The sequence below is a fragment of the Delphinapterus leucas genome, chromosome 10 (assembly GCF_059928025.1).
Source record: "Delphinapterus leucas isolate spDelLeu-1000000601 "Yukka" chromosome 10, BTC_Dleu_Yukka2, whole genome shotgun sequence".
NCBI classification, from domain to species: Eukaryota; Metazoa; Chordata; class Mammalia; order Artiodactyla; family Monodontidae; genus Delphinapterus; species Delphinapterus leucas.
This window is the reverse complement of record NC_143138.1, coordinates 63,703,855-63,771,202: the sequence shown is the minus strand read 5'-3', so window position 1 is coordinate 63,771,202 and position 67,348 is coordinate 63,703,855. Positions and strand designations below refer to the sequence as shown.

General features: G+C 43.1%; 1 protein-coding gene across 2 annotated transcripts; it reads right to left on the bottom strand.

Moving 5' to 3' along the window:
- Positions 1–24,522: 24,522 nt before the first annotated feature.
- CCR3 (C-C motif chemokine receptor 3) lies at positions 24,523–37,515 on the bottom strand. Of its 2 annotated transcripts, none has more exons than XM_022573376.2 (2): positions 37,384–37,515; positions 24,523–26,004 (listed from the first exon to the last, which is right to left on the bottom strand). In XM_022573376.2, the coding sequence occupies exon 2, from the start codon at positions 25,991–25,993 to the stop codon at positions 24,917–24,919; it is 1,077 nt and encodes a 358-aa protein (XP_022429084.1). In that variant the 5' UTR covers positions 25,994–26,004; positions 37,384–37,515; the 3' UTR covers positions 24,523–24,916. The 2 variants fall into 2 exon arrangements, with proteins under 2 accessions (XP_022429084.1, XP_022429085.1); XM_022573377.2 differs by lacking the exon at positions 37,384–37,515 and adding an exon at positions 28,392–28,575.
- Positions 37,516–67,348: the final 29,833 nt, after the last annotated feature.

The following is a 67,348-nucleotide window of genomic DNA, read 5'->3' as shown; positions in this document are numbered from 1 at the left end:
TGCAACAGTTGAAATTATATGTGAAGAATCTAATAGTTCTCTTTCATTAACAAATGTAATGTTGAAATTTCTTATAATGTTGAAATACAAATGAATATCAAAGGCAATCAAATGTGTTATGTAAAGAGTTTAAAAGATGATGTAGCTCTACTTTACAAAGCACACATAACGTTGTTAGAACAGTCACCCCTGCAGCTGGTTTGGATGCCACGAAAAGGGTACATCAGGCACAAATGGACAGAAGTGACTGAAATACGTAAAGCAGAGAGTTGACGCTGCTGCCTGCAGCTACGTCAGCTGGGAGCCCCACTGAGCCTCCCCGGGCCCCAGTCTCTACCAGAGGCCTTGGCTGTGCTCCATCTCCTGGGCACCTGGAATATGAACATCAGTTCCACAGACCCCTTGTCCTTGCTGGGCAGCCATGAGCTCTGCAGCTGGCTGGTGATGTGAATGTCACCTTGTCTGGGCTCTTAGCACATTACCATAGAGCACAAGGGCTGGAAGGAGGTCATGAGTTTACTGCCCATGGAGGCTACTGCGTGAGCTTCCTGGGCAAGCGGCTGCCCTCCAGGAAACCCAGATAAGGTTGCTTATGAGAAGGCCCTGCTCAACTGTCCTGAGGGCTGAAGAAATCAATATGTTACAACACCCACAGTCCATTCATGAGTCACCAGCAGAGAAGCTCTGGAACTGAGACTATATAGAGAACTTTGATAAACACTGACCAGATCCGAGTTCATAATAGAGTTATTAGCAAATAAGAATGAAATGGTATCACACAGACCACATTCTCTGACCACAATTTGTTAAATTAAAAACCATCTTTGCATAAATTATAAAAAACAAAAAAACATGCTTTTGAAAACTAAAAAATAATTTTCTAAATGCCTTATGAGTTAATTATGAAAGCAGAACAAAGATGACAAAGTAATTAGAGCTGAATGAAAATGAAAGCATCAATCCATAATCTGTAGTCCACAAGTCTGAAATCCAGAAGATTCTGAAAACTGAAAACTTTTGTTCATAACTCATTCGATGGCAAAACCTGACCTGAGACCGTTCACAGTCTCAGTGATCCCACCTCCAACAAAATGGATGAAGGAAAAAAAACGAGAAGAGGCACAAATAAGCAATATTAGCAACAACAGCAACAAAAGACTAAACTGAGTAGAACAGAGAATAACCGTCATAAGAGAACTCCTGGAGCAACTTTATGCCAATACATTTGGAAATTTGGACAAAATGCATAATTTCCTCGAAATTATACATTGGTGAAATTGACTCATGAAAAATAGAAAAACCAAATAAACTTTTCTAAGAAATTGAGTTATTAAAATCTCCTCTCTCCCCCATCAGCTTTTCAGAATAAGAAATACAAATGGCCAGTAAACAGGAAAATATGCTAAATTTCCATCCTAATCAAGAAAATGCAAACTGAAACAGTATTGGGCTAACCGTTCCCACCTATCTGATTAGTAAGGATGAAAATGCCAGTGTTGCTGAGGATGTGGAGAAACTAGCCCTCTTCCATAATGTGGGTTGGAATGTAAATTGGCAAACCAATTTGTAGAGCAATTTGGCAATATCTAGAAAATGTAGAGATGCTCTGATTCAGCAGTTCCATTTTTAGATATATGTCCGACCTGAAGAAATTTCAGTACTTCTGCACAAAGGAACAGCAAGGGGACCAGAGTAGCTGGAGCAGAGGGAGGGGGAGGGCAGTGTGTAGGGACCCATGGCAGAGAGATAGTTGGGAGCCATGTCGTGTAGGGCTGGCAGGCCTTGGGGGGTGGGGGGCTTTGCCCTTTAGTGGGCATCAGCTGGGGAGCTGTTGGAGGGCCCTGGCTAGCAGAGGGAACAGATGTTTCAACAGGATCGCATCACTCTGGCGCTGCATTGAGCACAGCTTGTTAAGGCAGACACAGGCAGGGAAACAAGTTAGGCGAAGTTCCCACCATGACGAGGCTTGTTAAGGATGGGAGCAGTGGAGGTGGAGATGAATGGTCAGATCCTGAATAGCCCAGGGCCATGTGACTGATGCTGAGCACACATGTAGCACCGGCCTCACCCCCACACACTGTCCAGTTGTGTGGGTTAGAAATCTTCCAGCAGCAAACAAGTCAACTCCCTTTCGTTAGTACTTCTTAGAATCCAGTTCCTCCCCCAGAGAGCAGCGCTTCTTTCCCATTCCTTGTGAAAGTGAGGAGGCCACTACTATTCCTGCTTGTTTAATTTTGACCCTTTAAAGAGTGTTGGGGAAGGGTTTCTATAAGTGAATCGGTCTGACAGTTTCTAGTCACGTAGAGCATGGAGGTGTCATGGAATGAAGAGAAAGCGGATCCCCAAATATATCATCAAAATCACTAAGATCTTGAGAAGAGTTGCTGCAGAAACGAACAAGATAAAAATTTTAAAAATAATGAGGGGAGTTATGAAGGACTGCACTGTAGTTGGTGCCTCTTCCTGAAAGTGGATCTGCTCACGTTGTTCTCTGAGGGGAGATTCTCACTTTGCTCTGTCTCAACGCCAAGATAGGGACTCTGAATGGTTGGTTGGATCTCTGAGTTTGGGACTTTACAAAGAAAATAAGGAAATTATTTGAAAAGAACCCATCATTTGTTTAAAGGTATGGGTTGCCAAGCAGTTACTTTGAACAGACTTAATTACAAATATTAAAAGGCAACCCAGCAGCATGATTCTGTCATTTGGTCTTATGAGCTTAAGAACATGTGCCACCCTGTGCTGGTCTGAGCATGGCTGGGTGAGCAGAGCGCCACGTGGATTTCAGTTGTCGCCTGCCCCGTGGGTAGGAGCAGCAGGCTTGTTTAGGGCACAACATACAAAACTGTCCTTGGTCACCCCTCCTCCAGTCACATCTTGGTAAAACCCAGAGCTAAGAGCAACCAAAGATCTCTTTGATTCAGTCTGGCTCCTCTTTTTAAATTCTTAATTTTTTGTTGTTGTCTGCTCACTTCTTTCTGCATCCCACACAGTGAGGGCACATTGACCCACCCTAACTCAGGCTGAACTCGCCACTTCCTTTCATTAAGGCTGACACATTAACTGCCAAGAATATCTTTCTTTTTTGTAGTTTCACAAAGTTCAAACTTATAGTAGATAGTTTTCATAACTCTATGAATTTAGCTATTTCCCCCATCACAGATCCATTTAAATATAAGAACTTAGGAGCTGTAGTTTTCTTTCGAATGGCTCTGTAAAATGTCTCTTGCTTCTTTCTTCCCTCTCCTCCTCTTGCTTCCTTTTATAATTAAAGCCTTATGGATATATTCTTATTTTGAGGTAGCAGTGGGTTTAGGCTTGCCTGGTTTGTCATGTATGAAAAGCTATTAATTATAATGGTGGAATATGGAGCTTAACAGTGGATGTTGGGTTGATAATTTTGGTTGGGGATTCTGCAAAATGATACTGTAGATGCAACCCTTTTGCTTCCTAACTCCACTAGCTGGTTTTGAGTTGCTCTTGATTATTCACCCAGGTCTCCTATGGCGTCATTTTGATCCACTTTCTCATTTACTTTCCTCTTTGACCAGAACAGTTCCATTTTTTCACCATCATAGTTTGAAGCTGGGAAGACTGAGCTTCAGTGCTGACTCTGCCAACGAATCTGAGACACTGGCCATGGCTTGTGACCCCTCAGGACCTCAGTTTCTCCAAAAGTAAAGAAAAGAATGTCGGGCTCCATCCCAGATCTAACGGTCTGTGGGATTTGGGAAGTTGTCTCTTGCTCTGTACTGCACATTAAGGGAAGAAAAGTAAAGGGGGGCCACTGCCCTGGATGTTTCTTCTTCTGGTGTCTCTTTTGCATATGTCATTATGAATCTGAGGAAGTGGAGTGAAAGGCAAGGTTACGGAAATGATTCGTCTCTCTCACCAGATGGGCTTTTTGCATTGTTTCCAAGCCCTTCCTGACAGTGGTTCTCCGACTCGTCCTTGCTGAAGCACAGATTGACAGGCCCACCAAGAGAGTTTCTGGCTCAGTAGGCCTGGGGTGAGTGGGGCCCAAGACTGCTTTTCTAACAATACGTTACTGATGCTGCTGGTCTGGGGACCTAACTTTGAGCACCACTGGCTTAAACAACAGCCTCCTCAATATCTCTGGTTGTGTGATAACAACTAGAGTATCAGTTGAGCCTCCGGCTTCTCCAGGTGTCTGTGTAGTGGTCTACATGTCTTAGCTACTCAATCCCCATGACAGCCCTTTGGGGAAAGGGGATGTATAATTACTATTGTGCAGATGAGAAAGTCGTGGTTGTGAGAGGTTAAGCAATATGCCCGATCCCCCTCTTTCAGAGAAGGCAGACCTGGGAGTCAAGTCCCGGCTGTCTGACTTGGAACTAGTGCTCAATTTCACTTCTCATTCTGGCCAAACTGGATGTGTTACTACCCTCTGGACATTTGCTTATGCTGGCCCTGCCTGGAGTGCTTCTCTACCATGGGCTCTGCCCTGTCATCCTCAGAGGTCATTTCAAAGGCTCCCTCTCCTGTGAAGCTCCTACAGATTTCCTAGTCTCTTACTACTCCGGTCCAGACCGTTGATAACATCTTCCTCCTCTGAACATCCATTGTACTTTATATTTGCCTTACTCTGTTTTGTCCTGTGTCTTAGCTGCTTGTTTTCCCAGCTCCATTGCACAAGCCTGTGAGCTCCTTAAAGGTGGGGACTGATGCTTGTTCCTGTTTGGATTCACTGCCCCCCTCTATTCCCAGCACCTGGCTCAGGGCTTCAGACATACTCACATTCACCAGACACACCTGTTAGACACATCTGTTAGGTTGAACTTGAAAAAGAAAAGTGGCTTATTCCCTGGTGCAGGCTGTGCCCCTGGGAAATTAGCCTGCCACATGTTTATTAGGAGTGCCTAGGAATAACTGAGGTGGGAGGGAAAGGCAGGAAGTAGGATGAGAAGAGGGCAATCTCAACAAAGGCCTCAGCTGACTCCCTGGGGAGCTCTGGAGCTGGGACGACCCTTCATAGATATGAAGAGATGAGGCAATGGGTGAAGGCTGTCCTGGAAAGGGAATGTGACTCTTTTCAGCGGAGGTGATGCCCAAAGGAGGCTGACAGCTGTGGCTATGTTAGCAGCACTCCCAGCACCAGGGGGAATGAGCCCTTCAGATCTGAAGGGGAGCCTGGGGTGCAGCACAGTGACCCTGGATGTACCCCCTAGATGACTCTGCCAACCCTCTCAGCCCTGGTGTTCCCCTTCTGGTCCCTGCTGCCTGCTTTCTGCATCTTGTACTCAGCTCAAGCATTTGGGGTGGCCTCTGGTGTGGAAGATCACACCAGCTGACTGCCCCAACCTCATGCTCTTCCTTCCTTTCTAACTGTGATTACATTCAGGTCAGCCTCCCTTCTAGCTAGAGGTGATCGTGTGGCACCATCCTGGCCAATGAAACTAAAGGGGAAATCTGCTAGGGATTCCTGGGAAATTGTTCTTCCTTCATATTCTTGCTGTCCCTTCCCCCTCCTCTTAATTTATTCTTCTTTTCTCTTCCTGTTTAGAATGCAAATATGAGGCTGGCAGTAGGCCAGCCATCTGGAGCCCATGTGGCAACCAGGGGGATGTCACTCCAGGGATGCAGAGTAGAGAGCTGGATGAAGCAGCTGGGGTCTTTGTGTGAGTCAGACAAGGCCATAATTAGTCAAGCCACCCCTATGGCTGGGTTTCTGTTGTGTGCAAGGTGGGGGAGACTCAGCTGGAATGGCCACCCTGTTATTATGGCTGGTGTCTGTGCTGACCACTCAGTACATTGTTCTCCTATATCTGGTTATCTAGAAGTACGTGGTCTGGAGCTGTGAGTCAAAGATTAGGGGTCTTGGACTTGGGGAGCTGATGAAAAGTCTTGGAAAGTAGGGAAGGGGTCCTAAAGGGTGGGTGTGGAAGAGGCTAGGCAGTAAGAAACAAGCAAAGGCAGAAGGAAAGATTAAGCCAAATCATTGCTGTTCAATAACGGTCATTTCCTACCAGCCCCCACTGTCACCAACACACCCAGAACTTTAATGGGCCCACACAGGACTAGGAAGGTGGCCTAGGACAGCTTAGGCCTCAAAGATAGGCGGAACTGAGACTGAATCTTGGATTTCTCTCTGATAAGCTGTGTGACCTTGTGCAAGTCGCTTAGCCTCTCTGAATTTTTGTTTGGAAAAAGATTTAATGCAACTTACAAATGGAGCTAGGCCAAGAGAAACATTTCAGATAAATTGTTGAGGAAATGGAGGAAAACAAGTGGACACCAGTGAGTCAGGCCACAGAGGGTATGCTCCAAGTTTCGGTACACTTGCTGGAGGCCTTCCAACATCTTGCCCTCAGCGCCAGCCAATGAAGAGTAAAACACATTTCGTTTCAAATTCTCAGGCAGGGTAGTTCCGCAGGAGACACATAGCCATTCTTGGTATTGGATTCAAGGAGAGAAGTATCTTCCACAGGTCTTCTTTGAGAAGACATGGACATGGTGAAGTCTGTACTAAAATGTTTTACACAAAACCATCTTGAAAAAGGTGGTTAAATAAGTTTGGAAAGCCCCATCTATCAGACCTCCTTCTTGGAGAGTCCCACATCAGTGAATTAAAGTCCCTGTAAATTTCACAGTGGACAGACTAGCTTCCAGAGCTTCTGGAGCACAGAAGAGTATCTTCAACTTCTTCTTCCTCTTGCTCCTAATTTTCTTTTGTAGCTGTTGACTCGTGTATCATGGAGCTCATGATGGCAGCTACTAGGGCAATGTAATCAATTTCTTTAATAAGATCCATGGAGTAGATAAAGCAGAGCACTTCAAAGAGCCATTTTAAAGTGAAACACTCTTCAATGTAGGTCAGTTGCAGAAGCAAAGTTCAGGAAGAGGTGTTCTTGGGGGCGGGGGTGGTGGTGGGAGGAGTGGGGTGTGGAGGGCTGCATCTGCCTCATACAAAGCATCCAGTAAGTGTGCGTGGATTAATCTCCCCTTTCTGGACATAGAGAACAGCCCCTTGCTGATGGATTAGGGCCATTCTTAACATATGAACTATTCCTTTCTTTTGGATTGAGTTGAAGTTTCCCTTTTATGGGTTTCCTAAAAGCAAAAGTAACAGTCCCAGACACTTTAATGGGAAGTATGTTACTTGTACCTAAACACATACTTACCCCAACAGGAAGGTCACGTGAGTAAGGGAAAGAAAGGCCTGGTGTGGTGAGGTCATTCTGGGGCCCCTTGCAGAAACCCCAGGCCCACTTCTGGAGTGCAGCCAAAAAGCTGAATGGCAGAATGGCCTTGGTAGCCCAGGCCAGTTTCTTTGACTGGGTCAGTTCACACCTGATAACCAGGGCCATTTCCTGAGTTAAAACATCCCAGGGAAGTTTGCTGGGGAGAGGACAGGCAGGGTGGATGTATCCTCCTGAGTTCATATGTGTGAAGCCTTTGAAATGGGCCCTGAGGATACCTTCAGTTCTTCCACCCCAGCACTTCTCAGTCCACTCGGCATCCATACTCAAGGTTTGTCCAAGATCCAACTTGTCCCTGAAGCTTTGGATAGCAACCCCGTCTCCAGGCAGTCTCTCCATTCTGCCTCATTGCCTATATCAGTGTTTCTCAAACACGACCTCTGGGGAATCTTGCTAAAAATGCAAATTCTGAGTCAGTAAGGAATGGAGTGGGACTTGAGATTGGGCCTTTCTGATAAACTCCCAGGTGATGTGGATGTTGCTGGACCACCATGCTGAAGAGCAAAGGTCCTACATAAAACCGGTCAGCACTGCTGTTTAGTGCCTTCCAGTAGTTCATGCAGAGAGTAGGTCTTTCATTTCCCCTGTACCTACCATGATGCTTAGCTCAGCACTCCATCCATGAGCACTGCTTCCTAAATGTTTGGTGTGGGCACCATGAGAGCTATGAGAAAATCGCAAAAACCCACCTGATTCTTCATGGATTGGAGCTAGGATCATGCACCATTAGCAGAAAACATCTTTGCCCTTCTCTCAGCCCCCGGCTGCCTCAGTTTTGACTCCTGTGTTGAAATCCCCTCTCCTTACCTGTTCCTTTTTTTTTTTTTTTTTTTGCCTTTTTGTCTTAACTTGTATAGAAGGATTGAAACTAACAACCTTTGATTTTAAGTGTTTAGTGTAGTTTCCTTCTTGCAGGTTTTGAATTATCTGCATGGCTCATCTCTCCCCATGCTTTTTGAAAGTCTGCATCTCCCTGTCCCCTGCTAACCTCCAAGCCCACTCACTCCTGGGATGTGTCACAGTTGCTTTGTCAGTTTCCCTGAGAGACTCCCCACCTTGCTTTTGTCACATGCACCTTCTCTCTGGGGCAGAGAGACTCTTGATGCCTCAGCCATCCACACCATATTAACCCCTTCTTGGTTGTTTCCACACATTCCCTCCACTGTCGCTCTTGGATTGCTGTGCTTTCTGTAGAAGACACACACAACCTCCGGGAGAAAGGGTATGAGTCACAGGTCATGGAGGCTGTATACATGGGCTGGGACCAAGAGGCAGCTCAGAAACTGGTGGGCTCTGAACATTTCACTCAGTGCTGTTCACCTCAGCCCAGGTCACTGGGCAATGTCCAAGTTGTCATAACACGTGTGGATCAACTCATAACAGGAGGGAGTGGCGAGTGGCCTGGACAGGGGAGTGGCTGGGCTGCTGTTTTGCACCTGAAGAAGTGTCCTGTGGTGCATTCTACACAGGGTATAATGGGGTGTCCTGACCCAGGGTCCTGATTCCATCCAAACAGCCCAGTCTAGTGGGTGGGGCCTGGTGGTAAAACTACAGACACCACCTAAATCTGCATCCAAAATGCAGGTGATCTGTCCTTCAGGGCTACACTACAGATCGGGAGTATAAAGAGTGCTGAGGACATCCAGGGCCAGGGGGAACCTCTTCTGCAGCTCAGCAGGATTTCAGGTCCCCACATATGTGAACTGGAATTCACGGGGTACTGTCAAGCCAGAGTCAGAAATCACCTCCAGAGACTTAAAGGGTGCCTGTGTTTCTATTTCCTTCACAACCAAGACAGCCTGGTAGGAAGTATAAGACTAGATTTTGAGGGCATACGATTTTAGGTGGTGGTGGTGCGAGGGGATTTGAAAGGTGGTACATATGCTTTCTCCTTTATATTATTATTTTTTAAAGTGTGCTGAAAGCAGAGTTGCAATCTGATTGTTAACCTGGCACGCTTTGCTTTGCTAGAAGCAACAGTTTTGAGGGGAAACCTGCTCTCTGTGGTATAATGTCTAGTTCCTTATCTCATCAAGGTGTGACTTTCAACACTTGTTTCTAGTGGGTTGTTTGTCTTTTTCTTGCAAATGTGTAAGAACTCTATGTATTACAGATATCAATACTTTATTGATCATCTTTGTTGCAAACGTATTTTCTCCAAACAATTTTTTTTTTTTGCGGTACGCGGGCCTCTCACTATTGTGGCCTCTCCCGCTGCGGAGCACAGGCTCCGGACGCGCAGGCTCAGCGGCCATGGCTTGCGGGCCCAGCCGCTCCGCGGCATGTGGGATCTTCCCGGACCGGGGCACGAACCCGTGTTCCCTGCATCGGCAGGTGGACTCTGAACCACTGTGCCACCAGGGAAGCCCTGTTTACCTGTTCTTTTATAGCTTCTGGATTCTTGTGCCATATCGCTAATATAAGGAAAAGCTATTGATTTTTGTGTGTTCCAGAAGTTTCTTTCTCTTTGATTTTCTAGGTATATGAACGTGCAAAGTTTTATCAGCTTTTTTCTTCGTGTTTTTTTAGACCCTCTAAAAAATATTAAATTATAATGGTGGTGGCAGGCATTGATACATGATGCCTGACTTATTTGGCTTAGTTTTTTTTCTTTTTTTTTGCGGTATGCGGGCCTCTCACTGCTGTGGCCTCTCCCGTTGCGGAGCACAGGCTCCGGACGTGCAGGCTCAGCGGCCATGGCTCACGGGCCCAGCCACTCCCTGGCATGTGGGATCCTCCCAGACCGGGGCACGAACCTGTTTCCCCTGCATCGGCAGGTGGACTCTCAACCACTGCGCCACCAGGGAAGCCCTTGGCTTAGTTTTTTTTTTTTTAATTTTTTTATTAATTAATTTATTTATGGCTGTGTTTGGTCTTCGTTTCTGTGCGAGGGCTTTCTCTAGTTGTGGCAAGCGGGGGCCACTCTTCATCGCGGTGCGCAGGCCTCTCACTATCGCGGCCTCTCTTGTTGTGGAGCACAGGCGCCAGATGCGCAGGCTCAGTAACTGTGGCTCACGGGCCCAGTTGCTCCGCGGCATGTGGGATCTTCCCAGACCAGGGCTCGAACCCGTGTCCCCTGCATTGGCAGGCAGATTCTCAACCACTGCACCACCAGGGAAGCCCCCTTGGCTTAGTTTTAATATTTCAATATTTGGGGTGATTTTTTTTTTTTTGAGGATTTCTGGTAACAGATTTCATCACAATTTCCCCCATTTTGGAGATAATTGCTGAGCTTTTTTCTTTTTTAAAAAATTTATTTATTTATTTATTTTTGGCTGCGTTGGGTTTTCACTGCTGCACGCGGGCTTTCTCTAGTTGCAGAGAGCAGGGGCTACTCTTCGTTGTGGTGCACAGGCTTCTCATTGCGGTGGCTTCTCTTGTTGCAGAGCATGGGCCCTAGGCACGTGGGCTTTAGTAGTTGTGGCACATGGGCTCAGTAGTTGTGGCTTATGGGCTGTAGAGCGCAGGCTCAGTACTTGTGGCACATGGGCTTAGTTGCTCCGTGGCATGTGGGATCTTCCTGGACCAAGGATTGAACCCGTGTCCCTGGCATTGGCAGTTGGATTCTTAACCACTACACCACCAGGGAAGTCCAATTGCTGAGCTTTTATCAAATAATTTTTCAGTATCTATTAATGCAGTCATTTGGTTTTTGCCGTTTGTTAATCTAATGCATTAAGAGAATAGATTTCCTAATTCAGACCATCTTTTCATGTTTAGATACCATCACTTGACCACAGTTTATTATTCTTTTGATGTACTGTTAGATTTTATTCCCCAATATTTTGACTTTTACTTACAAATGTATAAGTGAGATTGATATATTTATAAGTGAGAATTGCACTCTAACTATCTTTAAAAATAGACTGACTTCACAAAATTAAATGGGAATTTTTCCATAGCTTTCTATGAGGTACAATAATTTAAATATCATAGAAATTATCTCTTCTTTAAAGTTTAGGTAGAACTTAGCTATGAATATATCCGGTTCTGGTATCTTTTAAAAAGTAGATATTAATTTACCTTTCTAATTTTTCTGCGTTAATCAGCCCATTTGTATTTTCTACTGCTTTTTGGGTGAATTTTGATACATAAAAATTTTCTAGGCATCCTCCCATTTCTTCAAGGTTTTCCAGTGAGTTGCCATAGTGCTGTATGTAGAATTCATCTATAATTGTTCATCCCTCCTGTCTTTGTGAGTGTGTCTCCTTTCTTATCTAATGAATATGCAGCTCATAGAGCAAATCCAAGTGACTGAAAAATATACAAATATGCACAAACATAGAAATTACACTCAAAGTGAAAAATCACTTTATGTCCACCATACAGAACACATTAGGAAGAGTGGAAATGTATAATGAGTTGGTGAAGAGTAAGGAGGAGTGAGAGGTTTCTTCATATGCTGTCTATGGAAAAGTAAATTACTGTTATTGTTTTATAAAATAATCTGCCAGGTTCTTTCAAATTTAAAACACATATCTTGTGCCCCACCAATCCCATGCCTGGGAACCCATGCCATAGAAATAAAAGTACCAGTGACTGGCATGTAAGGATATGTAAGTAAAAAAGAAAAATTTTGAAAAGCCATTAATTCTGAATACTAGAAAGGTTCAATAAATTATGGCCTATCCATGCCCTAGAATATTATTATGCAATTAAAAAGAAGGAATTAGAGCCAAACTGGCTGATTAGGAAGAATTTCCACAAAGTATTATGGGATTCAAAAGTAACATGCAAAGAACAGTGTACTGTGTATTGTAAACAATGGCAAAAAAAGAAAAACCCAAACAACTGTGTATGGATATGGTACATTAGGACAGAAACTATGGGTCATTTGTGAGACTTGGGGGATATCAGAAGAGGAAAGAGTGGAGATGGAAAGACCATCTTAGGAAAAAAAGGAGAGAAACAAAAATCTGTACTACAAAGAAAAAGATACCCTCAGATGTGCATGTATAATATGATCCCACAAATGTAAAATTATGTATGTTAATGTGTGTTTTGGAGAAGAGCCCAAAGTGATCAACAACTGCTGCATCTAGAAATAGAGTACTTGAGTTCACTGTCATCCAAGCCTGTGCTCTCCCAGTGATGTGAGTTTCTATTGGGGTTTCGCTTAAGCCCAACTGATAATCTGTAACCTATGAACCAAATGTTAAACTTAACCATAACCAGTGTAACTCATACACAATACTGGGAGAAGTAAAAAGGGACGAGAACTACAGGCAGAGACCATACGTATTTTTGCAGCTGGTTTTTAAGACCCCCGTCCTCCACTACTATTTCAGGTTCCCTTTCCTGTGGCCACCACCTGCATGGATGCAGTCCTTTGAGGTGGCCCAATCTGTCATTCCTCAGTCCCTTGAGACATCCACAGATCTGTCTGTATAGGACTGGGGTAGTTTCTGTTAATTCCTACTTTTGGGTATAACAGTATAAGGTGATGCATAAAACATTCCCGTACGTTTCATATATGATATATACTCTTCCAGAATATATATATTTGTATGTATTTTTTAAAAAATTCTTTCTTTTGTTCACCATTTCTCTAATTGTGTAAGGAAATGACAGTGGGGTCAGGTGGCATTCTCAGTTTCCTTAAGAACTTTTTTGGGTCACTTGGGCACTAAAACCTTGAGATCAGTGGAGCTTAACGGTATGAGGACAGGAAACATTTGTGAGTGGGTCATTAGGTAAAAACATGAGATGTGTCACAGCCTCCTGCCTCTCCCCACCCATCTTCACCTTGTGGTTCCTGCCTCTGGTTTAGAGGCTAGATCATCGCAATCTTCAAGATGCTGTCTCAGCTGGTAACTTAGTTAAAAGTTTACATAATTTAAAAAGCATTTATTGACTTTTCAGGCACAGTAAGAGAAAGAAAAGCATTACACCAGTGTATCTTTAGGCTTCTTATAAGACTTCCTGAAATATCTATAGTTCTGGAAATAACCACACAGATGTTGCTCTCTTTTTTTCTGTTTTAACTTCTTGTGAGTCACAAGAGACAAAAAACATAGATTTTGGACCAGTACCCGGTATGGATGTAAGATGTAAGAATTCAATGCCATTCAAAAATGTGGTTGAGATAATATGAGGCAGGTAAAAAATATGGTTAAAAGAATCTAATTTTGGCTTCAGCTTTTTTTTTATCCAATTTTTTTTTAAAATTTTATTTATTTATTTTTGGCTGTGTTGGGTCTTCGTTTCTGTGCATGGGCTTTCTCTAGTTGTGGCGAGCGGGGACCACTCTTCATCGCGGTGCGTGGGCCTCTCACTGTCGTGGCCTCTCTTGTTGCGGAGCACAAGCTCGAGACGCGCAGGCTCAGTAGTTGTGGCTCACGGGCCTAGTTGCTCCGCGGCATGTGGGATCTTCCCAGACCAGGAAGATGTGGTCGAACCCGTGTCCCCTGCATTGGCAGGCAGATTCTCAACCACTGCGCCACCAGAGAAGCCCCTTGGCTTCAACTTTGACCTTAGTCATTGTAAGGGCAAAAAGCTATTTGCCTGCGTCAATGTTAGTTTTGGGATTTCTGAACTTTTGCATGATCAATGGTCATGTGATCGTGCAGATCCCCATCATATAAATGTATGAAACACAAAAACAAGTTTATTATAAATAATTGAATTCAGTTCCAAACATACATAAGCATTTGGAAGTAACTTAGAGTGAAAAATCTCTTTATGTGCCTTATATGTTGAAATTCTATCAACTGGTTGAAATATAAATGTACATTGAATATTGCAAGAGTAAGATGCTTCAAAAACTGATGGTAATAAGCTGTCAATTTTATGTACAAAAATTAAGATGTTTCAAATAGTTAAATGAATAGAAAAATTAGACTGGAGTTAAAACAAGAAATCAGGGAGAATTTGTTTTATTTGGATACTAGGAAGTACATTGTGTCAGTTTTAGGCTGAGAAATGTTTGTAAACATATAAATAACATTAAAAGGTAGAACAGAAAAAAAGAATAGAGATTATGGAGAGTCAGTTATATAATTTTGATATTTGTAGTTGTTGACTTCCTAGAATTATTCATAAAATTAAACAAAATAAGCTTTAAGAACTGTAATTGATTCTTAGTTTAGTTAATTCAGTTTTAGCCAAGAATCTTTCCATAAGGTTTTTGTGTGTTTGTTTTTAATTAATTCATTTATTTTGTTTATTTTATTTTTGGCTGCATTGGGTCTTCATTGCTGCACGCGGGCTTCTTCTATTTGCGGCGAGCGGGGGCTACTCTTCCTTGTGGTGCGCGGGCTTCTCATTGCGGTGGCTTCTCTTGTTGCGGAGCATGGGATCAAGGCGCGTGGGCTTCAGTAGTTGTGGCATGCGGGCTCGGTAGTTGTGGCTCATGGGCTCTAGAGCACAAGCTCAGTAGTTGTGGCACACGGGCTTAGTTTCTCCACGGCATGTGGGATCTTCCCGGACCAGGGGTCGAACCTGTGTCCCCTGCTTTGGCAGGCGGATTCTTAACCACTGTGCTACCGGGGAAGCCCCTCCATAAGGTTTTTTTTTTTTTCTTCTTTTTTTTTTTGCAGTACGCGGGCCTCTCACTGCTGTTGCCTCTCCCATCGCGGAGCACAGGCTCCGGATGCGCAGGCTCAGTGGCCATGGCTCACGGGCCCAGCCTCCCCATGGCATGTGGGATCTTCCCGGACCAGGGCATGAACCCGTGTCCCCTGCATCGGCAGGCGGACTCCCAACCACTGCACCACCAGGGAAGCCCCTCCATAAGGTGTTCTATTTGAGAATTCTTCTCATCCTGTGAAGATGAATTAAAAGCAAAATGTGAAGATTTTCACCTTAAAAATTTCCTAAAAGAACTTCGGAAGAATGTATGAAAATATCCATGATAAATTTTCTTTGATCCAGACATAAAAAAGAATGTGAGGTATTTTTAAAAAAGAAAATGTTGAGGGGAAAGGGAAACATTCTATTTTATTAATCAAACTTTGAAACAATCTACTTCACAAGATTGTTTTACAAAGGCACAATCTTTGTTTTCAAAAGACAATTGAAAGCAGAGGCTAAAATTTAAACAAAAACCTTGTCAAAAAGATTGCTAGAGGTTCCCAACCATTTTCAGAAGTTGAAGAATTTTGAGAAATGTCCAGGCTGTGAATTCTAGATGCAAATATCCTTCTAGAAAACATGGATTACTGACAATCCTAAATTTTGTGTACGATGCACCTGATATTTGGGCATGCAGAGACAACCAGATAGCTTTTTTTTTTTAAGTTTGAGAGCACCATGAAATCAGACGGAATTCTATTATGTTCTACTTTATTTGCTTGTCAAGAGATTTCTAAGTCTCATACGGATAACAACTTAGTGAATCTGAAGGAAAGAAAAAACACGTATTGAATGGAAAATCAACAATGCAAAATGTTCTGTAATTGTCATTGATAATGGAAAACACATGGTGAGACTATGAGTGATTTAGAGATCAGAAGCATGTAGTGTTTTGTTCACACCTTTCAGTTGTGTTTTCAGAAAGTACCTATGACACTACATAATGTAGCAGAATTGCTGGTCATAAGCAAAAAGGTAGACGGCCACTAGTATTATTCAGTGTTTAGCCAAAGGTAAACTATATGACATACACGAGATAGTAAAACTGCTTTGATACACATTTCTCCAAAATGCTCAAATGGCATAGCATCCTTGATGTGTTAGAAAGGCTGCTTGACCAAAAGAAAGTGGACTAATACACTTCACAAATAACAGTGCTGGCACAGTAAAACTTGGTAACAACCATTAGTTGCTTGTGGAAAAATAACTGATTTACTGGAACCCGCTGAAGAAGTCATCTTGAAAGCACAAGTATTTCTGGCCCAATACTGCTGTGAAGATCCTGCTATCCTTCCACTCCAGAGGTGTGCCTGTGATGAGAGCTGAGGTGCAGGTGGAATCTGAGACAGTTTTTTAAAATATTTAATGCCAATCGGATTGCTCATGGCACATTATTAGATTCAAGGCTTAAGAACAACCCTTTCTCGAGTGCTTATATGGAACAAGCATGGGAAAATATTGGAAATTTAAAATGAAAGTGAAGGCGATAATCGTAATCCCTTGTCTTCACTTGGGTTTCCCAGAAGGCAGAGCTCAAGATCAAGATCAAGGTTTATGTGCCACAGCTTCATCAGCGTATGTGATCTCAGGCAGCGGAGGTGAAGGATGGGGTAGTAAAGCAGGGAAAGAGTAAGGGCCAGTACAAGGATGCATTGTGACACCACTACCATGCGTGCTGGAAGCTTTGAGATGCTTCTCAGGATTGTCTGTCTGGGGGTGGAGGCAGACACATTTCCCCATCAGCTCCTATCTTCCATTGGTCAAGGCTCTGCCCCACTGGACATCAAGTCGCCTGCACTCCCAGCTTGCACATGCATGGTGCTGAGTGTCAGTGGAGGAGTCCTGGGGTAGGTGGTGAGAGGCATGGTCCGAGCCCAGGCCAGGTGCCATCAGGCTGCACCTGTGAGAGGCTTGACAGGCGCCCCAGCAGAAAAGGCTGAGAGGATTGGAAGTGGCTCCTAAGAGGTGTGCAAATAGTCAGCTTTTTTTTTTTTAACATCTTTATTAGGGTATAATTGCTTTACAATGGTGTGTTAGTTTCTGCTTTATAACAAAGTGAATCAGTTATACATATACATATGTTCCCATATCTCTTCCCTCTTGCGTCTCCCTCCCTCCCACCCTCCCTATCCCACCCCTCCAGGCGGTCACAAAGCACCGAGCCGATATCCCTGTGCCATGTGGCTGCTTCCCACTAGCTGTCTACCTTACGTTTGTTAGTGTGTTTATGTCCATGCAAATAGTCAGCTTTTAAGAACGCTCTTCAGAGGCATCCTCTTCAAGCAGTGCACTAATAGTGAAATTGCATTATCAATCAGTGATGGTATCTTTAATTCCAAGAGTTGAAGAGGAGACTGTCACCTTAGTCGATTACCACGAGAGCTAAGGAAAGGAAAGCTTAGTGAGTCTGTGACAACATCACCATGAGCACTTCCCCACACTGGTACAGTGAGCACAAGACCTTGCTCCTCCACCAGCCTCGGCTGGAAGCCATAACTATGTAGGATCTTACATGTGCCGCATGGTGACCACTGGAGCCGCTGAATGCTGACAGTGCAGAAAAGTGTCTATCTCTGCACCATGATGTCAATCTTTAAAAATGAGAGCACTCACCTTTACTAATACAACTGCAATTATAATTACATTTTAAAATAAGATATCAGATTTATGTAAATCCCAGCAATTTTTTTCTATGATAGTGACCATCAGTTTTGGACTTAGCTGTGGCCAGGTATTTTAGCCAATGTTATACCATTCAGCATTTACCAAAAATGTGTAGTTGATTAGCCTCTAATTTAATATTGTTCTGATAATCTAATTATGTTTTAGTTAACCGTTCTGGACAGTGTTTTGTTCTTTGTTTGGGTTACTAAGAAGTGAGGGCATGGTCAGGTTTGAGCTCAACTCTTCCAGTTGTCAGAGCCTTACTTATATGCAGTAAGGGATTCTGTGTATGGCTTAATCTTACTCTCCTATTCTTATTTTCTATTTGCACTTACTTTCTCATATAATAACATCAAAAATTTTACATTTGTTTTTATGAAGGTTATAAGAGTGCATAGTTAAGAAAATCAGATCCTGGCCTACAGAGGACAGAAAAAGAAAGAAATTAGAAATAGCATCTCCTGCTCCACCCCTCCCCATCTCTGCCCACTCTTCCCAGGCAACCACTTTGATTTCTACTGGCCATTTCTCTTGCTGCTTACCTACATGTTGTTAAGTAATATGCTTATGTTGCTTCCTCACGGTGTACCAGTTTTAGGCATTATTATTGATTTCCTGTTCTTGTAGGTGAGGACTAACTCACTCACACTTCTTCCCCTCTCTACATCTCAGTCTGGTTATTTTCTGTTTTCTGGTTAAATCACTAATTAGTGTTCATGCCATGATAAATAGTATTCACTGAGAAGCCAGTGTGTTGTGTTCCTGCAGTTTATTGGCTCCCCACACCCTCCATCTACTTAGTTGTTTTTACACCTATCACCAATTTCCCAAAATGCTCCAGTTTGATCTGTCAGTTATTGCCCAACGATAATTTTTCAGAATGTTCAAAGCCCACACGTTCTATGTTTCGTCCTCGAGACTGGTAGGGTGGAGAAGGATGTGGGGCATCTAACTACTCCTTTTGCAGACTTTTAACTAACTGCCCTGTTTTCAGCCTTGAGATTCAATCCCAGCTTCCACAGTACTTGGTACCCCTGAGTCTCAAAAATGGCTAAAGTTCTGAAGGGCTCAACTGGCTTGCTTCTCATTGTTCTTAGCAAATTCTCCAGTAGGCCTTCCCACCATTCTACAGGTCCAATTGATTCTTCACTATTTTCTTGAATGACTGCACAGGGCTAGCTGCAGCTCTAGCATGCAAAGGCCCCCTTGTGTTCACATTTCCCACTACACCTGTAACTGAAGCAGGTGTTAGCAAGGGACAGTCTTAGGCTTGGGGTCAATTTCCCAGGACCCAAACTAAGCAAGGAAGAATCTTGTCCTATCTGAAAACTGAGAGGCTTTCCTCAGTTCAGAAAGTCTAGATTGCAAGAGGCAACCACTCTTCTTATGGCATTGGGAAGTGGCCAGTGGACTAGCTCTTGCTTAGCCAGGGAAGGTTAACTTTGAAAATAGGCAAAATCTAGGCATGTAGAATTTTACAGGCATTAATAAGTATGTCTCTATTCAAGCCCATATTAATATCCATATGTATATTTATATCTCTCTATATATTAAGTATCATTGCTTTTTTTCCCCTCTGCCTTATTTCTCAGACAGAATCCGGGGCTCTAACATCCATTTAAGTCCTGCAGGACAGTCCTGCAGATTCATGTAAGCCATCTGTGGACCTCAAGAGCTGAAATTTGGGGGCTTTGAACTTGCCACCAGTACGTTGAACCAACAGGGCTTATGACGTATGAACAGAAAGAATCTACTTTTGTGTCTCACATCTCTTCAGAATGAATTAAAGGCTGAAGTTCTTCCAGCCACAGTGAAAAGTAGGGCAGTCCCATGACTTTCATCATCACGCTTAGGTACAAAAAAGTCCCATGATCATTTGAACTCACTAAAAGGAGAGAGTTTCAATTCAGAAATAGAAGGGTTGATCCGCATAAGAATATCAAAACTCAACTTGATTTGACATTTAAATCTTCCCGCCACCTCCCAGCTGGCTGAGGGATGAACCACGTTCAAGAGAGAGGAGTGAGGGGTGCTGTCCTACTTGTCTCTCGTCTTCCCTGGCATTTCTACTCCTTCCCCTACTTGCTAAGCATGGTTTCTAGTCCCCTGACTGGTAGGCACTGGGAAAGGAAGGAAAGTTTTTGCTTGAGTGGCCCTGTCATAAAATGATGACTTCACCTCCAGCTCCACCTCTGGGACCAGCAGGTGTAAAAGTTGATTCTTTCTCTCAAGGACTGCTTTTGTAGAGTAATTGGAGACATCCCTGGGAATATTCATATTCAACATAACAGGGATACCCTGCTGTTTCGGCGGTCCACTGCACACATTTTTCTCATCCTACAGACAAGCTCCATCAAGGCAGTCTTCTTGGGCAAGGTTAGAAATCCCCCATTCAGCTCCTTCTCATCTGGTCCATGGAAAAGAATCCCACGTTCTTTGCCAAAATCAACTCTGAAAGCATAGATCCATCCCAGAGTAGTGGCAGTTTTTGTCTACTCCACCCGCAAAGCAGCTGGTTGGCCTGTCTCTGTTCTCCTGATTTCCTGGGTGAGAGTCAGGTCTTCTTTAACCTCAATGAGTTGTATCAAGCTCTTGGGTGGTCCCATTGGCATCGCCCTTATCAGGCTTGAGGTGAGAGACCGCGCCCACCGTGACTTCCTTCCTCCCATCCCCGGTGTAGAGGTGGCACCAGCAGCCCTCGACAAACAGCTCCTATTCAAGTATCTCCCTAATTTTCACAGTCCAATCTCTTTGTCCCCAGTATAGGTGAGGGGTCTCAAGAGTTGTGAAATGTGTTTTAACAATTCCTGTGTCAATTCTGTGTATAGCCCTAGTTTGGAATACAGCATCTGTCGGGTCCGGCTGCCCCAGTTGAAACTTCCAATGTGCTATGTTGGTACAGACTGATAGCATTTTGCATTAGTGAGCAGCATTTGACTACTACACAATCTAGCCCTATTTTGGTTGTTTAGAACTGCATCCAGGGTCAAGCTAGAACTAACCTGGGGATTTAAGCAGCTTGTCCACAGACCTCACATCTTTAGTTTCCCCCTGCCCCCGCCAAATCTGGTCTCCCTCATCATGGCTATGCATATCAGAGCCCCACATCCTGTAGGGCATTATTAGGATTAGTAGGGCATTAGTAGGGCATCCTGTAGGATTATTAGGGATCAGGAAACTTCTGTAAAGATAAGAAAGTAAATACTTGAGGATTTGTGGGCTGTACGGTCTCTGTCACAATTACTCAACTCTGTTGTAACACAAAAGCAGCCAGACAATTCATAAACAAGCAAGCATGGCTGTGCTCCAGTGAAACTCTATTTACAGGGCAGGCAGTGGGCTGCATTTGGTCCATGGGTCACAGTTCACTGACCCTTGGATTAGATCCGTGAATAGAGAAAGAGAAATGGTGACCTTAACTATACTGGGGATTTATCTGGGCAGAAAGGGAAGAAAATCTCAGTGATTGAAAGCCCATAGCCTGTGGAGGACATAAACCTGCTTTGTCCAGAAGATGTGAAGACTTTAGAATTTTACCCTTGGAATTCTGAAGACCTCAGAAACTCAAGCTGGAAAAGGATCATACTTTTTAAACCAGCAGAATGATGCTCAACAGAAAAGAGCAGCAGGGAAGTCAACACTGAGGTGTGTTCAAGGTCACCTGCCACTGTCAGGGTGACCCTAGTTTTCACCGCAGCAGGCTCTCTCTAGTGCAGACACTGCTCTCACTTCCACTCTTTGGTTCATGAAAAAGTTGTTCAAACACGTAGCAAATGCTTTATCCCTCAAGCCTTGACTGAGTGTGCCTAGCTGGCGTCCAACGTCCAGTATCTGCATCTTGTTGCTGGGGAGCTTTCCTCAAAGCTGGAAGGCCTCTTGAGAACCAGGCGGGCTGGAAATCCTGAGGAATTAAGTGACCAACGGGAGTGGAGTGTTAATACCCCAGCTGTCTTCCCCCTCGAATGGGATAACTGAGGAGTGTGAGTTACACTGTTTCCCAGAGTTTTCTAGTGGTTTTGAGCTCCAGTCACCCCTCAGTGGAAGGTACTTCGTAATGTACCCTTTGTTGGCATCTTCCTCTTCTGTTGTACTTCCCCACTCCCTCCTGGAGTTCCCTTTCGAATAAACTCTTTGCTCTCCACTTATTGCTCAGGAACTGCTTTTGGGGGAACCCAACCTAAGCAGAGTATCACTTTCTCTGGGTAACTTTCTTCATTCAACTTTCTGCTGAGGGGCCTTTGGGCACCTGTCCCATTTCATTATAGTCATTTGAGTCAGATGGATCTTTTCCACTGAATGGTGAGTTTTCTAGAAATGAATCTTATTCCTCTTTACATCACTGGCATTTTCCTCAGCCTCTTGCACCGTGTTCAAGACATGATTGCTGACTACAGAAAGCTTGATGCATAGGCAGAGTTGATATGAAGAGGCAGGTTTGAAGGGGCTAGTGCTGTACCACTAACCACATGCAGTAGCCACTAGCCACATGTTAGCCATTTCAATTACAATTGAATCGGAGTGAAAAATTCAGTTCCTCAGTCTCGCTAGCCACATTTCAGGTGCTCAATAGCTGCATATGATCAGTGGTGATGATATTGGACAACACAGATGTAGAACTTTTCTCTCATTGTAGATGGTTCCATCGGAGAGCATGGGGCTGGGGAGCACGCTGAATCTGTGATTTGGTTATGTGCAGTTTTGTGTTGGTCACAGAGCTCCTAAAAGCTTTCAGGGATCAGGGGAGTATGAACTAACACCTATATCCTGCACTTGTGATTACCTAAGGGCAAACAGTACTTCTCAATGCAAGAGAGAACCAGTGATGTATAGTTTTTAAATGATTGCTTTATTTACATTTTGGTTGAACCACAAAAAAGAGAAAAAGTAACTTCAAAGTTTCCTAACCAGATTGAGATTCATGTTGCGTGGTTTAGTGTTCCAGAGTTCACATCCTGTTCTGCGCATGTAGGGTTGGATTGAGGTAAGACCTTTCAGGCAGGGGTGAAAGTAAGAAAAATTAAGGCCACTCACTAGCGGTCGAGGCTGGATGGCATGGAAGGCCAAGAGCAGGTACATCCCTTCTCCAAGCATTTGATTCGGATGTGAAATGTTCTGGAAATGGAATGTTTTCTGGTCTTCACATTGGAAGTCTCTCTCATTTGGGTTGAATTTAGGTATTGGCAGTTTTCTTTTTAAGACATGATTTTGATCTTGGGCAGTGTAGGACAGAACAGTGTCCAATTCAGTCCTACAGTGAGCTTCCTGAGGGACTTAGCTGAGAACATGACAGGTGCTTAGCAAATGTTTACTGAATGAGTGAGTGATAAGTGACCAGATGGATGAATGAACACGTGAAACTTGAGTATACCTTAGTGAACGATGGAAAATGCACTTGGTCTCATGGCCAGTAAGAGGTGATGCTGTGGAATTGTCTATCAGGCCCCAACCTCCTTTTTTTTTTACAATATATTTTGTAGACTTTGAGCATCCAGCCCCTAAAACTTTAGCAAGATCAGAGTTTATGTGGACTGTAAGGGGGGTTAGAGATAATCTAACCAGGTCACAGAGTTAATTCATGGCAGAGGGCTTCTAATCTCTTTATGGCTAGAATGGATACCACATCTGAGTAGTAGTCTAGCCTTTTATTTTTTTATATAATCTAAAGTGCTGTTTATTTTTTGAAAAATGTGTTTCCATGTTTCAAAATCTAAAAGACGCAGAAGGGTATTGAGAGAAAGATCCCTCCTTCTATTCTCTATGCACGCCCCTCCCTAAAGATGACCTCTGTTACTTCTTTCTTTTGTATCCTTAAAGAGGATGGTCAGTGCATCTAAGCACAATGAAAAAAGTGTCTCCTCTTTTTTTTTTTTTTAAAAACATACATTCTGTTTTGCCCTTTGTTTTTTTCAATCAACCATATACTGCTCCTGGTGCTTTAACTCTTCCTTCATACTGTCTCTTGGCCAAATTCTTCTTGGCATGCTCTTGGCACCTCTCTTGACCGGCCATTAATCTTTCCTTGCCTCCACACTTGCATTTGTCTCCTAACTTACCTCCCTGCCTGGTTCTGGGGCCTCTGCTCCAGTGGTCCCCAACCTTGTTGGCACAAGGGACGGGTTTCGTGGAAGACAGTTTTCCTATGGACCAGTGGTGGGGGGAGGGGGAGGGGTGGTTCAGGCAGTAACGTGAGCGATGCGGAGCTGCTCACCTCCTGCTTGCAGCCTGGTTCCTAACAGGCCGTGGACTGGTATCGGTCCATGGCCCAGGGGTTGGGGACCCCTGCTCTACTCCTTCCTCTGTGTGATACCAGATTTATCTTCCTGACACACCATTTTGACTGCTTTGTTCCCTTTGCCTTCCCAATAAAGCCCAAGATGCTCTGTCTGAAAATCACCCCCCATCCCAGCCTTCCCACCTCACCCTGCCATCCACACATGTTGGTGCCTTCCCCACTCACCTTTGTATTGGGCGTACATTGGCTTCGGGTGCCTTGCCCCCAACCCTCTCCCTTTCTAAATCCTGCCCCTCCTTCAGAGACCTACTCAAAAGCCACTTCCTCCCTCAGATTCCAGCTGGAAATGGTCTTTTTCTTCCTGGCCCAGGCATAGCATCGAGTGTGTCCCTCTTTGCGCTAAAGTTATTGTTTCTGTCTTAAACATCCTCTAATACAGGGAAAGTTTCACGGGGGCAAGGATTGTGTTTGTCTTACACAGTTTTGCATCCTTCACTTAACCTAAGGCAGTGTTTGTGCATCCTGTCTGTATCACCTAATGCACAGTTACTGGATGAACAGTGAGGCTGGTGTAAAAGAGGACAGTGTCTGCACGTTTCAGGACTCTTGAGAAGTTTTTATGAGCAGGGCCTTTATTCTCTACACTGAAAATACCAAATTGCTCTTCTTCTATCGAGTAGCTCATGGGAACTGTGGTCATTCAGTGTGAATAGGAGATCTGTTCATTATTAAGAATATTCAAAACAGGTGTGACATGCCATTATGGTGCTTGAGAGTACATATGCATAAATCTTTTACAAGTCTTTTTATCAAGCAAGGAAAGAGCTAGGCACATTAAGAAATAATGTAATTGATTTATTGTATTTTGTGAAGTGTGTTTCATTTATATCAATAACTGGCTGAAGTTAAGGTTTAAGATATGAAAAGCTTTACCTGTGTGTAGCTGCACATAGTAACTGTGTAACATTCAGGTGCATTAAAATATATGTAACTCTTGAAAGAATCAAGCAAAGCTCTACTTCTCAGGTTTGACAATAAGTCACTGCCCAGCTGCTGACCTTTGGTAATGCCTTTGGGGTGCATAGATAGACTGCTACCATTGGGTATATATTTTAATGTCTTTAAGAACTTCAGTGCTGCACTGGAAGTTCAGAGGACTGGTGCAGAGGTTGATGTGTTTGCTTCATCTGCCCCATCCATCTTCTTTAGGCAATGTTCTGCACCTGACCTAAAATACAGCAGAGAGTTCCAGCTCCCCTGTTGACGGGGAGACAGAGCTGGCTCTTTCCAGTTTTTCACTAGGAAGAAATGGGATGAATTTGCCCAGGTAGATGGCCACATGCCTGTGGAAAAAGTGGCGGAGGTGCTTCTGGAACCTCTCACCGACGAAGGCGTAGATCACGGGGTTGACACAGCAGTGGGTGTAGGCGATCACCTCCGTCACCAGCATGGCCAGGTCCAGCTGTCTGCTCTGCTCACACTCAGTCTCCAGGTGCACTTGAAAAGTTGAGAGGAGGACAACCAGATTGTAGGGTGTCCAGAAAATAAAGAAGACCACCATGATGACAAAAATGAGCCGGATGGCCTTGTATTTTTTTTTACTGGGGCATCTCAGCAGTGTTTTAATGATTCCTGAGTAGCAGATGGCCATAACGAGCAGAGGCAGAGCGAGACCCAAGATATTCAACCTCAGAGCATGGAAACACTTCCAGGCATTCTCTCCATTCTTTGGGTAAAGAGGACTGCAGAAAGTCTGTTCAAACTCCTCTTGGGACTCATGGAAGATAAATTCAGGGAGGGCTGCTAACCCTGCCAGGCCCCAGGTGAAGATGCTGGTGATGATACCAAAAGTGGTCGTCCGGGCTCGAAGGGCAAACACGGCGTGAACGATGGCCAGATACCGGTCTATGGTCAGGAGTATGATGAAGAAGATCTCACTATACAAGCCCATGTAATAGAGCCCGGAGAGCAACTTACACATATGGTGGCCAAAAACCCACTCATTCCACCCAACATAGTGAATCCAGAACGGCAGAGTGAATAAGAAGAGCAAGTCGGAAATGGCCAGATTGAGCAGGTAGATGTTGGTCATAATCCGGAGCCTGTTGTATTTTGTGAGGATCACCACCACCACTACATTGCCCAGCAGACCAACCGTGAACACCAGGGAATACAGTGGGGGCAGGAACTGAGCCCCCAGCTCCTTGATGTTGCTTTTTTCACATGGCAGTGCCCCCTCATAGTCATAGGGTGTGGTCCCGGCAGCTTCACCCACAGTCTCAGTCCCATCGACTGAGGTCGCCATTTCCCTTGTCCCTGTGATAGAAGAAGGAAAAAGCAACCCCACAATTAGCCATGATCACCCCTTGTGACCCACACCACTTGGTTTATACATTTACTCAATAAAACCACATGGGATAAACAGCCTATACATTCCTCAGCATGTATTTCCAAAGGTATATCAGAGATGCTGTGGGGGGAGATGTCTGGAGTGAAAAGATCTACCGTTTTCAAAGTCAGCATGATCCGGGATGGATAAGGAAACAGAAGAGTTGTGAGTGGTGGTGAAGAGTGGGCGTGTTGCTCTCAGAAAGCATTTGAAGGAAGAAATACAAAACTCGAAGAGACAGGTTGGGTAATGATAATAATATTATACTAATTTTATTATTACTGTATCTTTTAAGGTATTTTGCATTTTATGTGTTATATATGACTTTCAAAATCATCTTACCTATTTAAAAACCAAATGCTAATAATAATAATAGTGGTAATAATGATAATAGTGATTATTATCATTAGAAATAACTACCCCCCTCTCCATGGCCCCATAACAATGTGCTGTTCATCATAGCTAATGGGGAGATTGAACCTTAAAGAAATTTAATAATTAGCCTAAAATCCTCTAGTAAGTAATTGCAAAAGTTAAAGCTAGATCTTCAGTGTCTATGTCCGGTTCTCTCATCCCTGGATTCAAGTGCAGTGATTTTTAACTTTTTTTTTTCTTACATCTTTATTGGAGTATAATTGCTGTACATTGTTGTGTTAGTTTCTACTGTATAACAAAGTGAATCAGCTCTACGTATACATATATCCCCATATCTCCTCCCTCTTGTGTCTCCCTCCCACCCTCCTTATCCCACCCCTCTAGGTGGACACAGAGCACCGAGCTGATCTCCCTGTGCTATGCGGCTGCTTCGCACTAGCTATCTGTTTTACATTTGGTAGTGTATATATGTCATTGCCACTCCCTATGACCCAGCAATCCCACTATTGGGCATATACCCTGAGAAAACCATAATTCAAAAAGAGTCATGTACCACAGTGTTCATTGCAGCACTATTTACAATAGCCAGGACATGGAAGCAACCTAAGTGTCCGTTGACAGATGAGTGGATAAAGAAGATGTGGCACATATATACAATGGAATATTACTCAGCCATAAAAAGAAACGAAATTGAGTTATTTATAGTGAGGTGGATGGACCTAGAGTCTGTCATACAGAGTAAATTAAATCAGAAAGAGAAAAACAAAGCTAACACATATATATGGAATCTTAAAAAAAAAAAGGTCTGAAGAACCTAGGGACAGGATAGGAATAAAGATGCAGACGTAGAGAGTGGACTTGAGGACATGGGGAGGGGGAAGGGTAAGCTGGGATGATCTTTAACTTTTGAAGACTTAGCTATTATAATAGTTACTAACTATTGTAATAATTATAAGCAGCATTCCCTTTTCCTGTTCGTGACAGTGCTGACTAAGCCAGTCATGTGCCAAGAGCAAACCCCTTAGAGCTTCTCCTTCATAAAGGAGCTGAGCATAGGCCAATGGAACTTCATATTAGATTGGATATTTTTTAGAGCAGGATCCCTAGGGCCAGTGCCTGCTTTTCTTAAGATTACAGACTTGGCTGGAGAAGAAGGAAAAACAGACAAGGGAGGAGTCCATGAAGGGCAGTTAATCCCTGCACTGCCTCCTCAGAAGGAGTCCTACTGACTTTCTCCTTTCTATGAAGGCACACATGTGAGGTCATGAATGTATGTCAGCAGGCATTTCTCAAGGCAAGTCTTTGAACTGCAATAATTGGAGCCAATGGCAAGGATTGCCTTTGCTTCTTAAGAGAATACTGGGACCCCAGAGGTCAGCACCTGTTGGGGTTCTGTGTAGTCCGTGTGAGAGTAGAGAGGGGAGACACAGGAGCTGTTCCTGGCTGTTCTGCTCGCCAGCGATAGGACTTGGACAGGCCTTTACCTCTGAGCCTCGTTTACTCATCTCTAAAATAAGGATCATGGTAGCACCCAAGGTTGTGGTGAGCATCAAATCAGACAGTCTACATGAGATCACATTTTAAATTAGAAAAAACCTGTAAAATTGGTAGGAGGCAGAAGTGAAAGAAAGGCAATGAGAAGCCATTTCATATGAAATCAGGAAAAAGTAGGGGCTGTTGGATAGAACTTGATCTATTTTCATAGCTCTGTCCTGGTACATCATCTACGGATAAGTGACACCTTCAGGCTTTTGAGGTGAAAAGTGGAATTGAGGAATAACTGATTTGTATGATCTTATCAGCATTCTTATTCCTAATGGCAAAAACCACAGCAGCTGAGAAAAAATACCTGTCACTTTGTCTGTTATGCATTTTCAATCATGAGTGTCTCTCTAAATCTTAATGTCTAAAGCAAGAAAGGAACAGAGCCTCTACTCACCATTAATTATTTGTATATTCTTTCCTTTTCTCCCAGACTGATCTAAAAACACGTCAGACTTTTAAAAAAATTTCACTGAAGTTTTGTTCAACGTGAGGATCGTCTTTAATTCATGTGTCACTTCCATAAATCCAACATGATCAGTATAAGATTATAGAATCTTGGTGGGGGGTGGGTGCCTAGACTGCAAAGCACAGGGAAGCAAGCAGGTTCTGTAGAGTCAGAAGCCAAGTCGTTGATTACTAGTTACGTGGGGTCAGAGACACAAAAACAGGGTTTTTACCTGTCTGCAGTCCTAATCACAGTCCTTGCAGTTTGGAAAAATGATACAGTAATAGTAAACAACATCAACAATAAAGAAAGGCGTACACGCGTGTGCGCGCGCGCACACGCACACGCACACACACACACACACAGTAAAAACCACCCCAAATCTCACCATGATGAGTTTACCACCAATAACATTTCTCTATGTAGATATGCATACGCAGATACGAAGTTTTACAAAAATTGACATCATACTCCTTTAGCTGGTTCACTAAAATTGCTCACAGTACAACTCAACCGTGCACTGTAAATGAAGTTTCTTTAGTCTCCAAAACTATTTGGATCTCTGTTACTAGCTTCCCACCTGCTGGGTAGCAGCAAAAAGTATTCACAAATTTTAGTCCTAAGTGGTTTAAATTTAGTCTGATCCATCCATTGATTTGAATGATGACAGGTTTTACTCATCCTCTGTTGCCAGCTTATAATTTCGGTCCCTTGTCTTCTCTCATTGGTTCTTTCTAAGATGGCAGTGGAGATATGGGGGAAGGGCCAGCATGACTCGATGCGTGGGTGGAGGGAGAAGGGGGTACCCTAGTCTCCTGTTGGTTCTTGATTTACGTGGCTTGTGTCTGCTGAGGCGGGTCAACCTAGTCCCAACCCTGAACCTTGTGCTGGCATCTGCTGCAATGGTTTGTAGCTAATGGCTTCAGGATTGATTCATTCTCAGTCCTCCCCAGGCACAGTGACCTCTCCCAGGTGATGGAGTGTTCCCTCGGCTCTGGCTGGAATGGAGAACCACATCTCCATCAGGTTTCTGGCCCAGGCTATGCTCTTTCTTCTGAACTGGCAGGTGCCCAGGCAGACATGCTCCTCCTTGACTCCATCTCCATGCCATGTACAAACCAAGGGACATGCAAGACTGCAAACCAGATCTTTTTTCTGCCTGACCACCAGCTTAACTGCGCTAACCACCCCCTGTGGGTAAGGAGGTGCCTTGCAGAGAGACATCCTTTGGGGTTACCTCCAATTTATCAAACCTCCCTCCACACCCCCCAACTCTGGTCAAGGCCTGGATGGGAGAGATAGGGATACACAGATGTGACTGCTTCCTTCCATAGTCTCTTTTCTCACAATTCCTGGACTCAGAAGGAGAGGAGCCCTCTCCCTGCCATTCTTTTCTGGCCAGGTCCAACTAAATATATATATGCAACCTTCGTTTATACTGTGGTAAATGGTATGAGGTAATGGATACCTCATAATTTCACATTCACCAGTGTAAAATTTTAATGAGTGTTGCAAAACTGAATTGAAAAGATATATTTAGAATTGGAGACCCTTCTTTAGAAAATATATTTGTTTGAAATGCCATTTTAATTATCAGAAAAAATGTAATGATGATACTCAATGCTAGTGAGTTTGCAGTGAACCTTATTCATTGCTGGAGCGCTTATTCATTGATGATGCAATGTAACTTGTTTTAATAAATTTTATATATAACAGGAACCATCAAGATACACATGGCTTTGATCCAGTAGTTCTAATCCTGGGAATTTACCATAAGGGGAAAAGGTCCAATACATAATGTGCACAAAGGTGTTCTCTGTGGCATTGTTTTTGTAGTAGAAAAACAAGAAATGGGAACGATCTAAATGTTTGACACATGAAGGATATTTTGAATAAATTGTAGTCCATTTACACAATAGATTATTATGTAGTCATTAAAACTAGTTTTGGACACCAGATAGAATCACAGACAAATGTTTATAAAAATGAAGAGAATGTAAAGTGTGTAAACGAAGATTGCAACAGCATGAAATTATATGTACATGTAAAAGGCAACAGGCAAAGAATCAAAATGGCTGTGGGGGTAGGTGGATTATCATTTTCAAAGCTGTAAAATTTAAAATTTTTCTATATTCCCATATCAATTAAACTGTCGTTGAAAGCTAGTGTTTTTAGGCAGGGACTGCTGGAAGATTTGGCAGACACATTTTCTAAAGGTAATTGTGTTGAAAACCCAGGCAAATTAAAAGATGAAGGGTTTCCTCCTCAGAACTTGAAACCACAAACTGAGATCTAAGAAACTTGAAGAAGAGGTCACACTAGGTAAAGCATTTGAATTTTGTTTTGAAATTTGGAGATCTTAGTAGCCAGGTTCTCCCCTTTGATCTTGGGTAGAGCTGACATACAACCCCCAGACTGGGGTAGGGGAAGCGTCTTTCAGGGTCTTGAGACCTGCTTTGGCTGGGGCTCAGCGGGCCTCCACGGGAAGAGTGAGAAGGCCTTTCGGATGACCACAGCGGTCACCTTTGTGTGGACAGGTGGGCCGTGAGGACACCAGCTCCCGGGATGCCTCCAAATTATTCAGTGTGTGATACTCTCATGCTCACATTTTCTCTTGTTCCCACTCCATGATTCTTAGCGCTTTGGGCAAATTCTGAACTTGGAGGATATTCACAGGGCCCCTGCTCTTCTCTTGCTGGGCCAGCCTTTCAGCCTGTATAGCTTGACACTGTGCTTAAACATCCAGAGTGCACATCAGAAGGCCACCCCCCAGGGTTTACAGTAATTCAAACCTTCCTGTCTTTGAAGACGTGGAGACCATTTCTCTGGACCCTCCCCAAATGCAAGCCAGAGCCCCTCCTAATGAGAATCCACTCAAAGAATCTTATTAAACTTTAAAGACACCCCAAATCAAGCCAGTGCACTGGGCCTCCAGCTCCTTGGTCCTGAGCCCCAGCCAGCGCAGTGCCTCTGACTGAAAGAAATATGTATTTCTCAGCATGGATCAAATAATGCATGATATCGTCAGAAGCTTTCTTTGTATGATGTAGTTTTTTTCCCCTTATTGTCAGCAACCACCTGGGAAGGAAAAAATACTGAGAAGAAAATGGCCTCTGAGTTCAGGAAGTTTACGTTCTTTACACATAACCAATGTGAGACAATAGTGAGTAATAACTGTGCCTTCCTTAGGCCAGCACTTTATACAGGCTTGTTTGTCTTCACAGCTTTGCAAGGTAGGTTTTTATATACCCATTTTATAGATAAGCAAACAGAGGCTTGGCAAGGTTCAGTCACTATTCCGTTGATGCACGGCAGGGCTGGGACTCTGTGTCTCCAAAGACCACACTGCTATAGCCTTAGGGTTCCATTTAGTAAGGGCCTCCACACCCCAAGATTACATAGATGTTTATATATATTCTAGTATCTTTATGGTTCCATTTTTATACACGCAGATCACTGGTATGTTTTAGTTTGGTTTGATATATGGCGTGAAGTGCATTTCTATTTTATTTCTCTCTGAATGGCTGACCAATTTAAAGACACCATATGTTGAGTAACTACCCTCTCTCTCCTCCTTGGGCTGGAAACATCACCTTTGCCATATGTTCCCTCAAGTTCCTGATTCTGCTTGTGTACTTTACATTCCATTGATTTCTGTGCCAGAAACACTCTTTTAATTACTGTAGATTTATTAGATCATTTATATAGATTATCCGATTATACAACTGCCTTTCATTATTCATTTTGCGGTATGTCTTATCTGTTAGAGCCATTTGTCCTATTAGATAAACTTTTGGATCACTTGGTCAGTTACTTACAAAAACATAATTTTGAGTGGAATTTTGTTACATTTGTAAATAAGTTTAGGAAGAATTGATAAGTTTACATATCAAACGTTTATACCTGGGAACATGCCATGTCTGCTTACCATAGGGCTTTAAGTTATTGGTCTTGCACATTTCTTTTTAAATTTTTATCTGCCTTTATATTTCTGAGGTTACTGTGAATGATATATTTTTCCCTAGCAAATTTTCTAACCAATCGTTAGTGGTATAAAAAAAATTATTTTACATGTTTTAAGCTGATTACCTTACTGATTTTTAAAAATAAATTCCTTTAGGACTCCTAGATAGATAATCATATTATCTGTGACACAGTGATAAGATTATATCCTCCTTTCTGGTATTTCTTATTTGTTTCTCTCACCTTATTGCTTTGGCTGGAACTTCCACAGTGATGTTAAGTAATAGTGGTGTTAGTACGTTTGTCTGGTTCCTGATTATAATTGGACATCCTACCCCCCAACCTTTCAAAGTCCCCAAAGTACAAGAAAGATACTATTAATTTGAAATCCGTTTTATTCTAAAACTTTGCTAAAGTGGAAAACTGTCATGCCTATGATGAAGAGTGCTGATCCTTGACAGTAGCGGGAGTTTGGTTAAAACCAGACATGTCTGATAGAAGGCCACATGCTGAATGATATCCCAGTTTAGTAACATCACTAATCAGGTGTGTGTGTGTGTGTGTGTGTGTGTGTGTGTGTGTGTGTAAGTGCTTAGTCTCTTTGAGGGGGATCCACCTCTCAGATGAACTTGATAAATCATCTAAAGAATATAGAGAAGAGAGCAGGTGTGAAGTCAGTGCTTACCATCCTGAAACTGCCTGTCCATCTGGAAGAGCCCTGCCTACAGGTGACTCCCGGTGGGGATCACTCCTGCAGGACCACCTGCTGTTAAGATCAGGTTCCATGCGTAAGGCCCTAGATACTTTTGGTTTCATGGGTATTTGGTGCCAAGGAATCGTAGTTGTAAGATTTTCTTGCTTAATATCCTTGGTCCTCCTCAGTCTAGGATAATTATTCAATTCCTGAGTCTGAAGAAATGACTGTGTGACCTAGAGCAAGTAGGTTAACCTCTCTGTGCTTCAGAATCTTTATGTGTAACCTGGTGATAAGAAGAGTTACTGCCTCATGGGGTTCTCCAGTCATTCGTTCAGCAAATACTTAGTAGCACCTATGATATGCCAGGCACTATTCCAGGGACACAGGCATATCAGTGAACAGAATAGACAAAACTCTCTGACCTCATGAAGCTTATATTCTAGTTGGGGAATAATATATAACTAAAATCTACAGTGTCTCAGATGGTCATGAGTGCTACAGAGAAAGATAAAGTAGGAGATGAGGAAAGGCAGTAGGATGGGGTTGGAGAGGTGCAGTTTAAATTGGAGGGGGTCAACAAGGAGCTCGTGAGATGACATTTGAGAAAAGTCTTGAGGAAGGTGAGGGAGTGAGGTTATAGAAAACACAGTGATTGGTATCCAGTAATGTTTTAACAAGACATTTCAGCCTTCATTAAAATCTTTAGTTACAGTAAATGAGGATTTTGAATTTCCACAAATGGTTTTGGATCTCAAGCAAATTAAATAACCTAATGGGAACCCAAGATTATATTAATCCATTTACCGACTGACATTCCAATGAAGAATCATCGAGGTTAGATTATCTTTCACAAAGATGACAGGAATAGATAGGTAGGTAGATAGATAGATAAATGATACACTGCACCCTCCCAAATTTTTTGAATCTGTTTACTGTCTCTGAGTTACATCCCTCCAACCTCCTTAAGCTTAAGTGAGAAGAAAAGAGGAGATTTAGGGGTTGAACTAAGAGTATCCTCAGTTGCAGGCTCTTTAGAAGCCAACCCCAAGAGCTAATTCAGTCTTTGTCTATGTTAATAGATCATCCAGAACAAAGGAAATCTACCCATCTGATTCTCCATGTTCCTCTCTACCCAGCTAGCCCTTCATTTATTCATCCAATTACCTATCCATCTAGCTCCTCAAATTGCTTCCCACTTACACAGTTTTAAACCAGTCCCCCTCCCCTTGTACTTCTTTCCACAGCAAACTTGGGATAGTCAGAAAAAATAATGATCTGGTACAGCACTATCCAATAGAACTTTTCTGCAGTGATGGAATGTTCTGTATCTGTGCTGTTCAGTAAAGCACCTACAAGCCACATGGCTATTGAGCACTTGGAATGTGGCTACTGCTGCTGAAGAACTGAGCTTTTCATGTTATTTAATTAAGTTCAGTTGGAATAGCCACATGTGGCAAGTAGCCACCATATTGGAGAGTGCAGGACTAGTGCCCCGTATAATGCCTGACAAGTAATAGCTGCTTAATAAATGCTTCTTAAATGAATACAAGGACGGAGCAGAATAATTTTACCTTGCTTTTCACTTTTCAGACTGTACATTTGAAATATTAGGTTCTGTCCCAGGTACCACATTTTAAGAGGGAGCATAGGATCAACCTGGAGCATAGGACAGGCTAGGATGATAAAGGTCCAGAAACATCAGCTGTAGTTGGCAGAACTTGAATGTTCTGTATGAAAAAAGTCTTCAGATTTATTTTAGTTTCTTTTCCTTTTTATCCCAATATTTATACATCTTTGATCTGGACCAAAGTTTTCTAATCTTTTTTAAATTAAAAAATTGGATTAGGCGATGTTTTGGATTCCTTTGAGAAGGGAAAGCCTGTAATGGAATAGCTTTTCCTGTAGAGGAGGAAGTAGACTCTCCAGAGAACAGGAATTAGATGGTATTGGAAGAAACTACATTCAGTCACATATGGGGAAGAACTGGCTGAGAACCAAGTTGTGCAGGAACAGAATGGGCTGTCTTGTGAGCCAGTAAACTCCCTCCTTAGAAATACACAAGAACCCCTCAAGGTTGAAATCATGAATAAATGCAGTCTTCTTCCCAGCAGCAGACACCTCCCAGCCTTTATGTTTTAGAGCAGCACATGGACTTGCATGGCTGCCACTCATATTATTAGTTACTAGAGCAAAGTTTACACGCTATTCTTGGAGTGTAGTCAGTTAAGTAACTTGGTTTCATCCACCTGCCAAGTGACTTTGGATATTTTTACCAACTTCCTTGTTCAAAGATTAGATTTACACTTTATATTCCAGTAGCAGGTGTTTCCAATGTGGCTGATTTTTAGTGTTTGTATACAGGCTGATATGTTACTTAGTTGAAAGAGATGATCATGAAGAAGTGTTTTGTGGGGAAATTACGCCTATGCAGTCAAAATAACATGGTTGGGATGTTCAGCATACTGGAGGGTCAGCTTCCTGGCCCCTGGTATTTCCACCTCCACCTGTGCCTTGGAGAGAGAACCACTGCCTCTTTTCTAGGCCCCATGTTTGTTACAGTTGATATCACACTTGTATGCCCTTTTGTATTCTGATACTTAAAATTTTATACCCTGCACCTAGTTCCATGTGGTTAAAAATTATTTGAAAATATAATTTGTAACAACTGCAACATATTGTATATTTATGGTTATTTAATCTTTGTCTTACTGTTGTGTGATTAAGTTGTTTCCAATTTGCACCTTTACAAATAATGCTGCAGTAAACATCTTTGTCTGTATTTTTATTATTTCCTTAAAGTAGATTTCCCAAAGCACAGTTTCTACTGCTAGTCATATTGCTAAGACTCTTGATGCATTTTGCCAAATTGCTTCCAGAAGGTGTGTAACAATATATATACTAGTAGGTGATGGTGCCAGTCTCAGCAAGCATCCATCAATACGGAAATCTAAGAGAAAAAAATTCCTCAGCCAGTTTTACAGGCAACAAGGATGTCATTAATTATGTAACTAACACTTAGTTAATTACTGAGGGTTGTTTTCTTTCTTTCTTTTTTTTTTTTTTTTTTTGTGGTACGCAGACCTCTCACTGTTGTGGCCTCTCCCGCTGCGAAGCACAGGCTCCAGATGCACAGCCTCAGTGGCCATGGCTCACGGGCCCAGCCGCTCTGCAGCATGTGGGATCTTCCCGGACTGGGGCACGAACCCACGTCCCCTGCATCAGCAGGCGGACTCTCAACCACTGCACCACCAGGGAAGCCCCGAGGGTTTTTTTTTTTTTAGCTGTAATTGTATTTCCTTTTCTGCGAATTATCTGTTTGTGCCCTTTACCCATTTTATTCTGCTGGGTATATCTGCTTTTTTCTTATGAAGTCATGCAGTTATTCCTCTAGGAGAAATAACTCCACCTGCATAGTTCATGGTAATCATCACCATTTTCTGAAAAGAACTTCAGATACACTCCAAGTCCTATCACTTCCATGTACCAAAGACCCCGTAATCCCACCGCCTCCCCTCGAAACACTTGTCACACAACAGTTAACTTTCATCCCCAACCAACTGAAGGTTTCCCAGAAGATTAGGAAGGCTTTCTCTTCCTACCCTCTAATATAGATCCAGGAAAAGCAAACAGTCAACTTTGTAGATCCAGATAAAAAGACACCAAGTCAGCCAAACAACTGATCCATCTAATAGCCAGACTTAGAGTGGATTTTCAATGAAAAATTGAAATATATATGTATATATATAGATGTAATATATAAAAGTATGTACACACATATGTCAATTATACTTTCACTGAATGTTTCTTACAAATCAATATCAATAACACAAAGCTACTAAGTATAACCCTTTTGGAGTGGTCATCCTCTCAATAGTTGAGAATTTATGAAAGCCCAGGGAAGGCAGCATGGACACAGCCTTGGGCATGTTGACCGAAGAGGATAAAAGGCCAAGTTTGGATGAGTGGAAGAGGCAAACACATCATGATACGGGTGAGAGAAAAGCAGAATGGGAGAAAGCAAGATGAATATGGACATATTTCACAATCTGCTCTCCCACTTTGGTCCCAAACTACCTACTGCATTGCAGCAGGCCTCCCTCTCTACCTCCTCCATCCAAGAGTACTCCTGGGAGGAATTGCTTCCGCCTGGCTACACCCCTTGCTCCATCTCCTTTCTCCTAGGAACCTGATGATCTACCTGGAAACCTCTCCTGAATAAACAACTTCTGTTGCATTTAATAAGTTCTCGCCCAGATGAGAACAAAAAGAAGACAGTGGTACCTGCCAGTTTAGCAAAGTCCTTTATGCGTCCAGTGATAGCTTAGGTCTTGCTACTCATGAAACGGAGATACCATCTGATACCACCAGCGACATTAGTAAGGTAGGAAGGAACACAGCTTCCTGTTTCAAACGGGCTTAGCTTCTACGGTTTTGCAAATTTTTAAAAAGATAATCGAGCTTAAGAGTAGTTCTTCTTTTCTATGATTGAGATCACACACTAAGCACTCAGTTGAGTAATCCTTGAGATGAACGCCATTGATGTTTAGCAGCTATTTTAGGGGTTCTGCCTTCCCTTGGAATTGCTCATTGTTTTGGAAGGGGGGATAATTCTTGAATAAGCACGGCTTTGACCTTTGAGGAGACAGGATAAAAAATGAAATCGGGATTTCCTTGTAAAGAAAGACTGATGGCTAGGGGATAACCTAATTATTCTGCAGAGCTCAATGGGAGACTTTGATGAGGTGAGTTGTAGTATGGGTTTACATACCCAAGAAGACTTGAGCTTGAGTTTCAGTTGGGGCGCCCACAGCTGCATGACCTTGGGTTAATCATTTAATCCTGCTGGACCTCAGCTTTCTCATCTGTCAACTGGGAATAATAACAACCACATCATAGTGTTGCCATGGAACCAACTAAGATAAATATGTAAAAAGTCTTTGTGGACTATCCATGGCTAAGCAACCGTAACGGGTGGGTAGAACGCCACTGTTACAGAAGCCTCATAGGGCAGAGCCATGTGCCTGCTCTATGTGCTGATGTGTCCACAAGACCTAGGATGGTCCTGGGCACAGACCAGTGTTCACCCGATATTTGTGGGGAGAGGTCTGACCATGGATGGTGTGATCTGTGATACCCTGGCTAAGTGGACAAGACAATGAAATTCACCAGGTATTTATCAAGCATCTGCTGTGTGTGCAGGACTGTGCTATATGCTTCAAATGATAAAGAAAAGATAGGGAAAAAAAGACAAAGACTCTGCTGGGAGGGCTCACGGGCATACTGGGGGCCCCAGTTTGAAGGAGCTTGACAGCCAGCATTCAACCTCAGGTGGTCAGTAGAACCCCCGTCAGAGAAGAGTTAGGAGAACTGCAAGCTTCTGTTCTGAATAAGAGAAAGAAAACAAGAAGTCTTCCGTTGCTTTCTGTTATTATAGGGTTGGCCTTTCCCATGGGCCAATTCTCCAAGAATCACGATCACACAGGATTCTTGTTAGAAATGTGACTTAGGAGCCTGTGTGGACTCTGGAAGGGCCCTGGTGACCCTGGAGATCTTGGTCAGATTCATCACGCATGTCAGGGGTTTCTCCTGGGCTTTTTTTGGTATCAAGAGCGTTCAGTCTGCCAGGTTGTAGCCCCATATCAACTCGCCATTGGTTAAATGAACTCATCAGTCTTTCAAGTTTCTTATGATCCAAGCATCAGCATGGGGGCTGGCACCAAGTCTGACACCTGTGTCCTCCACTCAGGGACCATCATGTTATCTACTATGGCATTTCCAACAGAGGGTGTGGTGTGGGAGCCCACAGGTTTGCACAGAAAGCATATCCTCTCAGACACTGTGTGGAAACACTCATAGAGATTCATAGGATGCTAAAGTCTCTGAGAAATCCACAGTGAGGAACAGGTTTAAACATGGTTAACCTTGCATTCCTCAAACGTTTTTTAAGGTAGAAAAACATTTTCTTTTTCGAATAACACCTATTATCATCCCTCAAGACTAAGGTTGGGTAGGAGAACCCTGTGAGGTGATTGTCTGATGACTGCTCATCACAGTACAGTTGCCAACTGCCTTTCTGGCCTATCCTCTCATTTTGACAGGGGTCTCCATAGCAGCCCCACGAGGCTGATAGGGATGCTATTGCTACCCCATGTTGTAGATGAGGAAACTGAGATTCAACAAGGGACTTGGCAGACACCACAGAGAGGCTGAAAGGCAGAGCTGGGCTCCACCCCAGAGTTCAGACTGTTCACTGGTGGTCATTTTTCCTGCACCGTAGCACCGTCTGAAGGACTGGTGCCTTCAGCTGAAGATGAGGATGGCAAAATGTAAAGGCAGAGCCCAAAGGGGTTTCCCCAAGGTCCAGAGTGGCTTGTTCTGTCTGGATAGGCAGGAGATATTTGATGCTTCTTTCAGGCTGCTCAAGGCATTCAACTCACAGGTTCCCAAGGTACACAGGAAAACCTGACACCAAACACTGATACCTCTGATCTTTCAGATTCTCAATGCACATAAGACACATTTTTTCAGGAAAAACCACCAAATGACAACGACAACAAACCAGACAGAAGACAGCTTAGGAATATGGGAGCATCTGAGGGGAAAACAAACAGACAAGCAAAAGATGTTCAGAAGCTATGCAGGGGCCAGAAATTTCTTGCGGAAGGCTCAGGTCAACCATGGCCTTGAGCGTGTGAAAGGAAGTGATTGCCAGAGCAGCAGGGAGAAGTACGCGGCTTCCTTTAATTACCCCCATCTTCAACACCAGCTCTTGGGTGCAGGGTCCTGGGGCAGGAAGGTGGACTCTGGCCAATTACCTCCACTTACTAACATGTTCCCAGTGGAGTTAAGGGAAGGATTCATGCAGCCAGCGGCGCCTGCCTCTGGCACTTGGTGGCCCAGTGTATTTCTGAGTTCCTTCCATCGACAGCACCCTGCCCTTCTGTAAAGCCCCAAAATCAACAGAAGCAAGCCCGTACAAAAAGGACACTCCCCCGTCATAGACTCCTCTGCAAGACAAATTGGAGTGACCACGTGGAAGCTGTGTTATTTGGGGAGGTAGTGGGCGTCTCAAGATCTGAATGGAAGAGCAGAGTCTAGACTCAGTATTGGCCTCCAACTGCCATCTAGAATTAAACCAATGATGCAACGAACCACCCACTGGGCGGCCATGAGCATGCACCTGGCACACCTCCAACTGCAGGGTGTGTGACTGACCAAGCCCCGCTCCTGGGCCCTGAAACCAATGCTCTGTTTGCCCCAAGGCCACGCATCCTGTGGCCTGCACCACTCCTGACCCAGCCCGCAAGGAACCGAGCGTGCCCACCCCTGGGAGACACAGCCTCCTCTGATGGCCGGCTTTAGCTCGAGGGCTCCCCAGTGGACATGCCAAACTCCCCTTAGTCTACACAACAGGCTGGGAGTCTTCTGCCATCCTTCCCTTGCTCCCTGCTTCACTTGGGGCCTGACAGCACCCGCTCATTTTCCCTCACAGGTGCCTCCTCTAATAAAGGTATAAAACCTGCTGGGTGTCTGCTTTTCAGAGATCTGGACTAACGCAACCTGCATATTCAAACTGGCTTCAAAACAGAGCCCAGGTCCCTTTAGGCCATTCCTATGAGAAATTGGGTTGTTGCTGTTGTTGCTCTCACTATTCTGTATGTTTTATTTTGCTCTGTTTCATTCTGTTATGTCAATATTGAAGAAAAAATCTAGTATCAAAATTAGCAGATAAATATAATGATGAAGAGAAAAGTGAACAACGATTTAGAAGTGATGTAGAAAATACAGTTTTCTCCCCGAGGTATGGTAAGTACCTCTGCGTGAACAGGGAAAACCTGCATAATATCTGTCAAGTAAAATAAGTGATGTCCTTTCTTCCTTGGTTTCTCAAACTATGAGATGGGCCCTTGGAAATATAAGAGAGGAGAGAGAGAAAAAGGATAGGTAAACAGACAAGAGGAACTGGGGATATGAGGGATGGGGAGATACTAGATCTTTAAGCTAATCTCTTCCCTTTTCCCAAATGTCAGCCAGAAATGTTTCCACCAAATGAGAAAATTTAATTTCTTCTTTGTTCACAACTAAGTAATATGGTGTTTTGGAGGTTTCTGTAAACCCCAGTGGCTAGAAGGACACCTAGAAGTGTAACTTGGGGTGGAGAGGACTGGATGGTTAGTTTTCCTATGGGGTGTTGTTTTGCATCCCACCCCCAAGATTAATCTGGGTACTTTCTAAACGTGTCAAGCCTCTGTTTTGACCTGTACAAATTCTGAATGAATCCTAAAATGTGCCAGAGCCTCTGCTCTGGAAAAGCTAAAAGAGCTAGCGTGAGGGTTGGAGGGAAGGTGTGTCAGTCCTGAGCTCCAGACGGCATCAGCGGACGCAGACGGTGACCAGGAGTGGTGGGGTGGGGGCTGCCGTAGATGGCGGGGAAGTTGTGGGGGGGGGGGAGAGAAATGATTGTTCAGGGATACAAGCAGTTCTTCCTGAGCACTTGTGTCGCATGTCACACCAGGGATCTGCTAAGGGCTTTACCTGTTTTGTCTCTTTAAACCTCTCGGTGACCCTGTGAGGTAAATGAGTTTGTTTTTACCATTTCTCAGAGGAGGAAGTGAGGCGAGTGGGTTAAGCAACAGCTGCAGGGCCACACAACCAGAAAATGGTGGGGCTCGTCCTGGAACCCACATCTGTCTGCTTCCAGCCCCTCCCCCAGCCGCTGTGTCTGTTCTCCCCCCAGGGGTCTGTGGATGTGGCCCAAGCGGGTGGGCTGCTGCCGTGGGTCAGTTGATGCTGGCCCTTCATCCCATTCCAGTGGTCTGTGCCCAAGATTCTGCAGATGATATTCATGTCAGAACACCCTTGCTTTAGTAATTCAACATTTAGAAAACAGCCTGAAGAAAGCAGGCATATTATACTTCATCATAATAAGAAACGAGTTCTTCTAGGAGGGTGTAATGGATATTGGTGGTGCTCTGCTGGATCCCCTTGAATCCCTTTCCCATTTCTTGCTCTCATTCCCCAGCTTCTGTGCTCTTTTGTTTCCAGCCGCTGCACCTGTGACTCACTGTGGAGGATTGTCCTCAGGCCCCGGGAGGAATCTCTCCTACTGCCTTGTCTTGAAACAGGACACACTGTGAGGCTCATGCCCCAGAGCCCCCCTCAGGATCAGGTGGAGGCCACTGTGGGGAGCTCTGCCTAAGACCACAGTCCTGCTGCTTCCTCCCTCCTTGTCCTGCTCTCTCACCTTGCTGTTGTCTTCTGGGAGCATTCACTGAGTAAATCACTCACACGTGAATCCTCACCCCAGGGTCTGGGAACCTGACGCTTGTAAGATAGGTCGTTTAACATAGATGGGAGTTGTTTTTTTTTCAACAACTTATTGAGATATAATTTTTGGACAATAAATTATATCCATTTAATGCCTACAATTTGATGAATTTTGACAGTCATATACATCTAGGATACAACTCCCATAGTCAAGATACGAATATTTCCATCCCCTCCAAGGGACTCCCTGTGCCCCTTTGAAATCCATCCCTTCCTCCACCCCCCAACTCCAGGCAACCACGTCTTTCCAGTTCTTAAGATCAGTTTCTTTGCAGCCCATTGAGTGAACATTAAGCCAGTGCTATATGTTTTAGAATTTTGTGTGGCACCACTTCAAGGTACCAATTTTTATGTTAGTTTAGAAAATGCTAGCTACTAACACACAAACTCTAAAATGTACAGTGAGGTTTAACACGTAGAAGTGTTTCTTGATCACCTATAGCTAATCAGGATTGTTAATTCGTGGCAGTCTGTCTCCAGTCATTCATTCAGGGACCTAGGCACCTACATACTGTGTCTGCTATCACTAAACTTGGCATTCAAGACCCAGACGTATACAGCTGCATCACCTAAGAGGAAGGGGAAGAGTATGAAGGAATGCTCCTGGAAGGGTCTTGTGAGCAAGCTGGTGGAGAAATCACTCACATCATTTCTGTCCACATTCCATCGGCTAGAACTCAGTCATATGACCACACCTAAGTGCAAGAGAGGCTAGAATATAGTCTGTCTGTGTGTCCAGAAATTACTGATGCTCACCGTATGCATGTAGTTACCTGACCAGAAAAGGAAAAGCTCAAAAGAGGAAGATAAAAGAGATACTGACGTATAATGCCATTATCATCAGTAACAGCAACGACATAGCAACGAAGTGACTAAGAATAACTATCATCTTTTGACGAGTTTCATACCAGGTGCTTTATCACATTTATCCTTACGACTCTATAGGTGTGCACTTTCCAGATGAGGATTAAAGTCATGGGAGATTATGTGACCCACTGTGGTTGCCAAATGGCTACCAACTGAATGGCAGAGGATAAATTTGTGCCCAGGTCTTTCTTGACTCCTAAGCTTCTGCGGTTAGCATGAGGCAGAACAAATCAATTACAGGATTTTCCCACTCTGATGAGAGCTGTGAATTATCCGGCAGATTTCAGCATAACCCGGGTCATCAAGAATATCAAGAACCGGGCTTCCCCGGTGGTGCAATGGTTGAGACTCCACCTGCCGATGCTGGGCACACGGGTTCCCGCCCCGGTCCGGGAAGGTCCCACATGCCGCGGAGCGGCAGGGCCCGTGAGCCATGGCCGCTGAGCCTGCGCGTCTGGAGCCTGTGCTCCGCAACGGGAGAGGCCACAACAGTGAGTGGCCCGCATACTGCACACACACACAAAAAAGAATATCAAGAACCTATCATTATTCAGAGATTCTAGAAGGACCAGTGAATAAGCTTCCCACAACTTAGACCTCTGGGCCAATGGCCAACAAGACACCTGCACCACAGATACAAGGGTGGGGTCACACTTAGCCCTATGAGAGCAAGAAAGTTATTCGCTGTTTACCATCCCCCCCGCGTTCTAAGAAGGGTGAATCACAAAGAAAATTCTTAATGAGCTGATGGCAGGGGTGCAGAGAAGAGCCACATGTTTTAATTTGAGAGAGAAGAAAACAATTCTTTAGGTAAGAAAGGAGATAGAGAGAGTGGGATGGGAAGTGGGTGTGACGTGAGATCTGGAAAGAAAGATGAGTATGGCACCAGGGAGACTGGAATGGCCGTGTGGGGCCAGAAGGGAGAAAGGAAGACACACAGCAAGGGGGCAGCAGATGAGAAAGGATTTAGGGAAAGAAGACAAAGTTCAGCAGGATTTCAGCATGGGTTGCCGTGTAATGTGGGGTGTAACCTTCTATCTCAGTTAGGGTTCGGTCGCGAAAAAGGCTTCTGTAGGTATTTTGGCCAGGAGGGGAATTTATATAGGATTCCAGTGCCTTGACAACTAGCAAATGTTTTCAAGTGTTCATGGAACATTCACCAAGATAAACTATATCCAGGACCTCAGAAAGTTTTTAAATTTTAAATTCTACAGAATATGTTCTCAGACCAAAATACAGTATTAAAAACAGAAAGATAACAAACACTTCTAAACGTGAAAAATTTAAAACACTTCTAAATAATCCACGGGTCAAAGGGGAAGTCTCAAAGGAAATTAAAAAAAAAACTTTGAACTAAATGAAAACAAAAATACAGCATATCAAGATATGTGGGGTGCAGCTAAGACAGTTCTGAGAGGAAAATATTGCCACATTGAATGCTTGCATTAGAAAAGAAGAACAGACTCAAATCGATAGTCTAAGTTTCTTCCTCTGGAAACCAGAGAAAGGGCAAAATAAACCCAAATGAAGCAGAAAGAAGGAAAAACGAAAATAAGAGCACAGATTAATAAAATTTAAAACAGAAACAACAGACCAAAGTAATGAAACAAAAAGCTGGTTCTTCAAAAAGTCATTAACAGTGAATGATAAACCTCTAGCAAGACCTGAGAGAGAGAGGTGACACAAATCAGCAATGTCAGGAATGAAACGGGATATCACTACAGATTCTGCAGCCATTAAAAGAGATAAGAAAATACTGTGAAAAACTTCATGCTCATAAATGCAACAATTTAGAAGAAATAGACCAATTTGTTGATTATTAACACAGATAAGACATTGGACAAAATATTTCACCCACTCATGATAAAAAACGCTCAGCAAACTGGTAACTTGATAAACAGCATCTACAAGGAGCCTAGAGATGGTATCATACTTAACAATGAAAGATGAATGCTTTCCTCCAAGATCATGAGCAAAGCATGGATTTCCGTTCAACCACTCCTATCCAACCATAAGTCCTAGCTAGTGCAGTGAGGAAGAAAACAAAATAAAAGGCATACAGATTGGAAAGGAGGAAATAAACTGTCCCTATTTGAGGATGACATTGTTGTCTACAGAGAAGATCCCAAGGGATCCACCCAAAAACTCTTAGAACTAACAAGTTCAGCTAGGTTGCAGGAAAAAACCAGCAAACAAAAATCCATCACATTTTTTTATATCAGTGAACACTTGGAAACCAAAATTAAAAACAAAATACCATTTACAGTTGCTCCCAAAAGCTTTCAGATTATACCTAGGTATAAATCTAACAAAACATGGGCGGGACTTATATGCTGAAAACTACAAAATGAAACAAATCAAAGAAGACCTAAATAAATGTACTATGTTCATGGGTTGGAAGACTCAACATGTAGTAAAGATGTCCGTTTTTCCCCAGATTGATCTGTTAAGGCAATTTATATCAAAATCCCATCAAGGTTTTTTGTAGATACAGATAAGCTTATTATTCTTAACTTTATACGGAAAGTCACAGGACTTGGCGTAGCTAAAACATTTTTGAAGAAAAATAAAGTAGGAGGAATCATTTTATCTGATTTCAGGACTTATTATATAGCTAGAGTAATCTAGACAGTATGGTTTTGGCAGAGGCATAGACACATAGATTAATGGAACAAAATAGAGAATTACAGAACTAGACTCACGAATGTATCCAACTGCTTTCTGACAAAGGTGCAGTGCCATTCAACAGAAGAGCAATAGCCTTTTCCACAAATAGTGCTGGAGCAATTAGATGTCCACAGACAGAAAAAAAAAACAAAAACACCTCAACCTAACTTCACATTTATCAACTATACTTCAATAAAAAAAATTTAATAAGTATCAACTATACTTAAATGAAAAATAAAACTTAAAAAACCACATCTTATACAAAAATTAACTCAAAGTTTATTACAGATTTAATCGTAAAATGTAAAACTATAAAACTTTAGAAGATAACAAAGGAGAAATCTTTGGGATCTAAAATTTGGCGAAGAGTTCTTAGACTTGATGCCAAAAGTGCTATCCACAAAAAGAAGGATCGATAAATTTGGCTTCATCACAATTAAAAACTCCTCTCTGTGAAAGACCCTGTTAAGCAGGTGAAAATATCAGCCAGAGTCTCAGAGAAAATATTTGTAAAGAACATATCCAATAAAATATTTGTATCTAAAATATAAAGCACTCTCAAAATTCAGAAACAAAGAACCAGTCTGATTAGAAAATGGGCAAAGATTTTTTTCCAACAAGGTAGAAATTTTAAAAAGACTTATCTCAAATGAATAAAGAAATCTTCAGATGGTTTAAAAACAAAAAAAAGAAAAAAATGGGCAAAGACACGAACAGATATTTCACTGAAGAAGACATACAGATGGCAACTAAACACATGAAGACATGTTTAATATCATTAGCCGTTAGGAAAATGCAAATTAAAACTATCATGATATGTTATTACACACCTTTCAGAATGGCTGAAATAAAAAGTAGTGACAAAACCAAATGCTGGAGAGGATAGGGAGAAACTGGATCACTCCTACATTGATGTTGGGGCTATAAAATTATACAGCCACTCTGGAAAAGAGTATGGCAGTTTCTTCTAAAACTAAAACAGATGCTTAGAATACAATCCAGCAATCACATTCTTGGGCAATTTATCACAAAATAAAAAATAGTTTTAAGATTTTAAAATTGAAATGTAGCCTGCATATGTTAAAATGCCTAAAGTACAGTAATCTTAAGTTTTTGCATGTATGTACACCCGTGTAACCACCATTCAGGACATTGCCAGAACGCTAGACCATTCCTTAGTGCTTCTTCCCAGTCTGTATTCACAGAGTAATTGTTATTTTGTTTCTATCACTATAGACTAGTTTTGACTGTTCTTGAACTCAGTATAAATGGAGTTGTACAGTATGTAGTAGTAGTAGATTGTTCTTTTATATTGTTGTATAGTGCTTTATTACATGAAGATACTATAATTTACCCATTTTATCGTTGATAAAAATTTGGGATTTTCAGTTTGAGACTGTTAATGAGTAAAATTACTAGCTACATTCTTGTGCATACCTTGTGGGTTCACATACACTTCTTTCTCCGGAGTATATACCTTGTAGAATTTTTGGGTCATAGAGAAAGCATGTTTAGCTTTTCATACCACTAAACAGTTTTCTAAGTGGTTGTACCAGTTTATGCTTCCACCAGCAATGTGTGAGAACTCAAGTTGATCCCCATTCTCATCAACCCTTGGTATTGTCTGTTGTTAGAGATTTTTCTTTTACACTTTAGCTTTAGCTCCTCTGGTGGGTATGTGCTGCTCTCTCATTGTGGTTTTAATTTGCATTTCTCAAACGATTAATGATATTGATCACCTTTTTGCGTATGTGTTGGTTATTTGGTTATCACTTTCTGTGAGGTGGCTAATCAGATCTTTCCTGATCTAAAATAATTAGGTTGTTTGTCATTTTCATACTGACTTGTAGGAGTTTGTAATCTATTCTGTATATGAGCTCTTTATCCAAGAGAGGTACCTCTGACCTGTTTCTGGTTGTAGGCACTTCTGCTTTTTTCTACCCAGCTCCTGCCTACCTCCCCCCAGTCATTCCTGATAGTGATTCTATTTGTAAACATCTCTAGGCTTAAGTTTCCAAATCCTGCTGGAGTCACCAAGCATTCTCCAGTACCTCCATCGGTGTCTCAGACTCACACCAACACACTGCCTGCCCCTGCCCAGGTTCTGGGCCAGCCATAGGATACAGAATCACGGTCTCATTGGTCCCTTCACCTCTCACTTATTTCTCAGGAGCAGGAAGATTTCTTGTTCACTGAGGCAGGATGAAAAGGGGAAACGAATTTATTCAAGCAGATACATGATAATGTCACTCTGAATAAAAGATGTCAGACTGTACTCTCGCCTTTGGTCACACACACACACAAGGCACCAAACTTAATCAACAGGTCTTCATACCAGCTGCCTCTTATGCATGCAGCTCAGTGCTGAGCACTGTGGGAAACCCACGAAGAAGGACTGGACATGGGTCCAGCTGTCAAGAAACCTACAATCGAGTTGGAGAGAAAAGACGTAATACAGGTTATGTGATATAATAAAATAGTGCGTGTTAGATAGTACATAACTCTTCAGAATCAAAGAGTTTTAGAACTGGGCATGCAAGACTGTAAGTGCTAATTCAGGCTGGCCCTGGACAGGAAGTTTTTAGAGCACTTCCTTGAGATACTCTCTCCTTCCCCTTTTCAGCATGGGTGTGCGGGGAGGGGGTTTCTTGGACAGCTTTTTTGCACATAGGAGACATTCAACACATGTTGGCGGGTTTGACTGAGGCTTGGGTTGAAGAAATAGATAGCTACATGGCTCCCATCTGCCGAACGCCTACCAAGTACCAGGCACGTAGTAAATAACATTTAATTCTTGCCATAGTTCTGAGAAGGCAGTATTATTGCTCCTATTTTACAGGTGGGGAAACCGAGGCTCAGGTATGTGGTAAAGAAAAAACATGGCATCTGGTGGAGCCGTGATTCAAAGCAGGCCGGACATGCTGGGGTGCTTGTTGCTCGCTGTGAGACACTGCCATTGCTTGTTGCTTGGTTAAAGGGAAGGGAACAGTGGGCCTGGCCACTCATGATGTCAGAGATTAAAGCCCAGGCCCTGGGGTACCAGGTCTCTGAGGCAGGGCTCAGTAGAAGGGGCAGACCCTTCAAGGCAGGAGTAAGGCTGCCTGACTGGTGGCTTTGGATAGCAAGGCAGGAGCAAGAGGGAAGCAAATTAGATAAGAGAAGGTAACGCAGCCAGGCTGTCAGCCCCCCTCCCTGTAACTTCCCAAATTCCAGCCCAGTTTGGCTGGAAGTCCATCTGTCTCATGAAATCCCCCTCTCCTCACCTCCACCTTGCCCGTTCAGGAGTGCCCTAGCCATGCCATATACCATGGAGCCGTAGGGTGTGGAGCCATGGCTGCTGGGCTGCTGTGGGCTGGCAGTGGCATGTGGCACTCGATCCTCCTTCCTTTTGTCTTATTGTTCCGAAACAGGAGTTCAGACGTCAGCCCTTTGAGCTGGAGACTGCCAACACCCGTCCCCCAGAGAGGGGGACAGCCTGGGAGGCCCTGCCTATCTGGACACTGCCCAGACCCAGGAGGAGTCTTCAGGGTGAGGGCCTGTAGGAAGCCTTTGCCACGGCCCAAGGCCTCATTCCGGAGGACCAGGCCATGGCCCTTCAAACCTGGAGCCATGGTTCTTTCTGCTCAGTGCACAGCTCTGGGAGGGGCAGGCCACTAACTCTGTCTCTGCCTCGTGGGGTAATTTGTTTAGTGGTCAGACCCCAGTGGGGCCCTACTGCCAGACCACCCTCCTTGAGCTTGTGGAAGGAGGATCAGAGCTCTTTGTCCCTTCTCCCAGGAATCATCCCTCCCCAGCCCTCTGTTTAACTAAAGCCACTGAAAACTGAAAGCCCAGGGTGAGGAGACTCAATTGACTTCAAGTTTACTCAACCCATGGAGGCTCCGAAATGACTATCTTTGTAAAGACCTCTGTAGGGTCCCCTTTACAGCAACATCGTTGTGGAACAGGCATGACGGGAACGCATCAGAAAGAGAAAAGGATGCTCAAAATGGGAATTAAAGATGAGAAAGGAGCACTGTCTGCACAGCAGTGAAGAGGGAGGGAGGCACCGGAGGAGAGTGGGGGCACATGGTGGTGGTGGGCGCTGCAGGAGGAAAAGCTGGCAGTTAAGCACGCGACAGAGGCCAGGGGCCCCAGGAGGTGCATCCCGTTGGGGATCCACCCCCTCCTTGTCTTCAGTGGCCTTGGGCAGGTCCGGTCTGCAAGGGGTAAAAGGATAGAAGATTATCGCAAGAAAATTTGAACATCCCTTTCAGTGACAGGGAGACTGCCGGGGGGAGCCTGGCAGAGAGTAAACATCAAAAATGAAGGCCAGTTTGCAGCAACATGGATGGACCTAGAGGTGATCATACTAAGTGAAGTAAGTCAGACACAGAAAGAGAAATATCATACGATATCACTTGTATGTGGAATCTAAAATATGATACAAATGAACTTACTTACAAAACAGAAACAGACTCGCAGACAAACAAAACAAACTTATGGTTACCAAAGGGGAAGCGGGGGGAGAAATTAGGAGTTTAGGCTTAGCAGATATACACTACTGTATATAAAATAGATAAACAATAAAGTCGTACTGTATAGCACAGGGAGCTGTATTCAATATGCTGTAATAAACTGTAATGGAAAGGAATATGAAAAAGAATGTGTGTGTGTATATATGTGTATATATATATATATATATATATAAAAAACTGAGTCACTTTGCTCTACACCAGAAACTAATCTAACATTGTAAATCAACTATGCTTCAATTTAAAAAAAAAAAAAAAATGAAGGCCAGAAAACAGAAGAAAATACCACCAACCCCACCTCACTCCCCCCAGAAAACCCACAGAGGGAAAAGGAAGATAGCAACGAGACTAGGAAGTCCAGAAAAGGGGAAGTATGAACTGGGTACAAGATGCCTCACCCCTAGGCACAAACCCATGGTTTGAACTTCTGTTTGTGTGGCATGAAGCAGAGCCCACCCAAGATGGCCGTGGGGCAAGACCCGCACATCCCTCCAGGGAGAGAACTGGTCTAGTGGAGGTCTCGTAAGCTGGTGCATCTCGAATGTAAGGAATTCCCCTGCAGATAGGGAATTGAGCCCCAGCTAGCTGTATGAAGGGCAGGCATTTAAGTAAAAACTAGTTTCTGCCCAAACCAAAATTTTGTGGACTCAGACACAAAACCTGTTATGTTATCAGATCGCTTTGCTCTTGCAGATTTAAGATTAAAGAGATGCAAACATCTGTCCTGTACATTCATGGCCTGTAGGTAGCAGTAGTGTGCTGGTAAATGTTTAACAATCCACTAGGAAAAAAAAAAACAAAAAAAGTCATTGACATGTCGTGTTTGCTGATTTCCAGTTTCCCTGGTGTAAAGACTGTCCCCGTGGCCGTGGCCGAGTTCAAGCTGCCGACCTAACGTCACTGAAGGTGGAGCTGGGTAGCCGGAGCCTACCACAGTGTTAAATAACCATAGTGTTGAGTTCGCCTTTTGTGCTAAATGCTATATGTGCATCCTTGTATTAATGTTCATAGATGAGAAAAGTGAGGCTCAGAAAAATAGTTAATTTACCCTGGGTTATTAGCTACTAATTGGTGGAAACAGGAGTTTAAAATAAATTAGAATTGGGACTTCCCTGGTGGCACAGTGGTTAGGAATCCGCCTGCAAGTGCAGGGGACACGGGTTCAAGCCCTGGTTGGGGAACTAAGATCCCACATGCTGCAGAGCAACTGAGCCCGTGCACCACAGCTACTGAGCCTGCACTCTAGAGCCTGTGAGCCACAACTACTGAGCCTGCACACCTAGAGCCCGAGCACCACGACGAAGAGTGGCCCCTGCTCGCCACAGCTAGAGAAGGCCTTCGTCCAGCAATGAAGACCCAGTGCAGCCAAGAATAAATAAATTTAAAATATTAATAATTAATTAATTAGAATTGGTCTGCCCTAGCTAGATCAGTAGTTCTCAAGATTTTCCTCAGGAACTTTTATCCTCTAAGGTATAATTGCAGACGTCAAAGAACTTTTTGTTGTTGTGGATGACTAATATTTACTTCAGTAGAAATTAAAACTGACAAATTTTTAAAATTCAGTAATTGATTTAAAATAACTGTAATAAAGATGATACATATTATCAAAAATAATGGTTTCATAAAACAATTATATTTTCCAAAACGAAAACATTCTAGGGAGAAAAGTGGCTGGATCCCCACAGCTGCTTCTGCATCGGGTCTGCTGTGATGTGTTGCTTTGGTTGAAATCTGTGAAGAAAAACCAGCCTCACATAGATACATAGTTGGAAAAAGGAAGACACTTGGGACCCCTTGAATGGGTTTTGGAAATCCCCAGGAGTCCTTGGACCACATTTTGAGAACTGCTAGGCAGATAATAGTTGCACTTGATACAAAAACGAAATGATACAAAATAACATACAGTGAAAAATAAGACTGCCTCTTTCCCAGGCATCCAGTTCTCTCACCACATACCACAAATATTAGCCTTTCATTGTACCGCCTTCCAGAGACACGGCACCTTCACAGCCAGCGCCTCCCCAGTTCCCCCGCCCGTGGCATCCTGCACGAGGCACCCTGCCTTTGCCTGTTCATTCCAGCCTGGGGCTGCTTTGTACCAACACAGAAGGTTGCCCAGTATTCCCTGGGATCTTAATCAGTCCCCACAACACAGGGAACATTCTTGTAACCTGTATCTTCCACTACATGTGCAAATGTTTGAATGATAATTCCTCGAAGTAGAATTGGAACCGAAGCTGCACACATTTGGAGTTCTGATAGGGCCAAACGGCCCTCTGTGGAGGGGGACCGATTCCACTCCCACCAGCATCGGGTAGGCATGACTTCCTCTGCAGCCTCACCAACTCAGCCTGGGAGCCGCATGTGAAGTTGGGGGTCTGCCTTCAGGACCCAGGCATCCCCACTAAACTTCAGGGTGGGTCTCAGAGGCCACCATCTATCTGGGCAGCCCAGTGAGTGAGCGCCCTCTGTCCAGTAACCGATCAACCAGTGTGTGCTGAATACCTACATTCCGAAAGGTGCTGGGGTGTGCCAGGTTGTTTGTTCACCCATCTCCTACTGAAACAGTGTACAAGCCCCTGTGTCCTTGCCTTCTGAAGCAAAATGCCGATTCAAGAGCATTTGGCACCAGCAAAAAAACAATGATCTTTTCTGATGTTTAAAGGTCGTGTTCTTACAAGAATTAGAATTGTTAGTCATTTTAGATGATTAATGAGTATGTTTTAATTTGAAAACCGTTATGTAATTCAGTTTGTTTCTTTTATCGGATAAATTTAACGTATTTCAAAGGGATGGATTAATGCAGACTTTTTCAGGGATAATGTTTTTTTCTGTCAGCAGTAGTGTTAGGCTAATCTCTCCATACAGAACATATATACTAGAATAAATTGTCCCTAATATTAGTTCTACAAATTCTTAAATTAAGATCTCTTTCTACTGTAATAGCACTGTGCCTGGGGTTTTTGAAAGTTGAGTTAGATTTATCCAAACTAATAATAGTAATATTGAATAGATGGCTACAGTGTAAAAGTACTATTTTAAGTGCTTTACAAATATTAATGCATTAATGCCAACCAGAGCCTGATGAGTTAGGTAAGTAGTATTATCATCCCCATTTTACATTTGAGGAAAGTGAGCCACAGAGAGTTTAAGAAACTGTCCCAAGATCACAGAGCTGGTAGAGAATGGGAGCAAAACTGAGATGCAAAACTAGGCAGCCTGACTCAACAGCATGGAGTCCGGACCATGTCTCCATGCTGCCCCCAGAAGAACTCCATCACTACAGATCACTGTGGCAAGGACCTCATTTCTCTGAGATTTCCTGTCTTCTTTTTTTGTAAAATGACAAGGTCTGCTTTCCAGATCAGTAGGGTTCCTGACAGATTTGAATTTATAGAATCTTTAAAATCCTGGGATGTCTGCATAAAAATGACAGGTTGACCACACATATTCGGTTTATACTCTCCACTAAAATGACAGTGATATATTTTATATACACTATATATAACATGACACATTGAACAGGAGATGAGATAATAGTGCCAGGGATAATGGACGTAATGGCACAGGGTAAGTAGGACCCAAATGCCTGCAGGAATGACACGGAGAGCGAGTGAAGCAGGGTCTTGAGAGACTCAGTGCAGCAGACAGTGAGCTGATGTCTGCACAGACCATTTGGACTTCCTGGTTACCCTACACCACCTCCATAGTTTGAAGTCAGGTGACTACTCTCTTCCCCTTCCAACCCACCCTCATCTACCTCTTCTGATGTTGCAGAAAATTGAAGATTAAATTTTGAAAAAAAATGAACCAAAAGGTATCAAAAGTGTGGACATCAAGTAAATCAGAGGCCCGGAGGAATTCAGTTAAAATTTCTGTATAAGATTTTGGGACCATCAACCCCTTCCTTGGCAGTCAGGCGTATTACCACTCCCACCCCCATCAGTGAGACAGTGAGGTTTGAGAGTGAATGTTCTTTGGACAAACTGAATGGTTCTGAAGAAAAGACCTCTACCTATTGCATTTGGGAGTCCCCCCCCCCGAAAAGGACAGAGGAACCCTCTAGTAAATATGTCATCACTCTCTGCCCCCAGTCGACACATAACTCTTTACAATTGACTTTTTTTTTCCTGGCCTTCCTTGCACTAAGAAATGGGCATTTGGGGGCTTCCCTGGTGGTGCAGTGGCTAAGAATCCACCTGCCAATGCAGGGGACATGGGTTCGAGCCCTGGTCTGGGAATATCCCACATGCTGCATAGCAATTAAGCCCGTGTGCCACAACTACTAAGCCTGCGCTCTAGAGCCTGCGAGCCACAACTAGTGAAGGCTGTGCGCCTAGAGCCCGTGCTCCTCAACAAGAGAAGACACCGCAATGAGAAGCCCGCGCACCACAACGAAGAGTAGCCCCCGCTGTCCGCAACTAGAGAAAGCCCACGTGTAGCAACAAAGACCCAACGCAGCCCAAAATAAATTAGTTAATTTAAGGTGTTAATTAGTTTAGGTGAAGGAGACAGCTTTGTCAGGAAGTAGGAGATGATGCTATTGGGGGTTCTCTGAGCACAAAATTGCCATAGGCTAGTAATTCAGCAAATCACTGTATTATGAGTCAAGCCCTGTTCTAGGTACTAGGGAGACAGGCATGAACAAAACAAATTCCTTGCCCTTCTGCAGCTTATGTTCTAGGTAAAACAGGGACTTTAAAATAAAACAAAAACAAGAAAGTATGAAATGTATCAAATAGTGAGAAGTACCGTAGGGAAGAATAAAGCTGGGTCAGAGAGATAGGGTGAGTTGAAGAGGGTCAAGGGAGGAGTGGTCAGGGAAGATGGATTGTAAGTGGGGGTCATTTGAAGCAGAGACTGGAAGGAAACCACAGGGCAAACCATATGGATAAGGGAAGTAAGCTCCAGGCAGAGGAACAGCAAGTGTAATAACTCTTCGGTGAGAATGTGCTTGACACCTTTGAAGAAAAGCAAAGGAGGCCAGAGAAGAGCAAAAGAGGGGAGATTAAGTCAGAGAAGTAACAGAAGTAGAATCTGGCAGGCCATTGTGTGGACTTTGCCTTTTGCTTTGAACAAGCGAGAAGACTTGTTGGGTTTTGAGCAGAGTGATACGATCTTATATTTTAAAAGATAAGTCTGTCTGTTATATTGAGAATAGAATGAATGGGGTAAAGGTTGAAGCAGGGAGACATTTGGAAGGCCATTGAGTATTTTTTTTTTAACATCTTTATTGGAGAATAATTGCTTTACAATGGTGTGTTAGTTTCTGCTTTACAACAAAATGAATCAGTTATATATATACATATGTTCCCATATCTCTTCCCTCTTGCATCTCCCTCCCTCCCACCCTCCCTATCCCACCCCTGCAGGCGGTCACAAAGCACCGAGCTGATCTCCCTGTGCTATGCGGCTGCTTCCCGCTAGCTATCTACCTTACATTTGGTGGTGTATATATGTCCATGCCTCTCTCTCGCTTTGTCACAGCTTACCCTTCCCCCTCCCCATATCCTCAAGTCCATTCTTTAGTAGGTCTGGGTCTTTATTCCTGTCTTACCCCTAGGCTCTTCATGACATTTTTTTTTCTTAAATTCCATATATATGTGTTAGCATACGGTATTTGTCTCTCTCTTTCTGACTTACTTCACTCTGTATGACAGACTCTAGGTCTATCCACCTCATTACAAATAGTTCAATTTCGTTTCCTTTTATGGCTGAGTAATATTCCATTGTATATATGTGCCACATCTTTATCCATTCATCCGATGATGGACACTTAGGTTGTTTCCATCTCCGGGCTATTGTAAATAGAGCTGCAGTGAACATTTTGGTACATGACTCTTTTTGAATTATGGTTTTTTCAGGGTATATGCCCAGTAGTGGAATTGCTGGCTCATATGGTAGTTCTATTTGTAGTTTTTTAAGGAACCTCCATACTGTTCTCCACAGTGGCTGTATCAATTTACATTCCCACCAACAGTGCAAGAGGGTTCCCTTTTCTCCACACCCTCTCCAGCATTTATTGTTTCTAGATTTTTTGATGATGGCCATTCTGACTGGTGTGAGATGATATCTCATTGTAGTTTTGATTTGCATTTCTCTAATGATTAATGATGTTGAGCATTCTTTCATGTGTTTGTTGGCAAGCTGTATATCTTCTTTGGAGAAATGTCTATTTAGGTCTTCTGCCCATTTTTGGATTGGGTTGTTTGTTTTTTTGTTATTGAGCTGCTTGTAAGTTTTGGAAATTAATCCTTTGTCAGGTGCTTAATTTGCAAATATTTTCTCCCATTCTGAGGGTTGTCTTTTGGTCATGTTTGTGGTTTCCTTTGCTGTGCAAAAGCTTTGAAGTTTCATTAGGTCCCAGTTGTTTTTGTTTTTATTTCCATTTCTCTAGGAGGTGGGTCAAAAAGGATCTTGCTGTGATTTATGTCATAGAGTGTTCTGCCTATGTTTTCCTCTAGGAGTTTTATAATGTCTGGCCTTACATTTAGGTCTTTAATCCATTTTGAGTTTATTTTTGTGTATGGTGTTAGGGAGTGTTCTAATTTCATTCTTTCACATGTAGCTGTCCAGTTTTCCCAGCACCATTTATTGAAGAGGCTGTCTTTTCTCCATTGTATATTCTTGCCTCCTTTATCAAAAATAAGGTGACCATATGTGCGTGGGTTTATATCTGGGCTTTCTGTCCTGTTCCATTGATCTATACTTCTGTTTTTGTGCCAGCACCATACTGTCTTGATTACTGACTATACTGTAGTATAGTCAGAAGACCGGGAGCCTGATTCCTCCAGCTCTGTTTTTCTTTCTCAAGATTGCTTTGGCTATTTGGGGTCTTTTGTGTTTCCATATAAATTGTGAAATTTTTTGTTCTAGTTCTGTGAAAAATGCCATTGGTAGTTTGATAGGGATTGCATTGAATCTGTAGATTGCTTTGGGTAGTATAGTCATTTTCACAGTGTTGTTTCTTCCAATCCAAGAACATGGTATATCTCTCCATATGTTTTTATCATCTTTAATTTCTTTCATCAGTGTCTTATAGTTTTCTGCATACAGGTCTTTTGTCTCCCTAGGTAGGTTTATTCCTAGGTATTTTATTCTTTTTGTTGCAGTGGTAAATGGGAGTGTTTCATTAATTTCTCTTTCATATTTTTCATCATTAGTGTATAGGAATGCAAGAAATTTCTGTGTATTAATTTTGTATCCTGCAACTTTACCAAATTCATTGATTTGCTCTAGTAGTTTTCTAGAGCTATTTCTGGTAGCATCTTTAGGAGTCTCTGTGTATAGTATCATGTTATCTGCAAACAGTGACAGCTTTACTTCATCTTTTCTGATTTGGATTCCTTTTATTTCTTTTTCTTCTCTGATTTCTGTGGCTAAAACTTCCAAAACTATGTTTAATAATAGTGGTGTGAATGGACAGCGTTGTCTTGTTCCTGATCTTAGGGGAAATAATTTCAGTTTTTCACCACTGTAAACAATGTTGGCTGTGGGTTTCTCATATATGGCCTTTATTATGTTGAGGTAAGTTCCCTCTACACCTACTTTCTGGAGGGTTTTTATCATAAATGGGTGTTGAATTTTGTCCAAAGCTTTTTCTGCATCTATTGAGATGATCATATGGTTTTTCTCCTTCAGTTTGTTAATATGGTGTATCACATTGATAGATTTGCGTATATTGAAGATTCCTTGCATTCCTGGGATAAACCCCACTTGATCATGGTGTATGATCCTTTTAATGTGTTGTTGGATTCTGTTTGCTAGTATTTTGCTGAGGATTTTTGCATCTATATCCATCAGTGATATTGGTCTGTAACTTTCTTTTTTTGTAGTGTCTTTGTCTGGTTTTGGTGTCAGGGTGATGACGGCCTTATAGAATGAGTTTGGGAGTGTTCCTTCCTCTGCATTTTTTTGGAAGAGTTTGAGAAGCTTGGGTGTTAGCTCTTCCCTAAATGTTTCATAGAATTCACCTGTGAAGCCATCTGGTCCTGGACTTTTGTGTGTTGGAAGATTTTTAATCACAGTTTCAGTTTCATTACTTGTGATTTGTCTGTTCATAGTTTCTGTTTCTTCCTGGTTCAGTCTTGGAAGGTTATACCTTTCTAAGAATTTGTCCATTTCTTCGAGGTTGTCCATTTTATTGGTATAGCGTTGCTTGTAGTAGTCTCTTAGGATGCTTTGTATTTCCGCGATGTCTGTTGTAAGTTCTCCTTTTTCATTTCTAATTTTATTGATTTGAGTCCTCTCCCTCTTTTTCTTGATGAGTCTGGCTTATCAATTTTGTTTATCTTCTCAAAGAACCAGCTTTTACTTTTATTGATCTTTGCTATTGTTTTCTCCAGTTCTTTTTCATTTATTTCTGATCTGATCTTTATGATTTCTTTCCTTCTGCTAACGTTGGGGTTTTTTTGTTCTTCTTTCTTTAATTGCTTTAGGTGTAAGTTTAGGTTGTTATTTGAGATGTTTCTTGAGGTAGGATTGTATTGCTATTAACTTCCCTCTTAGAGCTGCTTTTGCTGCATCCCATAGGTTTTGGGTAGTTGTGTTTTCATTGTCATTTGTTTCTAGGTATTTTTTTATTTCCTCTTTGATTTCTTCAGTGTTGTCTCGGTTATTAAGTAGTGTATTGTTTAGCCTCCATGTGTTTTTTTTTTTTTTTTACAGATTTTTTACTGTAATTGATATCTAGTCTCATAGCGTTGTGGTCGGAAAAGATAGTTGATATGATTTCAATTTTCTTAAATTTACCAAGGCTTGATTTGTAACCCAAGATATGATCTATCCTGGCAAATGTTCTATAAGCACTTGAGAAGAAAGTGTATTTGTAGTTTTTGGATGGAATGTCCTATAAATATCAATTAAGTCCATCTTGTTTAATGTATCATTTAAAGCTTTTGTTTCCTTATTTATTTTCATTTTGGATGATCTGTCCATTTGTGAAAGTCGTGTGTTAAAGTCCTCTACTATGAATGTGTTACTGTCGATATCCCCTTTTATGGCTTTAGCTTTTGCCTTATGTATTGAGGTGCTCCTATGTTGGGGGCATAAATATTTACAATTGTTATATCTTCTTGGATTGATCCCTTGATCATTATGTAGTGTCCTTCTTTGTCTCTTGTAATAGTCTTTATATTAAAGTCTATTTTTTCTGATATGAGAATTGCTACTCCAGCTTTCTTTTGATTTCCATTTGCATGGAATATCTTTTGACATCCCCTCATTTTCAATCTGTATGTGTCCCTAGGTCTAAAGTGGGTGTCTTGTAGGCAGCATATATGCGGGTCTTGTTTTTGTATCCATTCAGCCAGTCTATGTCTTTTGGTTGGAGCATTTAATCCATTTACATTTAAGGTAATTATCGATAGGTATGTTCCTATTACCATTTTCTTAATTGTTTTGGGTTTGTTATTGTAGGTCTTTTCCTTCTCTTGTGTTTCCTACCAAGAGAAGTTCTTTTAGCATTTGTTGTAAAGCTGGTTTGGTGGTGCTGAATTCTCTTAGCTTTTGCTTGTCTGTAAAGGTTTTAATTTCTCCATCAAAAATGAATATGATCTTTGCTGGATAGAGTAATCTTGGTTGTAGGTCTTTCCCTTTCATCACTTTAAATGTGTCCTGCCACTCCCTTCTGGCTGGCAGAGTTTCTGCTGAAAGATCAGCTGTTAACCTTACGGGGATTCCCTTGTGTGTTGTTTGTTGTTTTTCCCTTGCTGCTTTTAATACTTTTTCTTTAAGTTTTGATAGTTTGATTAATATGTGTCTTGGAGTGTTTCTCCTTGGATTTATCCTGTATGGGACTCTCTGTACTTCCTGGACTTGATTAACTATTTCCTTTTCCATATTAGGGAAGTTTTCAACTATAATCTCTTCAAATATTTTCTCAGTCCCTTTCTTTTTCTTTTTCTCTTGGACCCCTATAATTCGAATGTTGGTGCGTTCAGTGTTGTCCCAGAGGTCTCTGAGACTGTCCTCAATTCTTTTCATTCTTTTTTCTTTATTCTGCTCTGCAGTAGTTATTTCCACTGTTTTATCTTCCAGATCACTTATCTGTTCTTCTGCCTCAGTTATTCTGCTATTGATTCCTTCTAGAGAATTTTTAATTTCATTTATTGTGTTGTTCATCAATGTTTGTTTGCTCTTTAGTTCTTCTAGGTCCTTGTTAAACGTTTCTTTTATTTTCTCCATTCTATTTCCAAGATTTTGGATCATCTTTACTATCATTACTCTGAATTCTTTTTCAGCTAGACTGCCTATTTCCTCTTCATTTGTTTGGTGTGGTGGGATTTTACCTTGCTCCTTCATCTGCTGTACGTTTCTCTGTCTTCTCATTTTGCTTATCTTACTGTGTTCTGGGTCTCCTCTTTGCAGGCTGCAGGTTCGTCGTTCCCGCTGTTCTTGGTGTCTGTCCCCAGTGGCTAAGGTTGGTTCAGTGGGTTGTGTAGGCTTCATGGTGGAGGGGACTAGTGCCTGTGCTCTGGTGGATGAGGCTGGATCTTGCCTTTCTGGTGGGCAGGGCCACGTCTGCTGGTGTGTTTTGGGGTGTCTGTGACCTTATTATGATTTTATGCAGCCTCTCTGCTAATGGGTGGGGTTGTGTTCCTGTCTTGCTAGTTGTTTGGCATAGGGTGTCCAGCACTGTAGCTTGCTGGTCTTTGAGTGGAGCTGGGTATTAGCGTTGAGTTGGAGATCTCTGGGAGAGCTTTTGCAGCTTAATATTACGTGGAGCTGGGAGGTCTCTGGTGGACCAATGTCCTGAACTTGGCTCTCGCACCTCAGAGACACAGGCCTGACACCCAGCCGGAGCACCAAGACCCTGTCAGCCACACGGCTCAGAAGAAAAGGGAGAAAAAAAGAAGGAAAGAAAGAAAAAAATAAAATAAAGTTATTAAAATAAAAAAATACTTGTTAAAAGTTAAAAAAATTAAAAAATAATAAAAAATTTTAAAAAACAAATGAAAGAAAGGAGCAACAAAACCAAAAAAAAAATCCACCAATGATAACAAGTGCTACAAACTGTACTTAAAAAAACCAAAAAAAAAAACGGACAGACAGAACCCTAGGACAAATGGTAAAAGCAAAACTATACAGACAAAGTCACACAAAGAAGCATACACATACACACTCACAAAAAGCGAAAAAGGAAAAAAAATATATATCTTTGCTCCCAAAGTCCACCGCCTCAATTTTGGGATGATTCGTTGTCTATTCAGGTATTCCACAGATGCAGGGTAATAAAGGTGGTTGTGGAGATTTAATCCACTGCTCCGGAGGCTGCTGGGAGAGATTTCCCTTTCTCTTCTTTGTTCGCACAGCTCGTGGGGTTCAGCTTTGGATTTGGCCCCGCCTCTGCGTGTAGGTAGCCTGAGCGCATCTGTTCTTCGCTCGGACAGGACGGGGTTAAAGGAGCTGCTGATTAGGGGGCTCTGGCTCACTCAGGCCAGGAGGAGGGAGTACGGAATGCAGGGCGAGCCTGCGGCGGCAGAGGCCGATGTGACGTTGCGATAGCCTGAGGCACACAGTGTGTTCTCCTGGGGAAGTTGTCCCTGGATCACGGGCACCTGGCAGTGGCGGGCTGCACAGACTCCCGGGAGGGGAGGTGTGGATAGTGACCTGTGCTCGCACACAGGCTTCTTGGTGGCTGCAGCAGCAGACTTCGCGTCTCATGCCCGTCTCTGGTGTCCACGCTGATAGCCGCGGTTTGCGTCCGTCTCTGGAGCTCATTTAGGCGGTGCTCTGAATCCCCTCTTCTTGAGCACCCCGAAACAATAGTCTGTTGCCTCTTAGGCAGGTCCAGACTTTTTCTCGGACTCCCTCCTGGCTAGCTGTGGCGCACTAGCCCCCTTCAGGTTTTGTGCACGCAGCCAACCCCATTCCTCTCCCTGGGATCTGACCTCCTAAGGCCGAGCCTCAGCTCCCAGCCCCCACCCACCCTGATGGGTGAGCATACAAGCCTCTCAGGCTGGTGAGTGCTGGTTGGCACCGATCCTCTTTGGGGGAATCTGTCTGCTTTGCCCTCTGCACTCCTGTTGCTGCGCTGTCCTCTGTGGCTCCGAAGCTTCCCCCCTGCCATCTCCTGTCTCTGCCAGTGAAGGGGCTTCCTAGTATGTGGAGACTTTTCCTCCTTCACAGCTCCATCCCAGTGGTGCAGGTCCCATCCCTTCCTTTTGTCTGTTTTTTCTTTTTTCTTTTGCCCTACCCAGGTACTTGGGGAGTTTCTTGCCTTTTGAGATGTCTGAGGTCTTTGGCCAGCATTCAGTAGGTGTTCTGTAGGAGTTGTTCCAGATGTAGATGTATTTCTGATGTATTTGTGGGGAGGAAGGTGATCTCCACGTCTCACTCCTCTGCCATCTTGAAGGTCTCCCAGAACTGACTCTTAAATCCGTATTTCTCATTTAAGAAGGCCCTCTTAATTGGACTGTCTATAGAAAAGGCTGCTGACCACAAACAACACCCACACCAGAATGAGAAGACAACAACAATGGAAGACAGCTGAAATAAAAATCTGGACCAGAAATTTAAGAAAATTGAAATTGTATCAAGTATCCTTTCTGACCAAAATGCTATGAGACTAGATATCAATTACAGGAAAATAACTGTAAAAAGTACAAACACATGGAGGCTAAACCGTGCGCTGCTAAGTAACCAAGAGATCACTGAAGAATCAAAGAGGAAAATCAGTGTTGTGTTTTCATTGTCATTGACAATGAAAACACAGCAGCCCAAAGCCTATGGGATGCAGCAAAAGCAGTTCTAAGAGGGAAGTTTATAGCAATACAGTCCTACCTCAAGAAACAAGAAACATCTCAAAGAAACAACCTAACCTTACACCTAAAGCAATTAGAGAAAGAAGAACACAAAAAACCCCAAAGTTAGCAGAAGGAAAGAAATCATAAAGATCATAAAATCATAAAGTCTTCTCGTAGCTATGAAACCTTTCTCCTACTTTAAAAATAGTAATAGCAAATGAGACAGCTCAAGCTATAGCCTCCCAGCAAAAGTCTACTTGGTTACTAAATATATGTAAAAAGAAAACACTCCAAAACTTATTTTTCTGGTTGCCATCTAAAATAGGAGGACTTGGGCTTCCCTGGTGGCGCAGTGGTTGAGAGTCCGCCTGCCGATGCAGGGGACACGGGTTCGTGCCCTGGTCCGGGAAGATCCCACATGCCGCGGAGTGGCTAGGCCTGTGAGCCATGGCTGCTGAGCCTGTGCGTCTGGAGCCTGTGCTCCGCAACGGGAGAGGCCACAACAGTGAGAGGCCCGCGTACCGCAAAAATAAATAAATAAATAAATAAATAAAAATAAAATAGGAGGACTCTTTTCAAAAATACTGCAAAGGTGTATTTTAACCATTATCTTCATTGTAATACATCTAATAATTTTCAAATGTTTGTCCAGATGCTATGACAAAGCAATCAAAGAGAGAGGTAATATTTTCTTAATACAAAATATCGATGCTAAGCTTGGAACTCGAGATTATTTCCAACTCTGTGTCCATTCCCCAAATTAGGCTTCTCCTGAAGTACGCCCACTTCGGCAGGAGGTAACCAGAGTGCGGTCATCACCCCACTCCCTCAAAAAGTTGGGGAAAATTGAAACAGAAATGGAATTAAAACTGAGTTCCTCTGCCAAATTTATGATTAACCTCTCAATCTAAAACTTTATTCCCTTTCTTGTTCCACACCTATTTCTCCTCAAGATTGAGGAGTATCAAAGAAAAAGGGGGATTGAAACCATGTACAAGCCCCTGTGTCCTTGTCTTTTAAAGTAAAATGCTGACTCGAGTTAATGATTGGGAAATGTGAAGATGTAGAAATAAAGAATAGCTGTTGGACTGGGGAACTGGTAACAATTTAGGCTATTATTCTGCCACATAGCAGAATCACCAAACTCACAGTTCCCTGAAAGATACAGACAGAGGCTTGACACACGTTCCTAAGTTGATTTTACAGGAAGCAGACCCCCCCCAAGTTGAAAACTGCTGACAAGAACAGACCCTAGACTCATTGAAACCAGAAGGTTGATGATGCTTGAAACTTCCCAACCAATCTGAGAATCGTCCACAAGCTGTTCATGCTCTGCTCCTTGAACACTATTAAAATCCTCAGTATCCCCTCCAGGGGCTTCATACAGTCTTGAGGGCATTAGCCAGCTGTAGCCCCCTTTGTCTGGTGAAGCAATAAAAAGCTACTCTTCTCTACTTCACACAAAACTCTGTTCCCAAGTTTCTATTCAGCACTGGTGAACAGAGGCTGAGTTTCGACAACACTACCCCTGGTCCTCTGCCTGGTCCTCTGATAGATTCCAACTCATTGTCTGTATTCTCACATTAACTGTCAGTGTCTCTGCAAAGCACTTGGGACCCCACCTACCTTCCTCTTTGCATCTCTTGAAGCCAAGCAGATTCCTATCCCACTAGACTGTAATCTTCTATACCAGAGTGCCTCACGCTGTGATGCACAAACAAATCCCAGGGTTGGGTGAGGGCTGATAAAAGTGCAGATCCTCCTTCAGTAGGCCTGTGCTGGGGCATGAGAGTCTGCATTTCTGACAAGCACTCAGGTCTTACCATTACATTTTATAGGGCAAGGGTCCAGCACCAATTCTCAAACTCCAGCACAAATACGAAGCACCTGGAGGGCTTGTTCATCTGGGTGCAACACCCCACCCCCACCCCGAGACTTCCATTCTGCAGGTCTGAGGGTGGCACCTGAGAATCTTTATTTCCACCAAGCTCCCAGGTGATGCTGCTGCTGCTGGCCCACAGACCTGACCTTGAGTTAACACTATTTCCAGGCCTTGCCTAACTCATCTTTGAGACCCCTTAACTGGCAGAGAAGGAGGGCATTTAATAGACATATGATAAATGAGATGGAAGGGAATGAATACCTGCATGCACCAACCAGGTAATTAGAGCTTTTAGACAAGGTGGAGGAGGTAATGGGTACGTACATGTACATGTAACGGTCTGCAGGTTAGACTTGATTATAAAGGGTCATTATCAACCTCTTCATTCCTCCCTGCCTTCCCACCAGGCTCAGCCCACAATGAGTCAGTACCCAGTGCTTTCGGGTACTTGGTTCACGGAACTGCCATGGTCTAGTTAGCAGCCCTTGGCACCAGCTTTCGCAGGCTCAGTGGCCACACCCTGGGCTCTCTACCAGCAGGAACCACCCCAGAGACCCGTGTATTTGAGCAAGTTGTGGGAGAGAGCAGAGAGTCTGGGAGGAGATAACTCGTTCCCCTATGTTCTTTGCCTCTCAGATCCTGCCCCCCCCCCCAGTGTCTGCTTCCTGCTACGCAGTTCCCTGAGGCAGAAGAACTGCAGACAGGAGTTCTTCCCCATGTCACCATTGCCCACCCAGCCCTGCCCTGGGACACCAGATAGAGGGGCTGTCTCCTGGTTTCACTGCAGAGAATCCACCTCCCATGTGACTGTTTTCTCACAAAACCTCTCAGAGCTTCCTTGTTTCTAAAAACTGACAAAAGGAAGAGGCGACCCTTTTTTCTGTTAGGTGTCATCTTGCCTGGGTGAGCTCAGCCGTCTCGTGGCTGTGAGCACAGCTGGTCTTAATGTGTTAGAAAGATGGAAAGATCCCTGGGTCCTGGATAAGCTGTAGAATGGTTATTAAACAGCTCTGTAGCCATCCTGCCTCTGAACTTCTTGCGGTTTATCCATTCCAAAATGCTTATTCAGCACCTGCTATGTGGGGATACAGCAGTGAACAAAAGAGGGAACATACCAGCCCTCAGGAAGTTGGCATTACATTGGAGGAAAACAGTGGACAATAAGTACATATTAAGTATATATATTTGTTAAATATATATAAATATTTTATTTATATATAGCTTAGGTGGTAATAAGTAAATCTGGGAAGGGGGTCATTGATTTCTGAGGTGGGGGAGGAGGAGATTCAATTTTAATTAAGATGGTTAGAGAATACCTCCTGCGAAAGTAATGCACATGTATAGAAATGAAGGAGGTGAGGGAGCAGGCTTTCCAGGCATCTGGGGGAAGGGCATCTTGGCAGAGGAAACAGCAAATGTAAAGGCCCTAAGATGGAAAGGTACCTGGTATGTTCAGGGACATGCTGGAAACCAGTTTGGCTGGAGCAGAGTGAGCAAAGGGGAGAGTAATAGGAGTTGAAGTCAGAGAGGGAATGAGGGCAGGTGGTGAACCACCTTGCAGGCCAGTGTAGGGACTTGGAAGAGGAGTGCCTGACTTGAAATAACTTTTGAAGAATCACGCTGACTGCTATATTGGAAAGAGACTATGGCCTTGGGTGGTTTGGACCAAAGTGGTGCCAGTGGATTTAGCATGAAAGGATTGGAGTGTTTATATATTTGAAAATGGAGTCAACAGATTTTGCAAAAAGATCACATGTCAGCTTCAAAAGAGTAGAGTCAAGTGTTACTCCAAGGTTTTGGTAGGTTCAGTGGAAAGGATGGAGCTGCCATTTACCTCTAGATATGGATGACAGTGGCAACAGAGAATTTGGGGGAAAGATCATGAATTCAGTTTGAAATGCTTTTGAGAAACCCAAGTGGAGACATTGAGCAGAGTGTTGGGTATGGGTCTGGATTGGGGGTGGGGGCGGGAGGCGGGCTGGAGATGTACACTTGGGCATCTTCAGCATGAATATGATGTTCAGAGCCGTGAGAGAGATGGTGCCACCAAAGATGTGAGTGTAGGTTGGGAAGAGGGACTGTGCCCTGGGGCATGCCAAGGTTAAGAAGTTGGAACGTTGAGCAGAAACCAGCAGTGGGAACTGAGAAGGGGTTGCCTGTGAAACGAGAAAAACCAGGAGAGTGTGATGTCTTGCACACACGGAGGAGTAGTTTCAAGAAGAGGGAGCCATAATGGTGTC

Excerpts from the sequence above, each read along its gene's own strand:
- CCR3 (XM_022573376.2), bottom strand. The coding sequence starts at position 25,993 with ATGGCGACCTCAGTCGATGGGACTGAGACTGTGGGTGAAGCTGCCGGG.